The sequence below is a fragment of the Bos taurus genome, chromosome 15, assembly GCF_002263795.3.
Source record: "Bos taurus isolate L1 Dominette 01449 registration number 42190680 breed Hereford chromosome 15, ARS-UCD2.0, whole genome shotgun sequence".
NCBI lineage: Eukaryota > Metazoa > Chordata > Mammalia > Artiodactyla > Bovidae > Bos > Bos taurus.
Window position 1 is genome coordinate 78,559,735 of NC_037342.1, and position 72,089 is coordinate 78,631,823.

Here is a 72,089-nt window from a genome sequence, read left to right on the forward strand (position 1 = left end):
GCAAGAATACTGGAGAGGATGGCCATTTCCTTCTCCAGGGGAGCTTCCCCACCCAAGGATTGAACCTTTATATCCTGCTTGGCAGGTGGATTCTTTACCACTGAGCCTCCAAGGAAGCCTGTCAGTGAATATAAATATATACAGATACATATGCATTGCATATGTACTTTATGTATTTACATATAAATATATTTATAACTCAGTAATAAATCGACAGCACAAGTACAATGTTAGAAAACAATTTGAGCAGATAATTCATCAAAGAAGATATAGAGATGACAAGTTACACCATGAAAAACTCAGTGTGAAATTACTGAGTTTGATTAGGGAAATCAAAATTAAAAAATGAAATATCACTAAACATGTTAAAATTGAAAGAAAAATCTAATGAAAACAAAACAACAACAACAACAAAAAAACAATGCACAGATAATACTTAATGCTGGTGAGGATTTATAACATGTAAACATCTGTGCATTTCTCGTAGGAATTGAGACAGCTTCTCTGAAGGTTTGTGGTTCATTATAAAATTAATTACACACTTACAATTATTATAAAATTATAATAATACAAAATAATATAAAATATAAAATACATTATAAAATTAATTACACACTTACATTTATCCAGAAGTCTCACTTTATATAGAAATGAAAACTTGTATTTACACTGAAATCAGTTACCAAACATTCAGGGCAACTATAACAGTGACATTCTGGAAACAGCCCATGTGTTCTTCATCCAACAAATGGGCAAACTCTGGTACATTACATAGTGTGAGACGCTACTAAGAAATATAAATAAATGAACCATATTGATGCAGTCAGCAATATGCTAAATGCTTTATGCAAAGTGAAAATTCAGACTTAAAAGGCTTTTTGATTCCATTTGTATGACATTCTGAAAAAGGCAGATGTACAGAGGACTGGTCAGCTGGTGATAAATTAGTAGAGTATTAACTAGAGAGACAGAAAATGAGAACTTTGGAGAGTTATCAAGCTGTTCTGTATTTTGATCATGTTTTTGGTTACATAACTGTGGATTTGTCAGACTTCTCAAAATTTTACAACAAAAAAATACATTTTCATTTGCATGCAAATTTAAAATGTTATAGAATATATTTTAAAATGCTATCAATTAATGAAAACATCACTATGGTATTATACATGTCCGTTCCCCTGATCCAGTCTAAAGAGGACCTTTTATCCTCATTTACAAATCAATCAACTTTGACAACTACACTGCCATGGTCAGCCTGTGGGTTGAGAAATAATCTCAGTTAGATGCTGGCAGGAGGTCTTTGTAATTCCTGAGTCACTTGTTTGTCACAGACAATCTCATACATCTAGTCGACACAGTTTGCAAACAGAAACACACAGATAATGACAGTAAATAATGTGAGAACAAAACATGTTTGTTATGTCACAGTTGTTACAATGATACATGCACAATACTGTTAAAATTGTGCTATATTTAAAATACAAAAAAGTGATCCTTTCTAGACTAGAGGACAACCCATCTTCCTTATAGGCTATTTATAAATATTAAATTAATTTAATTTTAATTATAAAATTTTATTCATAGGAACTTATTATCATGATTGTGTGAACATTCAAAGGAAAGGTAGATTGAAACATAACTATAGGTCAGTACCAATATAGGTATTATTAATCAGAAGCAGAATATATTAAGAAAAGGTGGCAAGAATACACAGAAGAACTAAATACAAAAGATCTTCATGACCTAGATAACTACGATAGTGTGATCACTCACTTAGAGCCAGACATCCTGGAATGCGAAGTCAAATGGGCTTTAGAAAACATCACTACAAACAAAGCTAGTGGAGGTGATGGAATTCTGGTTGAGCTATTTCAAATTCTAAAAGATGATGTTGTGAAAGCACAGCACTCAATATGCCAGCAAGTTTGAAAAGCTCAGCAGTGGCCACAGGACTGGAAAAGGTCAGTTTTCATTCCAATCCCAAAGAAAGACAATGGCAAAGAATGTTCAAGCTGTCACATAATTGCATTCATCTGACATGCTAGCAAAGTAATGCTCAAAATTCTCCAAGCCAGGATGCAGCAGTATATGAGCTGTAAGCTTCCAGATGTTCAAGCTGGATTTAGAAAAGGCAAAGGAACCAGAGATCAAATTGCCAATATCCATTGGATCATGGAAAAAACCAAGAGGGTTCCAGAAAAAATCTACTTCTGCTTTATTGACTATGCCAAAGCCGTTGACTGTGGGGATCACAACAAACTGGAAAATTCTTAAAGAGATGGGAACACCAGACAACCTTATCTGCCTCCTGAGAAATCTGTATGCAGGACAAGAAGCCACAGTTAGAACTGGACATGGAACAATAGACTGGTTCCAAATCAGGAAAGAAGTGTGTCAAGGCTGTATATTATTCTCCTCCTTGTTTAACTTATATGCAGAGTGAAATGAAATGAAGTGAGAATCGCTCAGTCCTGTTTGACTCTGTGTGAAACCATGGAAAGTATAGTCCATGGAATTCTCCAGGCCAGGATACTGGAGTAGGTAGCTTTTCCCTTCTCCAGGGGATCTTCTCAACCCAGGGATGGAAGCCAGGTCTCCTTCATGGCAGGTGGATTGTTTACCAGCTGAGCCACAAGGGAAGCCTGAGTACATCAGGTGGAATGCCAGGCTGGATGAAGCACAAGCTGGAATCAAGACTGCTGGGAGAAATATCAATAACCTCAGATATGCAGATGACACCACTCTTATGGCAGAAAGTGAAGAAGAACTAAAGAGCCTCTTGATGAAAGTGAAAGAGGAGAGTGGAAAAGTTGGCTTAAAACTCAACATTTAGAAAACTAAGATCATGGCATCTGGTCCCAACACTTCATGGCAAATAGATGGGGAAACAATGGAAACAGTTATAGACTTTATTTTTGGGGGTTCCAAAATTGCCGCAGATGGTGACTGTAGCCATGAAATTAAAAGACACTTGCTCCTTGGAAAAAAAGTTATGACCAACCTAGACAGCATATTAAAAAGCAGAGACATTACTTTGCTGACAAAGCTCTGTCTAGTCAAAGCTACGGTTTTTCCAGTAATCATGTATGGATGTCAGAATTGGACCATAAAGAAAGCTGAGCACCAAAGAATTTATGCTATTGACTGTGGTGTTGGAGAAGACTCTTGAGAGTCCCTTGAACTCAAGGAGATCCAAGCAGTCCATCCTAAAGGAGATCAGTCCTGAGTGAACATTGGAAGGACTGATGATGAAGCTGAAACTCCAAACACCTCATGAGAAGAGTTGACTTATTGGAAAAGACCCTGATGCTGGGAAAGACTGAAAACAGGAGAAGGGAATGACAGAGGATGAGATGGTTGGATGGCATCACAGACTCGATGGACATGAGTTTGGGTAAATTCCGGTAGTTGGTGATGGACAGGGAGGCCTGGCGTGCTGCGATTCATGGGGTCTCAAAGAGTCAGACACGACTGAGCAACTGAAATGAACTGAAGTGAATCATAAGCTCTGGAAATAGTTTTCCACACTCTGATTTTACCATTATTTCAAATAATGATGACAGAGTCATATTCTTTGTAAGCCAAATTCCAAATAAAATCTGCAAAGTCTGCATGTTCAACAATGCTTTTTAATGTTAAAATCATATAAAAGTAGCAACAAACTGGATGACAAAATAAAACTTTTTAACATAGTAGATATTTGTGCAAAAAATGCTCTGAAATATCTAGCTATAGGGTATTTTGATTATGAAATCCACACCTACAGAAGCATGCAATTCTTTTCTTTAAAATAAGACCTCTTTTACTACTCTCCCTTTGATACCATGAGTATATTAAATTCTTGCAAAGTACTAATGAGGTGTGTCTGTAGTCACAGCTGATTATATTCACAGAAGTTCATACATCAGATGAAGGTGTGTTGAATACATACATAGCAGAGGAAAGCATTCTTTAAACATTGAAGTGTTCAATCATAACACACACATTAAAATATCAAAACTTGCACTTCAGAGAAACATTTCCTACCACAAAAGAGCTTCTGCACCAGCTAAAAAGTCACTAAAGATGTACGATCTATCACCACCAAACACTGTGAAACACGAATGTGTATTTTCTCCTTTAAATCATATTCAAGCCTGTGCAATAAAACACTTTTTTTTTAAAATTTCACATAGCAATACTTCTGGTGGGATGGTATAGCTAGCCATGTGCTTTTAAATAAGCTTCATATTCATTTTAATTTTTTTTTCTTTAAAAGAATTAAAGGAAAAAAATAATAGCTAAACGACTTGCTCTATGTCTGGTAGAGAAGATTGAAAACCAGTGATCAAACTTCTGGGACAGCAGTGTTCCATGATTTTGTAAAACATTCTTTACTAAGTAACACATGTATATGTAATTAAAAAAAATGATACTGATGAAACTTTGCAGGAAAGGAATGGAGACACAGATGTAGGGAATGGACTTACACAGTGTGGGCGGGAGAGAGTGAGATGAATGGAAAAGAAGAATCACCATATTTACACAGTCAGATGGATAGCTGGAGGGAAGCTGCTGTGTAGCACGGGGAGCCCAGCCTCAGGTGATGACCTGGAGGAATGGGGTGGGGGAGGGGAGGGAGGCTGGGGTGGGAGAGGATATAGGGATAATCATGGCTGCTCTGTGTGGTGTTGGAGAAGACTCCTGAGAGTCCCTTGGACTGCAAGAAGATCCAACCAGCCATCCTAAAGGAAATCAGTCCTGAATATTCATTGGAAGGATAGATGCTGAAGCTGAAACTCCAATACTTTGGCCACCTGATGTGAAGAACTGACTCATTTGAAAAGACCCTGTTGCTGGGAAAGATTGAAGGCAGGAGGAGAAGGGGACAACAGAGGATGAGACTGTTGGATAGCATCACCGACTCAATGGACATGAGTTTGAGTAAACTCTGGGAGTTGGTGATGGACAGGAAGGCCTGTCGTGCTGCAGTCCATGGGTTCGCAAAGAGTTGGACACAACTGCAAGACTGAACTGAATTGAAAAATACAGTATAAAAAGAAGAGGTTAACTTCTAAACTGGAAAATGTAGAGATCTTTAAAAATTTCTCTGATCATCCTGTGGCCAGTATTTAAAGCATTTTTAAATAAACTCATCACACTACTTTTTTCAGTAATAATTTTCTCGGTGCTACAATCACATCCTTGTTCTGAAGGCTGTATATCATGGGATTGAACATAAGGGTCACTATGATATAGAAGAGAGAGAGCAGTCTGCCAGTTCCTGCAGAATGTCTGGATTTGGGCCTTAGGTATGCAATGGCAGCAGATCCAAAGAATAAAAGCACAACCAACAGGTGAGACAAACACGTGGAGAAGGCTTTGGCTCGCCCTCTGGCTGTTGGCAACCTCGGAATAGTGGAAATGACTTTGCTGTAAGAGGCAAGGATCAACATAAAAGGTACAGCAACAAACAACAGAGCTACTGCATAGACTGACAGTTCCTGCACAGAAGTGTCTTCGCAGGACAGTTTCAGAATGGGGGGTACGTCACAGAAGTGGTTAATCTGGTTTGAACAACAGAAATGCAGAGTGAAGATCCAACACGTTTGCCCTATCTGCATTGGGATTCCACTGACCCAGGAGCCCCCAGTCAGCTGGAGGCACGTCTTTGGGATCATGACAAGGGGATAGTGCAGAGGGTCACAGATGGCCACACAGCGGTCATAGGCCATCACTACCAGGAGGAAGCACTCAGTGGCCGCCAGCATAAGGAAGAAGCACATTTGGGTGGCACAGTCCAGCACAGAAATGCTTCTGTCCTGAGTCCAAAGGTTGACCAGAATCCTAGGGAGAATGACGGGCACATAACAGATTTCCAAGAAGGAAAAATTTGCCAGGAAAAAATACATGGGTTTTTGCAGTCAAGCCAAGTTATTATTATTAAGAGACTATTTCCAACTAAAATAATGATGTAAGTGATGGTGAACACCCCAAATAATATCCCTTGGAGGTTTGGAAGATCAGAAAATCCCAGTAGTGCAAATTGTATCACTGTGGACACATTGTCTTCTGCTTCCACCTCTTCATAGTTTATCTGTGGGAGTGATTCAATCAGAGGTACTGTCATTTCATTTTTAGACTCTTTTTTTGTGTGTGTATAAACTAGATTATATGTCTTCTTACTTTTCATTTCCCTATAAAAACCAAACTTATAATTCCAGGTGCTCTAAAAGTACAGAGAAGTATACTTTTATTTATCATTAAACCTATATGAAAGAAAAAAACTTCAGCCTATGTTTTCTCTACCATATATTATTTTATTGCTTTGATTCTGAAGACATGTGATTGCAATTTTTCTATTCATTGGAACACTTAAAAATTCAAATTGAAAATTATGTTCAATTGTAACAATGATTTCATGTTTTCAACGGACATGCTATTTTCACCTCTGTATTCTGTTTTCCTATTATCAATTCAAAATTAATTTAATTGTTCCTGTACATATTTTGTAAACCACTTAAAATTATTTTGGGGATAAAGATAGTTAATTTTTAAAATGATGATCTTCCAGTGGTATTTCAAAATTTTGTTTGTCTTTGACATTATGCATATTTAGCTCTTTTACTATAAAACCAAATTAATGAGCTGACCATTGAGTATTATTGGATACTATTTATTTTTTTAAATGGTGTATTTCAATGTAATGTCTATGAAAGCAACAGTCATAGTTTTTTTTAAATATATAATTTCTGTTTTTATTCATGTTTTTATTTTAGTTTGGCCACATGGCATGTAGGATCCTAGTTCCCAGACTAGGGATCAAATTTGGACCCTTGCAGTGGATTCAGGGAGACTCAACCACTGGACTAAAAGGGAAGTTCCAGTAGTCATAATTTTTAATTCAGATTTTCCAACTTGGAGAAAAGAATCATTAAGCTTATCTTTCTGTCCAGGAACACCCAAGAGATAAGAAGTAGCTATCTCTGGCACTTATGTTCCAGCTAGGAGTTCTAACTAGAATGCTCACCCCTCACACACTTACTGCATGAAAGAAACATCAGCCACAATTCATCTCTGATCTTCCTAAATTACTCACATCCTTGATAATTGCTGTTGTTCTGCTGGCCCCATTTAATCCATTCATTCTTGTGTTTTTTTGGTTTTGTTTTGTTTTGTTTTTTGCATTTTTGTGGGTGTTTGTTTATGTGACTGAGAATATGTTGAATTGAGGTTGCCCGTCTTTGTTAAGAACTTGTCCTTTACTATAGCTAGATTTTAAGGTTCTTATGATATTCCAGATGTTCAAGCTGGTTTTAGAAAAGGCAGAGGAACCAGAGATCAATTGCCAACATCCTCTGGATCATCGAAAAAGCAAGAGAGTTCCAGAAAAACATCTATTTCTGCTTTATTGACTATGCCAAAGCCTTTGACTGTGAGGATCACAATAAACTGTGGAAAATTCTGAAGGAGATGGGAATATCAGACCACCGGACCTGCCTCTTGAGAAACCTATATGCAGGTCAGGAAGCAACAGTTACAACTGGACATGGAACAACAGACTGGTTCCAAATAGGAAAAAGAGTATGTCAAGGTTGTATATTGTCACCCCGCTTATTTAACTTTTATGCAGAGTACATCATAAGAACTCTGGGCTGGAAGAAGCACAAGCTGGAATCAAGATTGCCGGGAGAAATATCAATAACCTCAGATATACAGATGACACCACCCTTATGGCAGAAAGTGAAGAGGAACTAAAAAGCCTCTTGATAAAAGTGAAAAAGGAGAGTGAAAAAGCTGGCTTAAAGCTCAACATTCAGAAAACGAAGATCATGGTATCTGGTCCCAGCACTTCATGGGAAATAGATGGGGAAACAGTGGAAACAGTGTCAGACTTTATATTTGGGGGCTCCAAAATCACTGCAGATGGTGACTGCAGCCATAAAATTAAAAGACGCTTACTACTTGGAAGGAAAGTTATGACCAACCTAGATAGCATATTCAAAATCAGAGACATTGCTTTGCCAACAAAGGTTTGTTTAGTCAAGGCTATGGTTTTTCCAGTAGTCATGTATGAATGTCAGAGTTGGACTGTGAAGAAAGCTGAGCGCTGAAGAATTGATGCTTTTGAACTGTGGTGTTGGAGAAGACTCTTGAGAGTCCCTTGGACTGCAAGGAGATCCAACCAGTCCATTCTAAAGGAGATCAGCCCTGGGTGTTCTTTGGAAGGAATGATGCTAAAGCTGAAACTCCAGCACTTTGGCCACCTCATGCGAAGAGTTGACTCATTGGAAAAGACTCTGATGCTGGGAGGGATTGGGGGCAGGAGGAGAAGGGGACAACAGAGGATGAGATGTCTGGATGGCATCACCAACTCGATGGACGTGAGTCTGAGTGAACTCTGGGAGTTGGTGATGGACAGGGAGGCCTGGCGTGCTGCAATTCATGGGGTTGCAAAGAGTCGGACACGACTGAGCGACTGAACTGAACTAAACTGATGATATTCTGTACGTCTTTCTATGGAATATATAGGTATATTTTCTCACAAAAGCAATTTCTTAATTTATTGAATAAATTAAAATGAATCAACTTGATTCTTTCTTTATAATAGTCCCCAAGATGTAAGTGAGGATTTCTACCCAAAATTCAGAACAAGCTCCCGTACCCTCCTGTTTTATTTACTTATTTAATTCAGTGTAGACTGTAGTACTTGTATACTGATTAAAATTGCTTGTTGAAAGAGTCATCATTCTTTTTAGACCAGTACAGTTCAAGTGTACCTTCTGTAGAGTGTGTGTGTGTCTAGAAATTATATCATTTTCACCCACTCTTGTATAAGTTACAAATTACATCATTGTTTTCAGTATAACATACATAACTTCCATGGTATGTGTTAACTAATTTGAAAGTGCACAGAGATGAAGCCACTGCAAAGAAGAGACACACCTATATCCGTATTCTAACAGTTTTAAGTGAGGACGAAGGTCAACATTTCAGCTACAGAAGTGTAGACACTCACGTGGGGCAGCAGGAACAGTCCATCCAACACTTGAGCACCCTGGGGAATTCCTTTCCCCAGGAAAAGGAAAGCTGAATAGAATCTATTTTATCAGCTACAGTATTTCAGACTACTTATATATATATTTTTTTTTTATTTTACATATAATATATATTAAGAATCAGAAGATATTTAAACTTAACTCATTATTATAGAATTTTCCCAATGAAAATGTGATTTTAAGAAATATAAAAATGCTTTAACTGTGTCTTTAGAATGATCAGAAATGGGGGTCTGATAGGTGACATTATTAAGATATGATTTTATGTGTATAAGACTATGAAACAGTGCCTATTTTTTTCACTACCTTATCCTGACACCTTTATCCATGTTTATTCCCCTATTTAATTCAATGTAGAGTGTAATACTTGGATACTGATTAAAATTGCTTGTTGAATGAGCTATCAACCTTTTCAGTCCTGTATGTATCATGCCATACATTTGATGAGTTAACCTCTGCCTTCAGAAACTACTGTCAGTTTTTTTTTTAATTTTATTGAATCTTCTTTTGATATAAGGTCTTCTCTCATTTTTTGGACTTCTATCTAAAGTATTCCTTTCTGTTCAAGTAGGATAGTATATTTGAATATCCCTAGGTCACGAAGATTTCCTGGAGAAGGGAATGGCTACCCGCTCCAGTATTCTTGCCTGGAGAATTCCATAAACAGAGTAGCCTGGTGGGTTGTGGTCCATGGGGTTGCAAAGAGTCAGATATAACTGAGCGACTAACACTTTCAGTTTTTCACACAGGATAGTACATTTGAAAATCATACTGAAACTCAGGTTCAAAAAATAGCCAGAAGAAGTAAAAAAACAGAACTTGCAATAAAAAATACAGTGTTCTTAATTTACTGAAACCTTTTTTTATTCTTAACTTTGCTTTTGTTTGTCAAATGGAGCAAGATTTTATGAATCTTAAGTGGAATTATCAATGTAAAATCATATTTAAAGTAAGAAATATTAAAGTTATTCAAATCCTACCAAAGTTACTCTTAGTTTTATAAACTCAATCTCATCAAAATTTTTCTTCTCAAATCTTGCAATGTTGCTGCTGGTTTCCAACTTCTGGAAACCTTTAGATAGTACTACTACTACACTCAGAAAGAAAAGCCATAAAATTGTTCAGGTTATGTAGCCACTTTTGTTTTTATCCAAATAACTCATGTTTGCTTTTCTGGTCTTTCCACTGTGTGATGATTATAATAAGCATGTTCATCATCTATCATTAAAATGTACATGGTGCTATTGAAGACAAGTTTGTAAAATCAAATCGAAGATAGAAAAGTCTATAATTGGTGACTCCAGAAGTCTATAATTCCTTACGCACTGCAGTCCATGGGTTCACAAAGAGATGGTCAAAACTCAATGACTGAACTGAACTGAATTCCTTATTTGAAGTTTCTAAAGATTAAAATAAAAACATACCTAAATCTCTTTTGTATTGCCAGATTCAGTTACCATAAAAGTTATTTTTAACAAACAGTATTTGATGTTAATAGGGTGCAAAATCCTTTTAATAAAGTTCATTTGCTATCTTATTCCTTAGTTATATACATTAACTTTAATGAGATATCCCCAGGTTTAATACATGCAAACTTCTTAAATACATACTTAACACATACCAATCACTTAATAAATGTTAGCATTTTAATGATTATGATAGTGATGCTGCTGCTGCTGCTTCTGCTAAGTCACTTCAGTCATGTCCGATTCTGCGCGACCCCAGAGACTGGTAAACTTTGATATAGTGGCCCACTATATTATAAAGTACTTTTGTAATTTTTTATTTGATAATATAACGATGTGGGTCAGAGAAGTAAAAAGGCTATCTGAATCAGGGTTTTGAAATTAAACAACAATAATAACAAAAGTTTCCTTGCTAAATTTTCTGAAATTAGTGTTTTTTGCCTGATGTTACATATAAATAGGCACATTTAAAACTAAATTCGACATTGGACAAAAATGAGTCATGCTTACCTGTTTAGATTGAAGTTAAACACAATGCTTACCTTCATTAATTGATCTATTGAGTTAAAAGCTGATAGAACTGTGAAAGGGTTTTTTTTTTTTTTTTGGTAGTTAGGTAATTCTTGACACCAAGGATTTGATACCAGGCCTAACTGCCCTCTAAAATATCTTCTATCTTCATAACAAATAGTGCTTTTTAAATAGGAATTATTCTTACACTTGGGATCAGCTTCTTCCCCAGGTCACTCTCTAATTGAACTAAACCTTTCTGCATACCACTCAAGAAGTTTGGTAAAACAAGCAAAACCATACCTGTCTATACCATGCGTTCTCTAAATTCTCTCTCTTCCTGTATTTTGTATTTACTAAGAAGTATAAGCATTGTAAAACAATAATTTATGATGATATATTATCTTTATAAAATAAAGATGGTCTAAAAGATATAAATATACACTGTCTTACAGGGAATTTTGTTTCTCTCCCCTTAAGTGTTTTGCAGTAAGAAATCCAGGACTGTCGGGGCAGCTGTGTCATCTTCAGTATAGATCTTCTACCTCTCCATCCACATGAGCCGGGTAGTCCTCACTGCCTCCCAGACTACAAGGGATACAGAGGAATGCTCATTCACTCCTTTTCAGATGTACAAACCGGAAACAGAATACTGAATTTCCAGGCATGACCCCTCATATCAACATTAGTTACAACATCACACTAAACTGGAAGAGAGGATGCAAATATTTCTAGCTGTGCTAACGTGTGTCCAGCCAAGACTCCCATTTATATCAACTGCCCCCAGTTGTCACAAACTATAACTCCAAGAAGTTACTATATTGTCTCCCCAGCCAAGGATGCCCTAAAGTTAATTGTGGCAACTCTCAGTACAGAGACTATAAGGTAATAGTATTTTCTGTACCACACCCTACAAACAAACACACACAGACACTAAATCAAAAGTTACAATGGAGAAAAATATGAGATTTAACTATAGGAAATAGGAATAGATTTATACTTTTATGAAGATTAATAGTTAAAGGCTAGTTTATAAATTTTATGCCTATGCATTGAAAACTATTCAAGTGTTATATATGTACACACCAATTTTGAATTATACCATTTTGTGATTTGTTTTATTTTAATTCTAACAATTTAAATACATGCATAGCGTAATCTCAGTTTTGTTTTCATTTGAATTTTGATAATGACTAATGGCAGTGACTATCCTTTATGTGATTATCTGACTTCTGCTATCTGCTTTAGTAAAATATTTATTTAAGAGTTTTGTACATTTAGTGGACATTTAGATTACTTCCATTTCCTGGCTATTGTAAATAACAGTCCAATGAACATTGAGGTGCATATGTATTTTTCAATTATGGTTTTCTCGGGGTATATGCCCAGTAGTGGAATTCTTGGGTCAATGGCAGTTCTGTATTAGTTTCTTAAGGAACCACCATACTGGTCTGCACAGTGGCTGCATCAATTTAAGTTCCCACCAACAGTACAAGAGGGTTCCCTTTTCTCTATACCCTCTCTAGCATTTCTTGTTTGTATATTTTTTGATGATGGCCAGAGAGCTAGTGGGAACCTGTTTTAAAGCACAGGGAGCTCAACTCAATGCTCTGTGGTGACCTAGATGACAGAATGTTCAGGAGTCGGAGGGAGGGGACCTATGTATACATATAGCTAATTCACTTCATTATACAATGGAAACTAGCACAATATTAAATAGCAATGATACACCAATGAACAAAAAAAAATCTCCTACATTTGATGTTAGATTGCTTCTTTTCTTCCTGTTGGCTTTGAGAATTATTCACATAATCTTTCTATATATTTATTATTTGATATATGCAACTTTCAAATGTTTTCCCTTTTACCTTGTATTTTCTATTTGGGCTTCCCTAATAGTTCAGTTGGTAAAGAATCCACCTGCAATGCAGGAGACCTCAGTTCTATTCCTGGGTCAGGAAGACTGCTGGAGAAGGGATAGGCTACCCACTTCAATATTCTTTGGTTACTCTTGTGGCTCAGCTGGTAAAGAATCCCCCTGAAGTGTGGGAGACCTGGGTTCAATCCCTGGGTTGGGAAGGTCCCCTGGAGAAGGGAAAGGCTACCCACTCCAGTATTCTGGCCTGGAGAATCCCATGGACTGTATAGTCCATGGGGTCACAAAGAGCAGGAAACAATGGAGTGACTTTGACTTTAACTTTATATTTATGAAGGTAATTGGGACAACTTACTCTTGCTTTAGAGACCTTTTATAAACATTTTTCTGACTTTATCTTGATAAAATTTTAGATGTAAGAGCTTATTAAGACTATTAAAATTCACAACAAAAATAGACTGAAAATAAGTACAGATCAGTACAGATACAGGCATTATTAATAATATCTCTTGATATCATTTTTATCTTTGGGCTACTATTTCAAGTAATGATGAAGGAGTCATAGTTGTGAATCAAGTTATAAGAAAATGTGCACTATACAGAGTGAAGTAAGCCAGAAGGAAAAACACCAATACAGTATACTAACGCATATATATGGAATTTAGAAAGATGGTAACGATAACCCTGTATACGAGACAGCAAAAGAGACACTGATGTATAGAACAGGCTTATGGACTCTGTGGGAGAGGGAGAGGGTGGGAAGATTTGGGAGAATGGCATTGAAACATGTGAAATGTCATGTATGAAACGAGATGCCAGTCCAGGTTCAATGCACGATGCTGGATGCTTGGGGCTGGTGCACTGGGACGACCCAGAGGGATGGTATGGGGAGGGAGGAGGGAGGAGGGTTCAGGATGGGGAACACATGAGAAATAAAGGAATAAAAAATTAAAAAAAGAAAAAAAAATGTGCAAAGCCTGCAGGTTTAACAATGTTTTTACATGTTAGAATTATACAACAACAAAATAGATTACAAAATGAAATCTTATTTAAAATGTAAGATATTTGTCAAAAAACTGCTTTCAAATCATCAAATATCTAGCTGTGGGATATAATTATGAAAGCCACACTCACAGAAACATACAATACTTTTCTTTGAAATATCAATAGGTCATTCCAGGGCCTTTCTTACTACTCTTCCCATTGACTTGTGAATATATTAAATTCTTGTAAGATACTTATGAAATGTGTCTATATTCACAGGTGTCTATGTCCACAGAAGTTCAGACATCATATAAAGTTGGGTTAAATGCATGCACAGAAAAGGAAAACACACTTCCCTTGGAACATCCAAAATTAATGGTGCCAAAACCTGATATTAACACACACATTAATGGTGCCAAAACCTGATATTCAGTTCATTTCAGTCACTCACTTGTGTCTGCTCTTTGTGACCCTATGAACCTCAGCACTCCAGGCCTCCCTGTCCATCACCAACTCCTGTAGTTTACCTAAACTCATGTCCATTGAGTCAGTGATGCCTTCCAACCACCTCATCCTCTGTCGTCCCCTTCTCCTCCTGCCCTCAATCTTTCCCACCATCAGCGTCTTTTCCAATGATTCAGCTCTTCACATCAGATGGCCAAAGTATTGAAGTTTCAGCTTCAACATCTGTCCTTCTGATGAACACCCAGGACTGATCTCCTTTAGGATGGACTGCTTGGACCTCCTTGCAGTCCAAGGGACTCTCAAGAGTCTTCTCCAACACCACAGTTCAAAAGCATCAATTCTGTGCTCAGCTTTCTTTATAGTCCAACTCTCACATCCATACATGACCACTGGAAAAACCATAGCCTTGACTAGATGGACCTATGTTGACAAAGTAATGTCTCTGCATTTTAACATGCTGTCTAGGTTGGTCATAACTTTCCTTCCAAGGAGTAAGCAAGCGTCTTTTAATTTCATGGCTGCAATCACCATCCACAGTGATTTTGGAGCCCCCAAAAATAAAGTCTGACACTGTTTCCACTGTTTCCCCATCTATTTCCCATGAAGTGATGGGACCAGATGCCATTATCTTCGTTTTCTGAATGTTGAGCTTTAAGCCAACTTTTTCACTGTCCTCTTTCACTTTCATCTAGAGGGTTTTTAGTTCCTCTTCACTTTCTCCCATAAGGGTGGTGTCATCTGCATATCTGAGGTTATTGATATTTCTCCCGGCAATCTTGATTCCAGCTTGTGCTTTATCCTGCCCAGCATTTCTCATGATGTATTCTGCATAAAAGTTAAATAAGCAGGGTGACAATATACAGCCTTGACACACTCCTTTTCTTATTTGGAACCAGTCTGTTGTTCCATGTCCAGTTCTAACTGTTGCTTCCTGACCTGCATACAGATTTCTCAAGAAGCAGGTCAGGTGGTCTGGTATTCCCATCTCTTTCAGAATTTTCCCATTTTTATTCAGCTGTTAAAAAGAGTGAAATGATTCCATTTGCAAGAACATGGATGGACCTACAGATTGTCATACTGAGTGTAGTCAGACATAGAAAGAGAAATATCATATTATATCATTAACTTGCAGAATCTAAAAAAAAAAATGTGACATGTACACACTGCTGTATTTAACATTGATGTCCATCTAAAATAAAATAAAATAAAATAAAATAAAATAAAATTGATGTCCAAGAAGGACCTGCCTATTGCACAGGGAGTGCTGTTCAATGTTATATAATAATGTAAATGCGGAATTGTTTGAAACAGAAAAGCTACCTGTATATGTATAATTGAATCACTTATTTTACACATGAAATGTGATCTTAGGGGACAGCACTATTTCCAATGTGCTGTGATTCCTGCTTTCCTAAATTTTAGAAACAAAACTACTATTGTTTTCTCCATCTAGATCATCGTCTTTGTCATCTCTATTATAATCATCATCCTAGAGTACATTAGGGACTATATATAAAAGTATATAAACATACTAAACATTTAACTAGAAGGTATATATACATATAGACACTATGATAAACTGCATAAGTAACTAAACCTAGTACATCATCTTTACAACCTAGATGGTAAAGGAAGCAAATGGACTGAGAAGTGAAACATAACCAGCTTCAACACAGGAGCTAACATTGCCTTATACACATGTGTACAATTATAACTAAAACAACAAAAGAGCATAATTGTCAAAAGAACTTCCAGAGGACGTATTCTCTAAATGAATTGCTGATTGTGCTTATGTGTGTGTATGCTCAGTCGTATCTGACTCTGTATGACCGACTAGACTGCAGACGGTCTGTGCCTAGACTGACTAACAAGCTCCTCTGTTCATGGAATTTTATAAGCAAGAAGACTGGAGTGAGTTGCTCTTTCCTATTCCAGGGGAACTTCCTAACTCAGGGATCAAACTCGTGTCTCTTGCATCTCCTGCATTGGCAGGCAGATTCTTTACTACCGTGCCATCTGAATGGAATTGGGAGGATACCTGTTAATGATTCTATTAACAGATGCTCATTTTTCTGGTGAATATCAGTTCAAAGGTTTAAAAATTATATCACTTAGAGTATGTTAAAAATATAGAGGATTAGGAAAGGCAAACTAATGCAAATGCAATTGTGGAAGCTTTGTGTAATTCTGAAAATAATTTCTAACATTTTCTTCACATTAAAAGCACATGTATTTCCCCATCCCCATGGCAGATTCATGTTGATGTATGGCAAAACCAATACAATATTTGTAAAGTAATTAGTCTCCAATTAAATTAATAAATTTATAATAAAAAATGAACAAATACAAAAACAGAAGAAAATAAAGTACTTATTATCAAAAAAGGATATGTATTTTATTTTTAAAATATGAATTAGCATAGGGGTAGTTTGGAAGGCAGTTATGAAAAAGATGAAATAATTCAAAGCAGATTATTTTTGGGCCAAAATTGTACATCAGATCAGATCAGATCAGTTGCTCAGTCACGTCCGACTCTTTGCTACCCCATGAATCGCAGCACGCCAAGGCCTCCCTGTCCATCACCAACTCCCGGAGATCACTCAGACTCACGTCCATTGAATCAGTGATGCCATCCAGCTATCTCACCCTCTGTCATCCCCTTCTCCTCTTGCCCCCAATCCCTCCCAGCATCAGAGTCTTTTCCAATGAGTCAATTCTTCGCATGAAGTGGCCAAAGTACTGGAGTTTCAGCTTTAGCATCATTCCTTCCAAAGAAATCCCAGGGCTGATCTCCTTCAGAATGGACTGGTTGGATCTCCTTGCAGTCCAAGAAACTCTCAAGAGTCTTCTCCAACACCGCAGTTCAAAAGCATCAATTCTTCAACACTCAGCCTTCTTCACAGTCCAACTCTCACATCCATACATGACCACAGGAAAAACCATAGCCTTGAGTAGCCGGAGCTTTGTTGGCAAAGGAATGTCTCTGCTTTTGAATATGCTATCTAGGTTGGTCATAACTTTCCTTCCAAGGATTAAGCGTCTTTTAATTTTATGGCTGCAGTCACCATCTGCAGTGATTTTGGAGCCCGAAAAAATAAAGTCTGACACTGTTTCCACTGTTTCCCCATCTATTTCCCATGAAGTGGTGGGACCGGATGCCATGATCTTCTTTTTCTGAATGTTGAGGTTTAAGCCAAATTTTTCACTCTCTACTTTCACTTTCATGAAGAGGCTTTTGAGTTCCTCTTCACTTTCTGCCATAAGGGTGGTGTCATCTGCATATCTGAGGTTATTGATATTTCTCCCGGCAATCTTGATCCCAGCTTGTGTTTCTTCCAGTCCAGCATTTCTCATGATGTACTCTGCATATAAATTAAATAAACAGGGTGACAATATACAGCCTTGATGTACTCCTTTTCAGAATATAGAAATATGTACAAAGTAAAAATGTTGGGACAAACAGGGAGATTCTTCTATAATGTACAGTTAGGAAAAGTACTCAGTACATGAAAATTTTTCTTTTAGTATGATGATTGAAGTAATTCCTCATGAGGGTATAGTGGGATAAATAGACATACTCCTAGTGTCTGTTGATTCTTTGAAGTCTCTAGATTTTTTTTTTTCTTATCTAAATATCTTTATTTTTTTTCTTTTTAAAAAAATATAAATTTATTTATTTTAATTTGAGGTTAATTACTTTACCATATTGTATTGGTTTTGCCATATATCAATATGAAATGAAGTCTCTAGATTTTTCCAGGGCTCTGACATAGGGCACGGTAATATGCATTCGCTCATTCACTTGTTCAATTCCTCCTTCAAATAGCCATTATTTAACTGCTACTGGTCAGTTTCCATGCAATTGAAGCAAAAAGTGCCAACAATAAGAATGGAAAAATATAAGGAATCTTGCATGTTTTAAGGTATATTTAAGCCAAAAGTCTTAACAACTTGAATTGTTTTGTTTTTTTTTCATAAAGTATGTAACGAACATTACTCTTTATTCACAATAGAGGATTATTTAGGTATGAAATATTTAAGATCCTTTCATTAGTTAGCCCACCAGGCTTCTCGGTCTGTGGGGATTCTCCAGGCAAGAACACTGGAGTGGTTAGCCTTTCCCTACTCCAGGGGATCTTCCCAATCCAGGGATCGAACCCAGGTCTCCTGCATTGCAGGCAGATTCTTAACCATCTAAGCCACCAGGGAAGCCCAATAAATATTTAAGTATAGTCAACAGTGGATTATTTTAAACTATCTAAAATATCTTATAAGCTAGAAATGGTTAAGTTTTTAAGGGGAAATTATAGATATTTAAAACCTTTCTCTGATAACTGTGTGGCAAACAGTTAAAACATTTATAATTATACTCATCACACTATACTTTTATTGTTTTCAGTCACTCAGTGCAGTCCAACTCTGTGTAACCCCATGCACTGCAGCACTCCAGGCTTCCCTGTCCTTCACCATCTCGTGGAGTTTGCTCAAGCTGTTGTCCATTGAGTCAGCGATGCCATTCAACCATCTTGTCCTCTGTGGTCCCCATCTCCTCCTGCCTTCAATCTATATTTTAAGTAACAATTGTCTCAGTGCTGCAATCACATGCTTGTTCCCAAGGCTGTATATCATGGGATTTAACACCAGAGTCACTATGGGGTAGAACAAGGAGAGCAGTCTGTCAGTTCCTGCAGAGTGACTGGATTTGGGCCTGAAGTAGGCAATGGCAGCAGATCAAAAATAAAAGCACAACCAACAGCTGAGAAGAGCACGTGGAGAAGGCTTTGGCTCTTCTGGCTATTGGCAACCTCAGAATAGTGGAAATGATTTTACTGTAAGAGGCAAGTATTAACATAAAAGGCACTGCAGCAACCAGCAGAACTACTGCATAGACTGACAGTTCCTGCACAGAAGTGTCTCCGCAGGCCAGCTTCAGAATGGGGAGTACGTCACAGAAGTGGTTAATCTGGTTCGAATGACTGAAATGCAGAGTAAAGATCCAACACGTTTGCCCTATCTGCAATGGGATTCCACTGATCCCAGAGTCCACAGCCAGCTGGAGGCATGTCTTTGGGGTTATGACCTGGGGATAGTGCAGAGGGTCACAGACGGCCACACAGCGGTCATAGGCCATTACTGCCAGGAGGAAATACTTAGTGGTTCGAGGCTAAGGAAGAAGCACACTTGGGCAGCACAGGCCAACATAGAAATGCTTCTGTTCTGAGTCCAAAGGTTCACCAGAATCCTAGGGAAAGTGACGGACACGTAACAAATTTCCAAGGAGGAAAAATTTGCCAAGAAAAAATACATGGGTTTCTGCAGAGCTGGGTCAAGCCAAGTTATTATTATTAAGAGACTATTTCCAGTTAAGATAATGATGCAAATTATGGAGAGCACTCCAAAGAGTAACCCTTGGAGGTTTGGAAGGTCAGAAAACCCCAGGAGAACAAATTGTATAACTGTGGATATGTTGTCTTCTGCTTTCATCTCTTCATATTTCATCTGTGGGAATGATTCAATCCGAAGTACCATTATTTCACTTTTTGACTTTTGTTTCCTTATGTATAAACAGGATTCTATGTCCTCTTATTTTTCCAATTCCCTAAAGAAACAAAACCTATTACTAATAAGACCTGTGAAACTGTAGTGAAATATATTCTTCATTAATATTAAATATATGTTTTAAAAATATATCTCTAATTTTCCTGAAGAGATCTCTAGTCTTTCCCATTCTATTGTTTTCCTCTATTTCTTTGCATTGATCACTGAGGAAGGCTTTCTTATCTCTCCTTGCTATTCTTTGGAACTCTGCATTCAGAGAGGTATATCTTTCCTTTTCTCCTTTGCTTTTCACTTCTCTTCTTTTTACAGCTATTTGTAAGGTCTCCTCAGACAGCCATTTTGTTTTTTGAATTTCTTTTTCTTGGGGATGGTCTTGATTCCTGTCTCCTGTACAGTGTCACGAACCTCCATCCATAGATCATCAGGAACTCTATCAGACCTAGTCCCTTAAATCTATTTCTCACTTCCACTGTATAGTCATAAGGGATTTGATTTAGGTCATACCAGAATGGTCTAGTGGTTTTCCCCACTTTCCTGATTTTAAGTCTGAATTTGGTAATAAGGAGCTCATGATCTCAGCCACAGTCAGCTCCTGGTCTTATTTTTGCTGACTGTATAGAGTTTCTCCATCTTTGGCTGCAAAGAACATAATCAATCTGATTTTGGTGTTGACCATCTGGTGATGTCCATGTGTAGAGTCTTCTCTTGTGTTGTTGGAAGAGGGTGTTTGCTATGACCAGTGTGTTCTCTTGGCAAAACTCTATTAGCCTTTGCCCTGCTTCATTCTGTACGCCAAGGCCAAATTTGTCTGTTACTCTAGGTGTTTCTTGACCTCCTACTTTTGTATTCCAGTCCCCCATAATGAAAAGGACATCTTTTTTTGGGTGTTAGTTCTAGACAGTCTTGTAGTTCTTCATAGAACCATTCAACTTCAGCTTCTTCAGCATTATTGGTGGGGGAATAGACTTGGATTACTGTGATATTGAATGGTTTGCCTTCAAAATGAACAGAGATCATTCTGTCATTTTTGAGATAGCATCCAAGTACTGGATTTCAGACTCTTGTTGACTATGATGGCTACTCCGTTTCTTCTAGATATTCAGTGGTTTGTTGATGTTTACATATACTTTCAGTATGGAAATCCAAAATGTGAGGCAGTTATTAATTGATTCTTTGTTTTGTCAAGTATGGCTGTCACAGAATAATGACCCTCAAAGACACATTTTATAAGGAAGACTGAGTGCCAAAGAATTGATGCTTTTAAACTGGGGTGTTGGAGAAGACTCTTGAGAGTCCCTTGGACTGCAAGAAGATCAAACCAGTAAATCCTAAAGGAAATCAATCCTCAATATTCATTGGAGGGACTGATGCTGAAGCTAAAGCTCCAATACTTTGGCCACCTGATGCGAAGAGCCAACTCTTTAGAAAAGACCCTGATGCTGGGAACGATTGAAGGCAGGAGGACAAGGGGATGACAGAGTTCAAGATGGTTGGATGGCATCACCAATTCTATGGACATGAGTTTGAACAAGCTCCAGGAGATAGTGAAGGACAGGGAAGCCTGGCATGCTGCAGTCTGTGGACTCACAAAGAGTCAGACCCAACTGAGCGACTGAATAGCAACAACTATATACATATATGTGTGTGTGTGTGTGTGTGTGTGACAACCTTGTGTGTGCATGCTAAGTCACTTCAGTTGTGTCTGGTTGTGCCACCCTATGGACTGTAGATAGCCAGGCTCCTCTATCCGTGGGATTTTCCTGGCAAGAATACTGGAATGGGTTGCCATGTCCTTCTCCAAGATATCTTCCCAATTCATGGATCAAACTCACGTCTCCTGCAGCTCCTGCACCTCAGTCAGATTCTTTACCACTGAGCCTCTGGGGAAGGCCATATATGACAAACTTAATCATTCTAAATATAATTAGTTCAACGAATCCACCTAGAAAAGTTCTCATCTGTGTTGTTGCATGCACATACACAAACTCTTTTTATCTATGTATCTATCATCTATCTAAATGCTTTAAACACAAAATATAAATGTACATATATAAATATGTATATGTTTTCTGTGTAAAGCTTATTATAGCAAAGCACAATCATCTTTCTTTTTGAAATTTCAACATCATCTCTCTAAAAGTTTGTTTCATAATTTATATTTTTTCCAACTCTTCCCTTAGACCATATGTTCACTTTCTCTTTATCTTCTAATTCTATTATTCTATTTCCATATATGTTCTCTGTACTAATTATATGGTAGTGAAATAAGCTTACATGCTTTCATGTCACAGCTAAAAAATAGTTTATCAATAAGGTTACATATACCAATACACTATTCCAAGAAACAATTATTCATATGATACCTATATAAATATAAATATACAGATACCTTTCAAAGAAGGAAAGAAAGAGAAGATGTCTACCATTACTCCCCGAATATTCTTTTCCAGCAAAGAATCCATAGCTATTAATACAATCCAGATGCACAATGAAGACATATTCACTTTTCACTTTCCCCTAATCAGTCTATTAATCTTGGAAAGACTTTGCACATGTTACTGACCTTCCCATCCTTCGTTGTCAGTTGACTTCAGTCCACAAAAGCAATATTATCCTAAAGTACACACATAGACACACACAGACAAGCATGTGTACCTACATAAATGAATATCTGTTTTTGTGTTTCTAAATAATAAAATTGTGTGTGCTTAGTTTATCAGAATTATAAGTGACTTATTCTGGGAATAGTACAATGCAAAGTAGTAACAAAAGATTATCTTGCTAATAAAGATATTTAATTTTTGTTTATTTTTTTAATTTAAATTTATTTATTTTAATAGGAGGCTAATTACTTTACAATATTGTATTGGTATTTATAATTTACAAAGCATTGGTAGTATTTGCACACATTCACTGTGTTTGAAAAACAAGTGATACAGATACAGATTTTTGGCAAGCTATTACCACTGAATGTGGTAACTAGTTTAGATATGGTTTGTTAGTTGCCAAACCAAAGTGAAAATAATTTCTGAAGCTGTCCACTGACATTTTTAGCTTGTAAAACTTCAGTATCTACCCAAAAATGTCATAATGCTCCAAGATGTCACTCTTATTTACCCTTCTCTATAAAAGGAGAGAGATCCAGTCACATTCGCTCGATATATCAATATTTTTAAATGTTGTCCCCCACCCCCATTAGTTATCTCTTCTCTCTAAAAATTTTTTTTTTTTTAATTAGGCAGGAGGGAGAGAAAAAAGAGAGGATTTCTTAATTTCTGTCTCAATCTTTTCAACATATGGATAGTTTCAGGATTTATCCAATTTCTGCCTAGAAATTTTCCTGGAATTTTGATGTTGCTGTTATTATAGTTCTCTTTCTTTTAACCTCCTGTATTCAATCGCTTCCATTAGATTTTAGTAGGTTATGATGGCTGTATTATCTGAGAATCTTAGTGATTCATTGTTTGTTTGGTTCTCAATAAGAGTTGGTTTTTCCTTCTTCACTGCATTATCAGAATTGGTCACATGTCATCTGGTTGCTTTCTTCCAAGGAGAAAGTGGTACTGCACCTCCCTATCCATCTGGAAATAGCCAGCTCCATGTAAATGTGAACAAAACTGACAAATATTTTTATGGGAATAAACTTTAAAAGCAACGGTTCAAGCTTCATCATATTTTTTAACTTTGAGTAATGGAGACAGGTCATATTTCTGCAATGACCTGTTGCTTGTCTATATGAAGGATTATTATATACACATGGAATTTTGAAAAATATGTAACTACAGAAATAGCAAATAGCACACACAACTAATAATTGAGATTTTCCTTGTTCAGAATGAATACAAATTTATTGTTTGTTATTTTGATTACCTGAATAGCACAAGTTTATTGTAATTAACTGCACAATTTCAATAAAACAAAGGGAAAAACAGAATGATTTACTCTGTGATTTCCATAATTAACAACGATGATTATTTTTGTATTGACCATTTCTAATATGTGTATACATGTAAGGTTTAAGGTGTACAATACTTGTGCTTTTATCAGATCAGATCAGATTAGATCAGTCACTCAGTCGTGTCTGACTCTTTGCGACCCCATGAACCGCAGCATGCCAGGCCTCCCTGTCCATCACCAACTCCCGGAGTTCACTCAGACTCATGTCCATCAAGTCAGTGATGCCATCCAGCCATCTCATCCTCTGTCGTTCCTTTCTCCTCTTGCCCCCAATCCCTCCTTGCATCAGAGTCTTTTCCAATGAGTCAACTCTTCACATGAGGTGGCCAAAGTACTGGAGTTTCAGCTTTAGCATCATTCCTTCCAAAGAAATCCCAGGGCTGATCTCCTTTAGAATGGACTGGTTGGATCTCCTTGCAGTCCAAGGGACTCTCAAGAGTCTTCTCCAACACCACAGTTCAAAAGCATCAGTTCTTCAGCTCTCAGCCTTCTTCACAGTCCAACTCTCACATCCATATATGACCACAGGAAAAACCATAGCTTGACTAGATGAACCTTTGTTGGCAAAATAATGTCTCTGCTTTTGAATATGCTATCTAAGTTGGTCATAACTTTCCTTCCTAGGAGTAAGTGTCTTTTAATTTCATGGCTACAGTCACCATCTGCAGTGGTTTTGGAGCCCAGAAAAATAAAGTCTGACACTGTTTCCCCATCTTGGAAGATACTTTTACAAAAATTTAAATCCTTTCCCTTTTCCCCTAACTTTCCTAACCCCACTATCATCTCTAGGAAAATATATTAAAAAACCATGACTTATGAATATTCCCATCACTTTTTCCAAGCTCATCTTATTATATGTAAAGATTTCAGTAATATCTTTTGTTTTATCAACTCAACAAATCATATTATGAATTTAATCTGATATATGCCTAATAATTACTAATATCATTGTACAACATCATTTATTAAACTACATTCCTAATGAGAGGTACTTTTCACTCTAAGAAATTCTTTCTCTGTAGAATAATTGCTAGGTCAAACTATACATAATATTTTAATTATAGTCCATTACTAAATTAGTTTAAAAAATTTCTGTGACAACTCTTGGAACTGGATAATATGCTTTCCAATAAGTGACATAACTGAGTCTGTATTACAGCTGGGCATATTATAGCAATTGTTGTCTGAAGTTCTTAATACAAGAAAACATTTCACAACAAGGTTATAGAATTCCTAAGCAAATATTGCTATTTGTTGACCCATACACAACTGTATAACTCTAGACAAAAAGGTTTCTCAGTGTTACAAGTAATTTTTATTTTGGTAATAACTACCAATTTATAGGCAGATAAATTGAGTTTAAGATAAATATCTATTGAAAATTTATAACACATATATAAGAAATCAAGTTCTGAAATACAAGTCACTTTTTCAATGAACTAAGGTGTTTGCTTGGCCATTGTCTCAGTGCCATCATGACATCCTTGTTCCTTAGACTGTATATCATGGGATTAAACACAGGTGTCACAATCGTGTAGAAGAGGGAAAGCACTTTGTCAGTTCCTGCTGAGCCTTGGGTCTTGGGTCTTAAATATGTGACAAGGCCTGATCCGAAGAACAATGCCACAACCATAAGATGAGAGGAGCAGGTGGAAAAGGCTTTGCCCCGACTTGTGGCTGATGGCAATTTAAGGACTGTGGAGATGATTTTGCCGTAGGAGACAAGTATCAGCAGAAATGGAACCAAAACAAACAGCGCAGCAACTGTGAAGACCAACATTTCATTCAGAAAAGTGTCCCCACAGGCCAGCTTGAGTATGGGAGGGATGTCACAGAAGAAGTGGTTCAGGAGGTTGGAACCACAAAAGGGCAGAGAGAAAATCTGGCATGTCTGGCCTATTTGGATTGGGATTCCACTGATCCAGGAGCTGGCCACTAGCTGGATACACACCCTGTAGTTCATGACTAGGGGATATTGCAGAGGGCTACAAATGGCCACGTAGCGGTCATAGGCCATCACAGCCAGAAGGAAGCACTCGGTGGCCCCAAGTGTAAGAATGAAACACATTTGTGTGGCACAAGCAACTAGAGAAATCGTTCTTCTTTGTGTCCAAAGACTCGTGAGCATTCTGGGGAGTGTAACAGACACGTAGCAGATTTCCAAAAGGGAAAAATTGCCAAGGAAAAAATACATGGGGGTCTGGAGACCAGGGTCTAGTTTTGTTATCAGAAATATGATGCCATTGCCCATCAAGATAATTATATAGATGAGTAAGAACAGTCCAAATAAAAACCTCTGGAGATGAGGAACGTCAGCAAAGTCCAGAAGAACAAATTCCATCAGTTTACTGAGATTACCTTCTGGTGTTTTTTCTTGGTGTTCCATCTGTGAGAAAGGGTAAATGTATTATCTGCTTTTTATTTTTACCATCAGGGATCAGTGCCTGTTTTATAAATTGTATCAGGATATCCAGGTTGATTTTCATGATCAGTGCAATTGTTTCTAATTTAAGAATTTTTATTATTTCTGCTTTCCCTTTTCTCAGTTTATAATCCATGTGTTATCACCATACACTCTCCCTTGAAGTATCTTTTAGGGCATTCTTTCCGAATATAGTCCAAAGTCAAAAAAGTTAGAGTGTTAGTCATTCAGTCGTGTCTGACTCTCTGACCTCATGGATTGTAGCCCACCAGGCTCCTCTGTCCATGGGATTTCCTAGGCAAGAATACTAGAGTGGGTTGTCATTCCCTTCTCCAGGGGATATTCCCAACCGAGGGATCAAACCCAGATCTCCTGCATTGCAGGCGGATTCTTTATCATCTGAGCCACCAGGGAAGCCCCAAATGCCCTGATCAGCACAGACCTTAGACAAACGGAGTTATTGAAGATAGACCCACAGTGTTGCTATGTGATCTCAGTTTTAAATACTTACATTATTTTGTGGCCATGTTTCACAGTTTGTGGGATCTTAGTACACCAACCAGAGATTGAACCTCAGGCTCACAGCAGTGAAAGTACAGAGTCCTAATCACTGGACTGCTAGGGAATTCCCTCAGATATTTACATTTTTTGACAATTTTATTGCATTTCTCTATGACTTTACATACTTCAGTAGAACTATTAATATAACAGAAATTATCTTCCTTATATATTTTCAGCTACATATTTCAAGTCTTCATTTCCCTCCCATCACTTGACGATCTTGATCATATGTGTTCTTATATACAATTCACATTTTTAGGCAGTTTACAAAAAATATGAGAGACTTTTATTTTATTGTACATAGGGGAATAGAATACACATATTTCAGTAAGATGCTATGTGGGGGCTATCAGAGGGTTTTATTTTGGAAAAGTTGTGTGGGAATAGATACAGAGAGAGACAATTAAGAGGGTCACTGTGGGAAAAGAGGGGTCACCTGGAATACGTTCACTAGCTGTGTGAGATACTTTCTGTCATGCTTTACCCTGTGTTCTGTGTGCATCTCTGATGTCTTTGTTGTTCCTCAAAAAATAATAATAATAATTCAGATAACAGTTTCTAAACTCACTTTTCTTGAGCTAGGATATTGAGATTTAGCAATGATGGATACATTGCTCATTTGCACATTGGTTTTGTGATTGCAAATCAGTGCCTATTGTTTAAATCATACTTAAGTTTGAATTCTAACTCTGTTATTTATCATCTATTATATTAAGTAATTGTTTAAATTTTCTGTTTGCTTCTTTATTTGAGATAATTAAATATGATTTTATTGATAAAATTACCTATCACTTTTAATATGTTTATGTATAAGTCACGGTCCTATAATTATAATTATTAATACGGTATAATGTTCTTAAATCTTTAGTTGCCAGGGTTGTACCACACTCCCTAGAAAAATCGTTTTTGGTAGAGTTATTGAGTTACTCATTGATGATTACTTTTTTCCATTTTTTCCTTTCATCAGAGCCAGGAGTGGGATATGGTCTTACCTAAATAAGGAATGAGACTCCTCTAGTACAGAATCTAAGAGCACACACTCAGTTTCAGGGCTGATTCTGCATCGCCCCATTGTTAAAGTGACTGCCTCCTTAAATATTACACTCCAGGCATCACTTGACTCAACATGAGTCCCAGCCCTGCTTCTCATTTCCCCACCCTTTACGTTTCAAGTTTTTCCATGCAAGCATAGTCTAAATATAGTGTCATGGACAAAAAATACAATCCTGACAAGATAGCCTGCAATTGAATCATGGCTTCACTTGCCAGCTGTGTGACAATGCGAATTGCTTAATCTCTCTGTGCCACAGTTCACTTGGCTGGAAAACTGACTTAACAGTTGTACCAACAGTTAGGATTGCAACATGAATTAGTTCATTTGATACAATAAAGCAACTTAAAGTTGTTTTGGCATTCATAGAAAGTCTATTTGAAAGCTAGCTATTATTGTTTTTATTAAAAGCTAAATTTTATTCTTCTAAATTTCACTCTCTGCTTTAACAGTAAGAAAAGCTGCTCTCTAGTTCACCTTGGCTTGGTATCACATGGTTAATGTGGGGATGAAATAAGATACTAAAGCAATCATCACAGTATTATAAAAACCCCAGACTCTTAGATGTGACTTCTCCATGAATTCTCTGCCAATAATTTGATAACATTATCACCTCCACTCTGTAGAGCTAACAGGGAGAGCATCCGTGACTTGGCAGCACACAATGTTGCAATTTGGCTCATCCCTTTCATATGCCGCTTTTCTTTCCCACTGACATTCCATGATCTAGGATCTAAGCACTGAGACCTAGGAAAATATTTATTGCATGATCTAGGAACATAGTCCTAGTTTTCCTGCTGGAAGCAATATAGATCTTAGAAAATGTGTGTTTACTTAATATAGTGTTCATTATTTGATTATGAAATTGAGTAAAGAAACACTTTTAATTTAAAATTGTCAATCTTAAAAGAGAGGAAAAATATACAAAAGAATAGAATTGCAATCTTTATCATTTTTATGAACAGAAGCATTTAGTATTTCACTCATTACCTGAATAAAATTATTTCCAGTGCTATATAAAATATAATTTTTAATTGTACAGGTGTGGCATTTTGATGATGAAATCTTGTATAACATGAAATAGGTAAGATTTGAGTTTGAATTTCATAAGAGTAAAACAAGGTATATTTCAAGTATGTTTGTATATTTGATAAAAATTGGTAACTCAATCCTTGAAAATAATTTAAACACATTGTTGAAACTAAAGCTATCTTTATTATTTTATAAATCCTGAATTCTATAATTTTTTTTCAAAATAATTGTTCTTTGAATTCCAATGGTTAAAACTTTATTTTATGTATTACTTTATTTTAAATCTCTTATTATAATACCAAATTGAATAGACATATGTAACCATTTTTGTTACAATATAAGGGCTCAAATGAGGTTTTCTTTAATATTATCTATACCTAGACTTAAGCTATTACATTATTTGACATTTCAAAGTGACTTAATACCATCATTTATTATAATTATTTGATGTTAAATTATATTTAATAGAATAAGAAATATATAGAAGTTGATTTAATGAACAAAAATATTTGCTACCATGTGTAAAATTAATAATTTACACATTAAAAACCTTTGTACATGATTAATTTTAAATTTAAAATAAGAATTAAGCCTTACTATCATTTTCATATTTACCTTTCTTACTTGAAATGTTGCTGATTTTTCTCACTAGAGAGGCTTTGAATTTTTACTGTAAGTGGAATTACTTGTTTCCTCAAAGTAATTCAACTGGCCTTTAAATATTCTACTCTTTCTAAACATAAAGTGCTCTTAAATAAAAGTAGTTATCTCTACGCAAGATATCTCTGCCACCTGGCACATTTAAATTTCTAATTAAAATCATCACGTGTTGAATTCTCTGATTTGTTGTATTTTTTTTTTTTAATTTTCCCCAGAAAGCTATCACTCTACTCAGAATATTTTTTCCTTCAGCCTCTCTAGGGAATAGAGGACATCGTGCATTTTATTTCTCAGATATGAACAGGGTGCTAAGTAATATTATCTGTGGGCTCCCCAGGTGCTACAGTTAGTAAACAATTGGTCTGTCAATCCCTGGCTCATGAAATTCACGTGGAGTAGGAAATGACAACCCACTCCAGAATCCTTGCCTGGAGAATTCCATGGACAGAGGAGTCTGGTAGGCTACAGAGTCGGATATGACTGAACACACACACGCACACACACACACACACACACAATATTATTTGGGTCGATCAAATAGACACGGATCCAATTCTTACCTTAACTGTTATGAATGCATTATGCCGAGCCTCTGTATGATATGTTCCTTGAGTCTTAGTTAGAGGACAGATCTGTGTAGTAGTTATAATACATATTCTGATGGCAAATATTTTTATGTGCAAAATTAGTGTGTTATTGATTTCTTAAGCAACCTGAGATTTAGCTGATGAATGTATTAAACATACATCAAAATTTAAAAATTTAACCCAAGGTTAATCGTAGTAGGAGAAAATTTTTCCTCTTTTGCAGCCTACCACCAATGTTCCCCAAATTTATTTTACATCTTCAAGATGTGAATACTTTCAGCCTCTGCTGCTAAGTCACTTCAGTCATGTCCGACTCTGTGCGACCCCATAGACGGCAGCCCACCAGGCTCCCCTGTCCCTGGGATTCTCCAGGCAAGAACACTGGAGTGGGTTGCCATTTCCTTCTCCAATGCATGAAAGTGAAAAGTGAAAGTGAAGTCGCTCAGTCGTGTCCGACCCTCAGCGACCCCATGGACTGCAGCCTTCCAGGCTCCTCCATCCATGGGATTTTGCAGGCAAGAGTACTGGAGTGGGGTGCCATTGCCTTCTCCACTTTCAGCCTCTAGTTACAATAAAATGAGAATCTGGAATAAGTCCAGCTGAGATTATGGGAAAGATGCTAAGCAAAATTTTCTGAGTTATACGTTTCAAATGTGGAGAAATTTCTCCAACATAAAAATTGTTTAAAAATCTTGGCTCAGAGACAGTTTCTTATGACCCCCCAAATTGGATGTTGTTTCCTATTACTTAGTAAACAGTGATTTCTTAAGGTTTATGATTAGGAAGAGAAAATATTTACAAGAGAGGGAACACGTAGAGTAATGTGACAGTGGGAATGATTTGGAAGGTTAATTCAAAAGTATCAGGAGCCTTGTGGCAAAGATCATGAGTAGTGGGCGGTAGTAGTGGGCGGTGGGACAGGCTTCTCATGGGGACCAGATGTGACAAAGGACAGAAAGGGAGTGAGAGGCCAGCCAGGCCTGAGCTCCTGCAGGGGCTCATCCAAGAAATAGCTAGTGCTGGAAAGGAATTATAAGACCTGTTGATCAGCAGAGTGCAATATTATGCATGGGCTTCCCAGGTGGCTCAGTGGTAAAAAATCTGCCTATCAAGGTAGGGGAGGCCAGGGGAGCCTGATGGGCTATTGTCCATGGACTCACAAAGAGTCTGATGCAGCTGAGCAACTGAGCACAGCACAGCACAGCACAGTATTATGCATAAATAAAGAAGCCTTCTAAAAAAAAAAAAAAAAAAAGAAGCCTTCTGCTGGAATAGAAAAGAAATTCCAGAAAAGGCTCAAATATACGTCAAAATTTGTCATTGACTAAAAATAGCCTACCAAATTGGTAAAGCCTGGACATTTAAAATAACTGTCTTCGGACAACTGGGCACCCTTAGAAGGAAAAAAAAAATACAGTATATGTATTTTTGATAACTATCCCACAGCAGAATAGACTCCAAATGATACATTTTAGAGTGAAATGATTAAAGTATTCTAAGAAATGGGTTTTATAATTTTGGAGTAAGGAAAGTTTAACTCATTAAAATTTAGAATGCAGGACACACACACACACACACACAAAACTCTGTAAAAATAAATGTTTCTAGATGCTAAAAAGTAGCAAGCTCCATTAAGTATCAAATATAATTAATATAACAGAAAAAATTGTTACAACTGATTTCAAATAAAGTGCTCTTGGCTCCTTCTTTAATACAGAAGATAAGTCCAAAGTATAAATTTTAAAAATGGGTAAAACAGATGAATTAACAATTCACAGAAGAAAATTATTCTTTCAACATACAGACAACAGCTCCATTTGTAAAAAAAAAAAAATAATAAGTAAATTGTAATCTGAACAATGATACAGTATTAAAAAATTTGAGACATTTTCCTATGCGTTGTGTATGTGTGGAGAGGAATATCCAACTGACCAACAGCACAACTGTGCTCGCCCTCTGAATTAATCAGTAAGCATGCGCACATACTAAGATATGCAGTAACATTACAACAAATTTGTGGCTTGAAAATGTGTGAATATTTTATGATTTAATGAGCCTTGATTTTGATATTGTCATCTAGTCTTTTTTCTCCCATAGTTATATGTACCTTTAAAATATGTTCTATACTTTATCAAACATTTCTAGTGCCTGAAACTAGACTGGCTTGTTGTGACCCAGTGCCTCTTAACCACAAATGAAAGTTATTTTTTGTTGTTGTTGTTTTAGAGATTGGAAAATTAAACTTGGCTTTAAGTATGTCCTTTTATAAAGATGTTGATTTATTTTTCAAAGCAATTCAGTGGCCTCACCAGTCTTGAATCGTATTTTTGTTGTTTGATTACTACTTTTTTTTTATAATAAAAGGTGATTCGTTTTTCTGAATTAGTTTCAGAAAAAAATAGAAGCATAGCCAAAAATAAGAAAGAGTATTATGCTTTTTTCCATGATAGAATGTGCTCATTAAATAAAATTTAAGAAATAGAGGGAATCATGTATATACATATGACAAATGATGTTCTAGATATGGCTTTTTAGCTTAACAAAAAGGATATGTACAGTATGATTATGATTTGGTTTGCTTAAAAATATGCTTAATCCATGCTGTATAGAATTACATTTTTTTCATTTCTAGAACTCCTTGGTTTTCCTCTGTGTGAAATTATCATAATTACATGCAATTCTAGTTTGATAAAGATTTGACATAATGAATGATGAGAAATGAGCATTCTCAGATGCGTCCCTTGGCACACATGTGCACACATTTCTTTTGGTATGTGGCTAAGGGTAAGCTTTTCTTGATGAAGGCAGGCTATGTGGTAATATGGTGCACCATTCACACATCAGCATCGGGGAGAGCTTTCATTACTCCACACCCCTTACATATGTGATAGGGCGAGTCTTTTTGTTTGTTTGATTTTGTCCTCGTAATGAATGTGTCATAGATTTCATTTGGTTTTAACCTGGTTTTAATTTGCATTTACTGGTTGCTAATGAGTTATTTTCTTCTTTTTTCTGGGCATTTAGATTATTCTCTTTTGAAATGCATCTTTAAGTCTGCTGTCAATTCTTCTCCTGAATTTTTGATGCTTTTGATTTAGAGCACTTCTTTAACAATAGTGTATTAAACCTTTTATATTGAAAAATTTCACTTGGGATAGCAGCATTTCTTAGTCCAGGAAGTTCAACTGATTAATGTTTACATTATGACTAATAATTTTATCAAAAACACTTTTCTCTCACCAACGTCATGAAGTTAATAAACATTATCTTGGAAAAGACTCATTGTTATGCATTTTTACTTAAGTTTACAAATTATCTGAGATTACATTTTAAAATAAATTTTGTGAAGTGAGGTTCAAGCTCTCTTTTTTGTACCATTATATATATTTAAATTAATATAATTTATTAAAAGACCATCTTTCCTACATTTTCTGCTGTATGAACTTTTGCTTATTCAAGTGTTCCCATGTTCTATAGTCAGTCAACAAGTATTCTCTAAAGCTTTCCATATGCAGTATCTTTGCTAGCTGAAATCTTTTGGTTTTAAGTAAATTATAACAATATAGAGGGAGGCAAACTAGAATATACATTATGAATTTTGGATAAAAATATTGGGAGGCCAATTGCTAGATAAAATATACTATATTGTTTTAGTATTTTGGCCACCTGATGCACAGAGCCAACTCAATGTAAAAGACCCTGATGTTAGTAAAGATGAAGTCAAAAAGGAGAAGGAGACAGCAGAGGAGGAGATGGTTGGATATTAATAGTGTCGCTGACTCAATGGACACGAATCTGAGCCAATTCTGAGACATAGTGGAGGACTGAGGAGCCTGGCATGCTATGGTCCATGAAGACACAAAGAGTTGGACATGAATTGCCAACTGAACAACAACAACAAATCAAATAAGAAGTGAATTTTTCCTGACAGAGACTAGTCCATTAAATATGAGATCAGCAAAAAATTAATTTCCTATAAATACAAACACTAGGGAGATAATCCTGATATCAGAAAGTCAAGCATAAAATGGCAGGATCATGAGGACAATCAATTTATACTAATGCAGGAAGCAAAATTCCAAATAATGTCTGATTAAGACAACACCAGAACTAAGTAGGGAAAAAGATCACTAGCTCAAAGCAGTGGATAAGACATTAAACATTAAGGCAGTAATTTTCTCAGGCTACTGTGACAGCTTTATTCCTCAGAGTATATATAATGGGATTAAACATCGGGGTAACATGGTTTAGAAAGAAGAGAGAAAAAATCTTTCCTGTAAAAGTATTTGGAATCATGTCATAAATATGTAATGGTTCTGGGTCCACAAAATAAAGGCACAGCCATGGGGCTTCCCAGGTGGCTCTCATGGTAAAGAACCTACCTGCCAATGCAGGAGATGTAAGAGACGCAGGTTTGATCCCTGGGTAGGGAAGATCCCCTGGAGAAGGCACAGCAACCCATTCCAGGGTTCTTGCCTGGAGAATCCCGTGGACAGAGGAGCCTGGTGGGCTACGGTCTACAAAGTTGCAGAGTCGGACAATACCGAAGCAACTTAGCGCACACGCGTGATGTGAGGTGTACAGGTGGAGAAAACTTTGGCTCATTCCACTGCTGATAGCAAACATAGGAAGGAGAAGTGATTTTACTGTGGGAGCCAAGTGTCAGCTGAAAAGGGATCATGACAAATGGTGCACTAATGGTGCAACCATAGCGACTGACACTTCATTCAGAAAAACATCACCGCAGCCCAGCTTGTAGTGAGATCCACAGCAGGACAGAGGGAACATCTGGCAGGTTTGCCTTATCCTGACTGTAACACCACTGATTCAAGAGCCAAGAGTCACTAGTGGAATACAGGGCTCCCGGTTTATAACTAGAGGACGTTGTGAAAGTTACAGGTGGCCACATAGCAGTCATGGGCCATAACTGTCAAGACCAAGTATTCTATGTTGCCAAGAATAGAAATAAAAGATATCTTTGTAGTGCATGCAAAAAAAAAAAAAAAATATATATATATATTCTAATTTGAGTGGATATTCTATAAAAAGGGACAGATACATAACAGATTTCCAGGAAGGAAAAGTTAACTGAGGAAAAGACACATGGGAATTTGAGAGCCTGGTCAGCTCTGATTATGGGAATATAGATGTTGCTTCTCACCAGTGTAATCACATAAAAAAGAAAATATTACAAAAAGAAACACTCAGACATTGGGAATACAGAAGAATCCCCAAAGAACTAATGTTATCGCTGAAGTAAGATATGCTTCTGGGTTGTGTGTGTGTTTCATGTTTTCTCTGCAAAAAGAGTGAAATCAGTCATTTTTCTATTTTTGTATAGCTATATATAAATATATATCTGTCACTGTTCAGTCTTCCAGGCGTGTCCAGCTCTTCACATCCCTATGGACTGCAGCACTCCAGGCCACCCTGTCTCTCACCGTCTCCTGGAGTTTGACTAAGTTCATTCCATTGCATCCGTGATGCCATCCAGCCGTCTCATCTTCTGATGCCCTCTCCTTCTACCTTCAATCTTTCCCAGCATCACAGTCTTTTCTAATGAGTTGGCTGTTTGAATCAGGTGGCCAAAGTATTGGAACTTCAGCTTCAGCATCAGTCCTTCTAATGAATATTGAAATCTATATGTTTATATTATATAAAATATATATATACATATGCAAAAGTGTCTATGTACATATACATCTATTTCATAATCTTAAATTTATCTCTATTTGTAACTATTATTAAAGCTATCTTAGTCCTTTTTTAAAAAGAAATTATCAAAATTATATATTCTGATTCTGTTTAGTTCACAAAAAATGTGTTATTTATTTCAAATATCAAAGATTATTTGGCTGATATTAAAGTTACCCTGTTAGCTACTAAATAGTCTGTAAAATATTGGGAGGCAGTAAGAAAAAAAGATATGCAGTAATTTTCTTCCATATGTATTTTTTATTTTCTGAATAAAATTTATGATTTTTGTGATGTGCACATTATTCTCTTCATAATAAATCCATACCCCAAAAAGTATAAATAAATAAGTCACACATTATCTGAACTCCCTTCACTTTGAAGAAGCCCACTCTCTCTTCTAATACACATCCAGATACTGCGGACATATATACACACCAACTAGAAAGATGCACATGTGAAATGTTATATGAATATATGGATGCTATCTCCCTTTGTTTTACAAAAATAGGGTTATATTTTACACACATATTTATGTACTTATTGCATGTCTGAAAAGCTTTGGATTTCTTCACTGGCGTGGCTCTAAAACATTGTCTTGAGAGGCTATGCAGCATCACATGGTAAACGGACGCCTGTGTCTACTATGTTCCAACTGAAAACAGTTTCCCTTTGCTTTGCTAGTGTTGTCTTTTGCAGTATTAAAAAAGCTTTTAACAAACATCTTGGACAAGCACAGGTAGCCATCATTCTTGGACAAATATTGTTATAGGGTTTCACTGATATAGGTTTTTAAAGTTATAAAGAAATCCTACTCCCTCCTCCCTCCCCGTACCATCCCTCTGGGTCGTCCCAGTGCACCAGCCCCAAGCATCCAGTATCGTGCATTGAACCTGGACTGGCGACTCGTTTCGTATATGATATTATACCAGGATGGGAAACACGTGTATGCCTGTGGCGGATTCATGTTGATATATGGCAAAACCAATACAATATTGTAAAGTTAAAAAATAAAATAAAATGACAAAAATGACAAAAAAAAGAAATCCTACATTTTTAAAAAATTACTGTTCCTAAAAGATACAGAATTTATTCCAGATGATTAGAATAAAAATACCATAATAAAAAGACTGCTTACATAGTGTCTTTGTACACTAGATCTTTTGTAGATCTATTGTAACAAATTATCACACGTTGGGTGGTTTAAGTAACAGAAGTTGACTTTCTCACATCTTTACAAGCCAGTGTCCCAAATCACAGTGCTGGCAAGGTTTCCCTCCACAGCTCTGGAGGGACAGTCACGCCTCACCTCTTTCGGCTTCCGGTGGTCCCTGGCCTCCTTCGCTTCGGGGCTGTGGCATGTGTCACTCCTGTTGCTTCCTGCATCTTCACGTGATATTCTTCTATGTGTCGCTGCATCTCTAGTCTTCACTTAATCTCTCTTCCCCCCCTTACAAGAACTAAGAATACTGATATAGGATATAGTGCCCTTCCCTTGAATTAAGATTATCTTATTTGAAACTCCTTAACTGAATTACATCTCCAAAGGCTTTTATTTTCCTCATAAGTTCAGGTTTGCAGGTTATAACCTGAAATATATTTAGAGGGATCAACATTCAACCCAATGCTGTTTATAGTTTAAATTCCCAATATTCCTAATACTAAGGAGATGCCACAAAAGCAAAACATGAAGCTACAAGCAGGAGGAAATGGTGTCACTAGAGAAGAGTCAGCATTGAGATAACAAAGGATCCTTTCAGGGTTTGTACTTTGAAAGGGATATGGACAGTTGCAAAACAGAGAAAGAAGGAAAAAATGCCAGAAAATACTAAGACTCTGCTACTCCCACCAACTTGGATGTGGTTCCTGCTTTCTTATCGTTTAAATCCAATCCTAAGTACAGAAAAGGACAGTGAATATGTCTGAAGAAATGGGAAGTTTCAAGCAAATTTCTTACAGGGCATGACCCTGATCATTAATTATATAGTAGTTAACTATCATTTTATTGCTCAGGAAATCTCTTAACTCACCCTTTCCTAATAAGAGGGAAAATGGGTCTTCAGAATAGATCATTGCCATGGAGATAATGTGTGCTTTAATAACCCAGAAACCCTTAACTCTTTGACACTAAAGTCCTTTCACATAATGTGAGATGGCAGAGGTGATATTAAATATCATTTCATCAGATCAGATCAGGTCAGATCAGTTGCTGAGTCATGTCCGACTCTTTGCGACCCCATGAATCACAGAACACCAGGCCTCCCTGTCCATCACCAACTCCCGGACTTCACTGAGACTCACGTCCATTGAGTCAGTGATGCCATCCAGCCATCTCATCCTCTGTCATCCCCTTCTCCTCCTGCCCCCAATCCCTCAAAGGAACATAGAAATAATACAAATGACATTTTCTGATGTATTTACATGAGAAACACAGAAACAAATTGCTTCTGTAATTTCAAGCCTTCGAGTCAAGTTGATAATTTACTTAGTAGTTTTCTCAGTGCTACAGTGATATCTTTGTTCCTCAGCGTATATATAATGGGATTCAACGTTGGGATCAAAACTGTGTAGAAAAGAGAGATCAGCTTCCCAGTTTCTTCAGACTGATTTGGTTTGGGCTGTAAATAGGTGGTGGAGGCTGTGCCATAGAATAAGACCACCACTGTGAGGTGAGACGAGCAAGTGGAGAAAGCTTTAGCCCTCCCCCTGGCAGATCGCAGTTTCAGAATGTTGGAGATAATTTTGCCATAGGAGACAACAATCAACAGAAATGGAACCATGATGAACACAACTGCAACTACATAGACTGCTATCTCGTTCACAAATGTGTCCCCACAAGCAAGCTTGAACACTGGGGGGAGGTCACAGAAAAAATGATTAATTGTGGTAGAGCCGCAAAAGGGCAGAGAGAAAACCTGCCATGTTTGCCCAATTACGACAGGAACCCCACTGACCCAGGAGGCAGTGACCAGCTGGACACAGACCTGGGGGCTCATGATCAGACCATAATGAAGAGGGTTACAAATGGCCACGTAGCGGTGATAGGCCATCACGGCCAGGAGGAGACACTCTAAACCTCCAAACAGAAGGACCAAACACATTTGTGCGGCACAGGTAAAGAAAGAAATGTGCCCTTTCTGGCTCAGGAGGTCCATGAGCATTCTTGGGATCGTGACAGTTACGTAACAGATTTCTAAAATGGAAAAGTGGTTGAGGAAAAAGTACATGGGGGTCTGCAGAGTAGGGTCAATTCTTGTTATCAGTACAATGACACTATTGCACATCAGGATGGTCAGATAGAGGACTAAAAATATCCCAAAAAGAATCCATTGCAAATTGGGACTATAGGAAAACCCCAAGAGGATAAATTCCATCATTGTAGTGATGTTTGATTTTTCTGTTCTTAATTTGTACTCCATCTGTAGATATGGTAAATTCAAAATGGTTAATTCATTAATGCTTTTGAGCAACATTTCCCTTCTGTTAACTGAATTAGATACATGAACTTATTTACATAATCCCTTCAGTTATTGCTGCCTTTGCCTTCCTCAGTTTCTAAGAAATGAGATTTGAAACCTCAGCAATGAACTGATGTGCAGTTAAAATCAATTAGAGAAATAAAATCTTCATTTTTTATACTTGGATGTAGTGATACCAGAGGGCTTCCCTGGTATCTCAGCAGTAAAAGAATTTGCCTGAAATGCAGGGGATACAGATGTGGGTTTGATCCATGGCTAAGGAAGATCCTTGGAAGAGGGGATGGCAACCCACTCCAGTATTCTTGCCTAGAGAATTCCATGGACAGAGAAGCCTGGCCGACTATGGCCCATGGGAGCACAAAGAGTCAGACATGACAGAAGTGACTGAGCAGCAGAGGTAATGATACCAGAAACAATAAAATATATGCATTTTGATTTAGAGCTTATTGTGCAGCAATAGTATTAAACTATTTCACCCCTTTTAAGGGTGAAATTATATATGACACAGGCTTGCAATTGTTTTTCTTTGGGTTCATCAATTTCTTTTTCTATACTTATTGACTTATTCCATCTCCTTTCAATTCAAAGATTTTCACTATAAACTTTTGCCTAATTCTTATTCAAAACATTTTAAGCCCTCCCATTTCTACTTCAATGAGAGCTGACTTTCTGAAACTTATTCCTTGTTACCGGGGGAACAAATACGTGTAATTGTATTGTTCTCGTCTGTGTACCTCACCCATCAGTTATGCCACACATGGACAGCATTAGTTACATCATGGGTCCAATAACGTTCCCTACTAATACCCATTGTACACTGCATTGCAAATACCAACTAATCTTTAACTCAGTCCATATATATGACCCATTCTTCATGGTATTTGGGGTTTCCTGATAGCTCAGTTGGTAAATAATCTACCTGCAATGCAGGAGACCCCCTTTTGATTCATAGGTCAGGAAGATCCACTGGAGAAGGGATAGACTGCCCACTCCAGTATTCCCGGGCTTCTCTTGTGACTCAGCTGGTAAAGAATCTGCCTGCAAGGTGGGAGACCTAGGTTTGATGTTTGGGTTGGGAAGGTCACCTGGAGAAGGGAAAGGCTACCCACTCCAGTGTTCTGGCCTGGAGAATTCTATGGACTCAATAGTCCATGGGTCACAAAGAGTTGGACACGACTGAGTGACTTTCATTTTCATGATATTTTAATATAGTTTATTCTTAACATATGTGATTCTCTGATCCATTGTCATCTACTTCTCTTAAAAGTGAATAAAATATGCCCTATATAATTCTGCTGTAATTTTATCAAATAAACGTAACTTTATTTAAACCCTATGATTATTTATTTTAGGAATGCAAATGGCAGAAGCATATGAGTGGGACTAACACACACACACACAGAGGCCCGTCATCTGGCTTCATTTCAGGTTCATGTCATCACATATCAGGCAGTCAACACCGACAATTCTCGTAACACTTCATTAATGTTTGTTCTAACTGTGTTTTCATATTTCATTAATCTACTATATCTGTTCCCATCTTCCAGCCCCACAAACTATTGTTTTTGCATTAATACTTTGATAAATAAAATTGAGTCAACAAATATTCTCTCATATTTCTCCATTTCTACTAGAATTAGGTTTCAAAATTACCTTAAGTGAAAGTTTTATTATAAATACTATTATTATTATTTCACTTATATCTACTTTTATTTTATCATTAAAAAAGTTAAGAAATGCATTGTTTAAGTTATTAACTAATTTTCAGATAAAGATCTCAGAATTTCATATTTTTCTGTTTTATCCTTTGTGTCTTAAACCTCAAATTCAGGACTATTTTTAAATAAAACCATCTATCATCTTACCTTCATGGATTTACATGAAGTTATCGATGAGAATATAGATGTTTTGACCCTGTAAACTTTTATAATTCTTTTGAGTCAGGAAGTCACTGTCATTCTGGAGGATTCTTCAAAGATCAGCAGCTCTGAAATAGGAAGTAGTCATGCTAACCCTGGGGGACATTTTCTCTTGAGTATCAGTTTAATTTCTAGAAGACTGCTTCTGTTTGTTGGTCATCTGGGTTTATGTTTTAAAACTACTTTTTCTGTAGATGACTTGTCTTCTGCAGCTCCTTCTTGGCATAAAGGTTCCCCTCTGTGGCGGTAGAAACTTAGCAGAGAAATGACACTTAATTTTCTCATATCAATAGTATTTTCTGGAAAAAAAAATTAAAACTTTCAATTTATTGCATTTCAGGCCGTTAGGAATTGCTGTAAATTTGCCTTCCTTAATTTAATTCCCATAATTCATCCAGATCTCATCTTTCACATCTTTAGAAAAATGTGTCACTTACTAATACACAAACGTAGTATGTTTGTTCTTTCCAATCCATTGCAGGGAAAGTTAGATTCCTTTTCAGAAGTGGAACACTCTGTTCCTAGATTAACTTTGGTGGAAATTAAAGTATGTTTTTCTGCTGACAAAAATCTGGATAGGTTTATTCATGTTAGGATAGCTAGTCGGTCATCAGCATAGGTATCTAGCAGAATCAAAGTGAAAGGCACCTTAAAAACAGCCTAGAGCCCGCTATGCAGAGTGAAGTAAGTCAGAAAGAGAAAGACAAGTATCATATATTAACACACACGGACACACACACACACACACACACACATATATATATATGTGCTCGAGAAAAATGATACAGAAAAACCTATTTGCAAGGCAGGAATATAGACGCAGACATAGAGAACAGACCTGTGGAGACACTGAGGGAAGGAGCAGGTGGGAAGAACTGAGAGATTAACGCTGAGACACAAACTGCCACATGTAAAACAGATAGCTGGTGGGAAGTTGCTCCATATATAAAGCACAGGGAGCTCAATCTGATGCTCTGTGATGACCTGCAGCGGGCGGGGAGGGGGAGGGAGGTTAAAGACAGACGGGATATATGTACACTTATGACTGATTTACTTTGTTGTACAGCAGCACCAACACAACACTGTAAAGCAATTACCCTCAAATTAATAAATTAAAAAAAAATAAACATTTAAACACAATTATTTAAGACAGGGAAAAAAAAAAAAGCACACAACTCTCCTGTCAAAATGCTTTTTCTATTTCAGCTGCTTCCAGGCAGGTATGTAGGTAAAATTGTCAGGAATGAGGTTACAAGGCCAATATCACTTCTGCTCATAAGTACATTTTTTTCCTTTCTGTTTAGAGATTCTTTGACAATTTGAAAACACTATCAGTGTTTCTGAAATTGCATTTCATTTTTGTATTTTAAATTTGCTTATCTTTATTACAGCATGTTCCTCATAAATTGGAGCTATGTACTCTTTTTTTAGAATTGATATGGTATCCATGTCATTTAGTGTCATGTTTATTTACAAACGAGAATTGCACTCATGATTTGTTTCAACTAAGTTTTACTTACAGGATGAAACAAATCGAATGTCCATCACCCATGTGAGTAAACTGATCTAATCCCTAATTCTGTCATTAGGATAGTGAATTGAATGTTTATCTGTTCAATTTAATATCACCATCACATGAAAACAAATCTACAGTTTGAGACAATACCTCAAATGTATCAGTGTAACAAAATAAATTAACATCTTGCAATCATATTAGAGCACACGTTTGCAGTCAGTGATGCAGAAAACCTGCTTGTTTCCATCTAGGGGTCCCACTGTTCCTACTTCTTCTTTGTAGTTTCCTACTTGGATCTTCAGCTTGCAGAAACCTGAGATGCCAGACAGACAGAATATAAGGAAACAAATACACTATTCAGAGCCTCTATACATAAATACATCATTTCTACCCTTATGCCATTGCAGAAGCTAATCGCCTGGTCCAATGTAGTTCTGAGAAGGTTAGGGAATGATGTTCACTGTATGTCAATAAAACAGATGTAATTGAAGAGCATAAGGCCAGACTCTGCCATAGTTCTCACTTTTGGTCATTAAAAAAAGGGTGTTATAGCATGCTGCAACAAGTATACCTTTAGACTGAAGACTTAACATGACACATAATGGAATAAGTATTTATGGTACATATTTATGCATATTAATTTATTTTATAGATATATTTGAGCCTAACAACACAATGTCAGTATTATTTCCATTAGGCTTTGATGCTTAAATTAGCAATAGTATTGAGGCATAATCTTCATAACACAAAGCAAGACCTTAAAAATTCAATCAAAGTGATTATTTGAGATATACTTGACTTATAGCATTATATTAACTTCTGCTGTTCAACATAAATATATATTTTTTCTTTTTTTTTTTTTTTTCGATTTTTAGTGTTTTGCCAAATATCAAAATGAATCCACCACAGGTATGTTTTAAATGATCATCACAATGTCTAGTTAATATCCATCACCACCCAAAGTTATGTGTTTTTTTTTTCTTGTGAATTTTTTTTTTTAAATTTCTGTTAGCAAGTTTCAAATATACATAATTATTTAACTATAGTCACCATGCTCTATTATATTTTCTTGGGCACCAAAGTCGATGTGGATGGTGAGCAGCCATGAAATTAAAAGGCGTTTGTGCCTTGGAAGAAAAGCTATGACAAACCTAGACAGTGTATTAAAAAGCAGAGACATCATTTTGCTGACAAAGCTATGGTTTTTCCAGTAGTCACGTATGAATATGAGAGTTAGAAAATAAAGAAGGCTGAGCACCAAAGAATTGATGCTTTCAAACTGTGGTGTTGGAGAAGACTTTTGAGGGTCCCTTGTACTGCAAGGAGATCAAACTGGTTAATCCTAAAGGAAATCAACCCTGAATATTACTGGAAAGATTGGTGCTAAAGCTGAATTCCAATAAACTGGTCACTTCATGCAAAGAGCTCATTGGAAAGACCTGATGCTGGGAAAGATTGAGGGCAAAAAGAGAAGGGGGCGATGGAGGATGAGATGGCATCACTGACTCAATGAACATGAGTTTGAACAAACTCCAGGAGATAGTGAAGGACAGGGAAGCCTGGTGTGCTGCAGTTCATAGGGTTGCAGAGTCAGATGCTACTTAGCCACTGAACACCAACACCACCATGCTGTACACTGATTAGATTGCTAAACATTTTAATAGTGGTTTTATAAATATGACTAAATTTAAATTCACTGCCTTGATGTTTGTGTTTTATTTCTCTTATACATATATTTTGTTCATTGTTTTAATAGACTTTTAGTATTTATGTATCACCTAGACAGCATATTCAAAAGCAGAAACTTTGCCAACAAAGGTCCATCTATTCAAGGCTCAGAGAAGGCGATGGCATCCCACTACAGTACTCTTGCCTGGAAAATCCCATGGATGGAGGAGCCTGGTAGGCTGCAGTCCATGGGGTCGGAAAGAGTCAGACATGACTGAGCAACTGAACTAAACTGAACCATTTTTTTATCCAATGCTCCTTATTAACTTGTAGTTGTAACTGTAAAGTTTGCAAAATAAATATCTGCCTAATATAATCTATCATTAAATAAATTATATACTTTAATATGCAAAATGTTAAGATCATGAAAAGAAAATATTCCTATTTGTACACTTTTATTCCAAATCCTGAAAGATGATGCTGTGAAAGTGCTGCACTCAATATGCCAGCAAATTTGGAAAACTCAGCAGTGGCCACAGGACTGGAAAAGGTCAGTTTTTATTCCAATCCCAAAGAAAAGCAATGCCAAAGAATGCTGAAACTACCACACAATTGCACTCATCTCACACGATAGTAAATTAATGCTCAAAATTCTCCTAGCCAGGCTTCAGCAATATGTGAACCGTGAACTTCCTGATGTTCAAGGTGGTTTTAGAAAAGACAGAGGAACCAGAGATCAAATTGCCAACATCCGCTGGATCATGGAAAAAGCAAGAGAGTTCCAGAAAAACATCTATTTCTGCTTTATTGACTATGCCAAAGCCCTTGACTGTGTGGATCACAATAAACTGTGGAAAATTCTGAAAGAGATGGGAATACCAGACCACCTGATCTGCCTCCTGAGAAATTTGTATGCAGGTCAGGAAGCAACAGTTAGAACTGGACATGGAACAACAGACTGGTTCCAAATAGGAAAAGGAGTTCGTCAAGGCTGTATATTGTCACCCTGCTTAATTAACTTCTATGCAGAGTACTTCATGAGAAACGCTGGACTGGAAGAAACACAAGCTGGAATCAAGATTGTCGGGAGAAATATCAATAACCTCAGATATGCAGATGACACTACCCTTATGGCAGAAAGTGAAGAGGAACTAAAAAGCCTGTTGATGAAAGTGAAAGTGGAGAGTGAAAAAGTTGGTTTAAAGCTCAACATTCAAAAAACGAAGATCATGGGATCCGGTCCCATCACTTCATGGGAAATAGATGGGGAAACAGTGGAAACAGTGTCAGACTTTATTTTTCTGGGCTCCAAAATCACTGCATATGGTGACTGCAGCCATGAAATTAAAAGACGCTTACTCCTTGGAAGGAAAATTATGACCAACCTAGATAGAATATTCAAAAGCAGAGACATTCCTTTGCCAACAAAGGTTCGTCTAGTCAGGGCTATGGTTTGTCCTGTGGTCATGTATGGATGTGAGAGTTGGACTGTGAAGAAGGCTGAGCAGTGAAGAATTGATGCTTTTGAACTGTGATGTTGGAGAAGACTCTTGAGAGTCTCTTGGACTGCAAGGAGATCCAACCAGTCCATTCTGAAGGAGATCAGCCCTGAGATGTCTTTGGAAGGAATGATGCTAAAGCTGAAACTCCAGTACTTTGGCCACCTCATGCGAAGAGTTGACTCATTGGAAAAGACTCTGATTCTGGGAGGGATTGGGGTCAGGAGGAGAAGGGGACGACAGAGGATGAGATGGCTGGATGGCATCACTGACTCGATGGACATGAGTCTGAGTGAACTCTGGGAGTTGGTGATGGACAGGGAGGCCTGATGTGCTGCGATTCATGGGGTCGCAAAGAGTCGGACACAACTGAGTGACTGATCTGATCTGATTTGATCTTTTGCTTTGTATTATTGCCTTACACTTACTCTTTTTAAATTAATGTTTATTGAAATACAGTTGATTTACAATGTTATTTAGCTTCCACCATACAGCGAAGTGAATCAGTGATACATATACATTCTTTTACTCTTTTTAAGATTCTATTCCCATATAGATTATTACAGAGTACTGAGTAGAGTTCCTGTGCTATACAGTAGGTTCTTACTAGCTATCTATTTAGACAGGTTAGTATATATATTTCAATCCCAATCTGTCAGTTTACCACTCCCCTTCCACCTTTCCCTCTTGGTAACCTTAAGTTTGTTTGCAATATGTGTGATTCTATTTCTGCTTTGTAAAGAGATTTGTTTGTACCAGTTTAATAGATCCCATATATACATGATATGATATGATACTTTTCTTTCTCTGTCCCTTCACTCAGTTTAACAATCTCTAGGTCCATCCGTGTCACTGCAAATGGCATTATTTCTTTCTTATGACTGAGTATTATTCATATATATATATATATATATATATATAGGTAGCACATTTATTCTTTACTTTATAAACACCATGATACTTCTTTTTTTTTGTTGTTTTCAATTGTTATTTATTATTTGATGGTCATTTTAAAATATGAAAAATGTTAATATTGGTCATCTTATTGTCTGTTTTATGATCTGTTCATTCTTTGTGTTGATCCAAATTATTTTAATCTGTATTATTTTCTTCTACTTGAAGAGCTTCCTTTTACATTCTCATATGCAAATATGCTTGTGATATATTTTTTCCCTTTAGTTTGTATATTGATGTTTTTATTCTTAAAGTTCACTTTCTGTTTTGTGGGATAATTTTGTTAGAAAAATCATTCTAGTTTGATACTTGTTTTTTTTTTTTCATTTTTCTGTTACCATTTATTTATTTTTTTAAAATTTTATTTTATTTTTAAACTTTACATAATTGTATTAGTTTTGCCAAATATCAAAATGAATCCGCCACAGGTATACATGTGTTCCCCATCCTGAACCCTCCTCCCTCCTCCTTCCCCATACCATCCCTCTGGGTCGTCCCAGTGCACTAGCCCCAAGCATCCAGTATCGTGTATCGAACCTGGACTGGCAACTCGTTTCTTACATGATATTTTACATGTTTCAATGTCATTCTCCCAAATCTTCCCACCCTCTCCTCTCCCACAGAGTCCATAAGACTGTTCTATACATCAGTGTCTCTTTTGCTGTCTCATACACCGGGTTATTGTTACCATCTTTCTAAATTCCATATATATGCGTTAGTATACTGTATTTATGTTTTTCCTTCTGGCTTACTTCACTCTGTATAATAGGCTCCAGTTTCATCCACCTCATTAGAACTGATTCAAATGTATTCTTTTTAATGGCTGAGTAATACTCCATTGTGTATATGTACCATAGCTTTCTTATCCATTCATCTGCTGATGGACATCTAGGTTGCTTCCATGTCCTGGCTATTATAAACAGTGCTGCGATGAACATTGGGGTACACATGTCTCTTTCCCTTCTGGTTTCCTCAGTGTGTATGCCCAGCAGTGGGATTGCTGGATCATAAGGCAGTTCTATTTCCAGTTTTTTAAGGAATCTCCACACTGTTCTCCATAGTGGCTGTACTAGTTTGCATTCCCACCAACAGTGTAAGAGGGTTCCCTTTTCTCCTTATCCAGTTCTTTAAAGATATAATCTGTTCTTCAATCCTAAATAGTTTCCAAATTGAAATCTGCATCAAACAAATCTGTCCCATTGTTATGCTATGTATTTAACCCTGGTTACTTCTAGGTTTATCTTTTTTTTTGCGGGGGGGGGTGTGTGTGTATGAAGGAGGTATTTGTTGGGCTCTCTATCACATATCACTGAGGTCTTTATCAATCACTTTCTGAATTCTGCACTGTTATGAAAAGGCATGCTGTCCAGTAAAGTAAATCCTCTCACTTTACTGTTCTTCAGGAGTGCCTTGGCAGTAATTGCTTGTCTTTATATATGCAATTTAGAATCAGCCAAGTCACACACACACTCCCCATACACCACCTCACCCACCCATACACCAAAGGAATTTTATCCTAATCTATGGAATTTCTGTATCATTGAATTGAATTATATCAGGAAAAATTGACATCTTTTAAATATTGAGTTTTCCAGTATATAAAAATGTTATAGCAATCCATTTAGTTCCTTATCTGAAATTTCTCTCAAATTATTTTCTAGTTTACTAAATAAACTTCCTACAGGTTTTTCGTTTCCATTACTTTAAAAATTTTCTTATCTTTGTTCCTATTTAAATACTATTTTAAATGTCTACTTATTTTTTGCTTTTCAGTGTGGAAATAAGGGCTTCCTAGGTGGTGCTAGTGGTAAAGAACCTGCCTGCCAATGCAGGAGACAGAGGAGATGTGGGTTTGATCCCTAGATCAGGAGGATTCCTTGGAGGAAGGCATGACAACCAACCCCAGTATTCTTGCCTATAGAATTCCATGGACTGAGGAGCCAGGCAGGCTGCAGTCCATAGGGTCACAGAGAGTCAAACACGACTGAAGTGACTTAGCATGCACACACATATGAAAATAAATTGATTTGTGTTTGTCGATTCTGTATTCAGTACACATGTTGAATTCATTTATTATGTGTAATAACTTCATTGTAGATTATTAAATATTTTCACATATTCATATATAATGTCTTCCAACAATTGGGTTAATAAAACCCTGCTGGCTCAGATGGTAAAGAATCTGCCTGCAGTGTGGGAGAACCAGGCTTGATCCCTGGGCTGGGAAGATCCCCTGGAGAAGTAAATGGCTACCCACTCCAGTATTCTTGCCTGGAGAATTCCATAGACAGAGGAGCCTGGCAAGATACAGTCCACTGGGTCGCAAAGAGTCAGACGTGACTGAGTGACTAACACTTTACAATGTTCACATATATATTTTATTCTTTCTCTCTCTCTCTCTCTCTCTTTTCACTGTATAGGCTAGTATCTCTAGTAAAATGTTAGGGAAAAAAAAAAAAAACTGTAAGAGAGAAAAATCCCTTTCCTTGGTTCAAATTGCAGAAAGACGTGTTTCAATATTTTTTAATTTAATTGTGTTTGTTAGCCCTATTGTTGAGATTTAAAAAAATTACTTTAGTATCATCCTTTACTGAAAGCATTCTTTAACTTCTTATTTCCCAAACTTAAGTTAAACACCATTATAATATTACAAGTTCAATGTGGATCATTTTACTGTATGATTTATTTTATGCTTTTATGCTAAATTACTTTATTATTTATCTAGTAACAGTTTATTCCCCTAGAGTATGAAATTTAAGTGAAAACTGGATTTTTCTTCTCTGTAATGCATCATTGTAACTACATGATATAGTTATGTGAAGCTTTTTTAGACATGAAAACCAAATCAGTCACCATATGAATTCTCTTTATTGCTGACAGTCAATGCTATATGGCAGAGAACAACCATGCAGCTGATCCCTGCCTCAATACTGGACAATGTACGGGATACAATCAAATGATATTATTTTAAATTGTAAATTTTGGACATAATTTGCTGTGCAGTAACAGAATATTGAAACAAAGGACTTTAAAATGGTTACAAAACCAACTTTTAAATTTTACTTCCTTCATTCCTTTCAGTGGGTAATATGTAATACCCACAGTAGTCATCTGTGACTGTCATCTGCACATTATGTCCTCTGAAATGATTGCTGTAATTTTGGTGTGCTTTTTAGATGTCTTTTTGGATGACATGATACCTACTCAAAGAAGAGAACTAGCTGGTGGATGAATTATGGTCTTATGAAAAATAATTTAAACACATAGTATAATAAGAGAAAGATTTAAAAGAAAATATAAAAGAAAAAACCTTCCTCAGATTGCATCATTTCGACTGAAAATGATCCAGTGTACCATCTGTAGTTCAACTCTTTCCATTTGAAGAAATACAAGATCTTTTTTAATAGGTTTTTTTTTTTTTTTGGTTTAATATAATGATTCTGTCTTATCAAGTATCATCCTTTACAACCAGGAAAACTTGGGAAAATAATATACTTGCCAGGGTCCAGCCCCAGTGGATCCAGGGATTTCAAAGGGGAGACGGCTTTGGTGATCAGGATACAATAGAATCAAAGATATAAAGAATGGTTAAATAAGGATAGCTCAGTGAAAAAATTCAGTGGAGAAAAGAGGCTGAATAACTTGGTTTACGTGGAAAGCTAATAAAATTCCAAAATAAGGAATTTGCGTCACCTACGTAGGCTGCAGGGGCCTTCCCGTTCTCCCGAAAGAGAGGAGACACTAAGGCCTCCCCGGTCAGATCTTAGAAGCCCAGGCATAGTTGGTAGGCTTGACAAGCCTCCACATTCCAGATTGGAATTCAGCCAGAAGTTGAGAGAAAGAACAACATGGGGAGACCAAGTTTCGGTGAACAAGGCCCGCACTTTATTTTCCAAAGTAGTTTTTATACCTTAAGTTGTGCATAGAGGATAATGGGGGAAGGGGTAGAGTCATTCAAGGACAGCAGTCCTTGATCCTAATCGAAGCCAGGCTTTCTTCCTGAAAACTTATCATATGCAAAAGTTTAGGTGATTTACATCATCTTCTGGCCAGGGGGCCTGTCAACATTTTAAGATTCTTTCTTCAGAAAATTTATTTTTCTCTAAAAGTGATTATTCTTAAGTAAGGCATCACCCTCCAAAAGCATTAGATAAAGGTTGCATTCCTATAGGGCAAAGGTGTGGTGGGCTATAACAAGAAAAGAATTAACTCAAGGGTCCAAGGTTACAAACATTAAAGCTACTACTTACATTCCTATACACCAATTATATTAATCAATACACTGCCAGGGACACAGTAGGTAAAGGATATGGAAACTTAGCAGCAAACATTGGCCCAAGAAGTGAAAAACCCTTCACCAAGAAAATTTCTAACCTCCTGGCATATACTACATGTTAACATATTTTTATTTTAATTTCAATTATATACTTCACCAAAAGAATTTAAAAAAAGAGTTCTTAGAGAATGGATAACACTATATGGACACAAAATGACTGAATCCTGTACATCTTATATCTCCAAACAGCAAACATGAATTAATATTTTTTACATTAGTAAAAATTAAGATAACAAATTATCAAGATGCTAGTAGCATGATTTGGCTACATAAACAAAGCATATCTACAAAGAAGAATTCAGAGAGAAGCAGAGGGTAAAAATTTAGTGCCACACTACAAAATTCAAGGGTCATTATGCAGAGTTCTGTTTTTAATCTTACAGAAGGATCAAATTGAAGTTGTTGAAAGGTAATATGTCTAAAGTTAAAAACACATAGCTATTTAACAGCTGTTCTCCAAAATTTTGCCATCTGTACTATCTAAAAACATCATGAAAAGAAAAAAAAAAGTGCATGATATTTATATGAACAGGAAAGTACAAAAATATCTATGGTTTTAGGGGAAAAGGTAGGTAAGTGATACTACCTTTTCTCATAATATTGCAAGTCACCAGTAAATTTGTGGACTGAATATAAGATTGCCTAAATACATAGTTTCTTATCAGCAAGACACCATAATATAATCCTGATATTAGAAAATCCAGCCTAAAACAATAAGACTAGGAATGAATAAACATAATAAATCTATTAATCATGTGGAAAAAGCAAACTATTTCTGATTGTACAATGACAAAATTAAATAGGAAAACAGAAAATGAATTTAAATCAAGCCTCTAATGCTTTACATTAAGGTATAAGTTTTCTTAACGCCTTCAAGACATCCTTATTTCTCAGAGTGTATATCAGGGGGTTAAACATCGGGGTGATAACAGTATAGAAAAGTGAGAGAAATTTGTCTGTTGTGGAAGAATTTTTGGATTTAGGTCGTAAATATGTAACGATTGCAGATCCAAAGAATAAAGTCACAATCATGACATGAGATGAGCAGGTGGAGAAAGCCTTTGCTCTTCCCGTTGCCGATGGCAACTTCAGGATGGTGGAGGTGATTCTACTGTAGGAGCCAAGTATCAGCAGAAAAGGGACCATGACAAACAGCACAGCAACTGTGAAGACCAGCATCTCGTTCAGAAACGTGTCCCCACAGGCCAGCTTCAGTACCGGGGGGATGTCACAGAAGTAGTGATTGATTTGGTGGGATCTACAAAAGGACAGAGAGAAAATCTGGCTTGTCTGCCCTATCTCAATCGGAATGCCAGTGACCCAGCAGGCAGCCACCAGCTGGACACAGACCTTGTGGTTCATGACCAGAGGATAGTGCAGGGGGCTACAAATGGCCACATAGCGGTCATAGGCCATCACTGTGAGAAGCAGGCACTCTATGTTTCCAAATATAAGGACAAAACTCATCTGTGTTGCACAAGCAAACAAAGAAATATGTCTTTTCTGAGTCCAGAGGTTTATGAGCATTCTAGGAAGAGTAGCAGACACATAACAGATTTCCAAAAAGGAAAAATTACCAAGGAAAAAGTACATGGGGGTCTGGAGAGCCTGGTCTGTCCCAGTTATGAGAATAATGATGCCATTTCCCATCAGAGTTATCACATAGGTAAACAGAAACATCACAAAAAGAAACATTTGGAGATTGGGAATGTCAGAAAATCCCAAAAGAACAAATTCCATTGTTGAATTGAGAGTCACATTCACTAGATATTTTTGAGGTTCCATCTGTGAAAATAGCACAGTTAGACATTTATCATTTTTGTTTTGTAATTTCTATAAATTAAAGGGATTTAGGGTAATCATTAATAGTTCATAATATTTCTATTCTCTATTAATGTCTAGTATTTTATATCCTGGACTCAACATAACTGAAGTTTAATGGGGAATATGTATGCTAAATTCTAAATATAAAAGCATAAGTTACAATTCAAGGTTTAACTTTAAATAAAAGTGATATGTTTAAGAATTATGCACTTTCATTTTGAATCTGTTTGTGTGCAGAGCAAGATCTGTCCATTTTACTTTTATTAAAAAAGCAAAATTCTGAAGCAGAAATATTTGCATCCCACTTTCTCAGTGGTAGGGCATCACCAAATTCTGTAATGCATTTGTCAGGAATTTCCCAACTCTTCCATTAGAACTTTTTCAAGAATAAAGCATGCCTTTCTTTCCATATTCTGCAATGATAGCTCTTACTTCCTGTGTGTGCACTTTATTTGAGACCATTCTGACTGGCTGTATCTACTAAATTAAGCACATAGCCATCAGGCATTATAAAGGAGGAACATTTATTTATCTTTTACAAGGATGCAGCTTATGTCTGACAGTGTTCTTGACTTATCAGCTATTTAATTAATAATGACAAACTTGAAGGAATTACATTGATGATATGATTTTTGAAACTCTGCCTGGTAAATCTATTCTAAAATCTCTTTGATGTGCCAGAGGTCGCTTTCATTTAAAAATTATCATGCTAATAATATATATATATATATAAGATGCAGCACATGAAAATTAAAACCAAAAACTATACATTATTTAAAATATGGCTAATACACAGTTGTCAAAAATATCAAAAGCAGAGAATAGCTATTTTAGCTAGTAGGTAGGTAAGCAAGTATGGTTTAGTGAGTAATTAGTGAGACCTACAGACACTCAAATTTCTTCTATATTGAGATGTACTTGGAAAATATAAGAAATTTTTTTCTTCTTTTTTTAAAATTTTTAGTTTATTTTTAACTCTACAATACTGTATTGGTTTTGCCATATATCAAAATGAATCCGCCACAGGTATACAATGGATTATTACTCAGCCATTAAAAAGAATACATTTGAATTAGTTCTAATATAAGAATTTTAAAAGAAAGGTGATTAGGAAACTGTAGCTTTAAACATAAGTAGGAAATTGGAAAACACAAATGACTTTAACTGTGCTACTCTTGTGTTAGTAAGCTACTTGCAATAGCATATTATTGAATTGTGTTCATGTTATGGTATATTGATATTATAGATGAAGAAACGAGGGCTCAAAAGTTTACATGATTAAACTAAGGAAAAAAAAAAAAGATGTTCTCTTTGACTTCCAGGATTCATGAGCATTGTGAGAAGGGTAACATTTCCACAGCTATTTCCAAAAGGAAAGAATTGTCAGGGAAAGAATACATAGAAATGTAGGGGTCAAGACCTACTTTTGTTATTAGAATTATGGTTCTATTGCCCATCAAAATAATGATATACCTAACTAAAAACAACCCAAATAGAAGCCACTGGAGATGGTGAACATCAGCAAAGACCCAGAGAAGAAATTCCTTCAATTTAGTTAGATTTTATCCTGGTATATTTATTTTGGCTTTTGTTTTCCATTGCTGTTCGTTTTTTGTTGTCTTCTCTTTTTTGTGTTTCCTCTGTAGAGAAAGATTTAGCATTTGCTTTCACTACTTCATCCCCAACATTTCTTGTTCTTCAGTGCTAAATAAATTATAGTTTCTAATTGTACAAGTCCAGCATTTTGACAGTTAAATTTTCAACATATACCATGAACAAGATTCATGGTAAGACAAAATTTTTTGCGTGTTATTCTCAACAGTGAGCCATTTAGAAAAAAACAACGACTGTGTGCTGTCTCTAAATTATCTATACTATACCTCTTTCTTGTAAATGTTTAAGTGTTTATTATTAAGGGAAATAGATATTAATGCTCAAATACTGCTATTTTTGAACTTAAGTCTCCATTACTTGGAAAAATTAAAATTATTAAGAAGATGTATGATGATATTCCATATCAGTTTGTTATTGGTCATATTACCATCTCTCCGCTATCTACTTCAGTTAGGTCTGTATATTTAATATTAATTAGCAGGTTAAATCATGTGAGTAATATAAAATCAGTATTGAACTCAAAATTATTTCATTATATTAATTTAAGAGCATTTATTTTTTCTTAAAATAGATGTTCCTTGAATTCCCCAGAACTTACAATTGTATGAACTAGATTGTTTTATATTCCTTTCAGTTCAGTCGCTCAGTTGTGTCTGACTCTTTGCGATTCAGTGAACTGCAGCACACCAGGCTTCCCTGTTCATCATCAATTTCTGGAGCTTGCTAAAATTCATGTCCATTGAGTCAGTGATGCCATCCAATCACCTCATCCTCCGTGCTCCCCTTCTCCTCCTGCCTTCAGTCTTTCCCAGCATCAGGGTCTTTTCTAATAAGTCAGTTCTTCACATCTGGTGGCCAAAGTATAGGAGCTTCAGCTTCAGCATCAGTCTTTGTTTTATATTAAATCTCTGCTTAAAGTACCATCTGTGGCAGATGGATGTTGATATATGGCAAAACCAATACAATATTGTAAAGTTAAAAAATAAAATTAAATTAAATTTAAAAAAAATCATCAGGATTCTAATTAATTTAAAAATGCCATTTAAAATATATTGGCTCAAAATGAAGTTATCTCCCTGCATTATATAAAATATATCAGTTATTCAAGTCTTTAGCATTTCAAATAATTTAATATTATTATTAAATATTTTAAACTATAAACTATATATGATCTAGTCAGAAATACATGGAAGTTCCTTTAACATATCACTCTTGCTGTTATATATTAAGTATTAAAATTTAAAATAAAAGTTATAGACTAAAGCTTACAAGAATATAAAATAGTTCATATTTACCATTCTTATATAATATGATGCTGATTTTATCTCGCTGTAGAGGATAAAAATAATTATATTGGTTTATGAGAAATCACAATTTAATCAGACATTCAACTTACCTTTAAAATATTCCGTTCTTTCCAAAATAAAGGGCTCTTTAATAAAGTTTCTCTACCCCATGAGATCTCTTTGACCAGTCATGCTACATTTCCAATTAAAAGCATCATTTGGCACCCTCTGATTTCTTTTATTTTTCCCAGGTAGTTCTCACTCCACCCAGAGTACTTTCTCTCCAGCCACTCCATGGACTAGAGTGCACAGCACACTTTTTATTTCTTAAAAATGAATAAGGTGCTGAGCAGTATAACTGGAGACTATCTAAAACTGACACACACCGAATTCAAATGCTGTCATGAACACTCTACTGTGAGCCTCTTTCTGTTAACACTGAGCTTGCAGCACAGTTTCCTGAACATGTTTTTCTTATATCCTCCTATATTATATTCTTAATTGCTATTTAGGGTCCTGCACATGTAATCGCCCAGATGATAAATACTATTTTAATTTTTTAATATAAATTTATTTATTTTAATTGGAGGTTAATTACTTGACAATATTGTATTGGTTTTGCCATACATCAACAGGAATCTGCCACGGGTATACACGTGTTCCCCATCCTGAACCCCTCTTCCTCCTCCATCCCCGTACCATCCCTCTGGGTCGTCTCAATGCCCTTATATGTTATTGATTCTTCCCTAGGCACCAGGGAGAACTAAGAGATAGATAGATGCTGTATTATTATTCTTAGAATAAAAAAAAAAATTAGAACCACGGATAACAGAGGTTTTATTTTCTGTTTCACATTTCTAGTGTGAATGCAGTTGTAAGGGAAAATAATACCAAAACTTTGTATAGGATAAAATAACTTAAATTCTCCAACTGAGATAGTGTAGAAAAGATGCAACCTGTGTCTTCTGGGCTTCAGTTCTGGGAAAAAACAATTATTCCCAACACCTAGATTGTTTCAAAAATGTTGATTTGTACCCAGTCATGTTACTTATTAGTAAACAGTGGCTTCTAAGGGTTTATGATTACAAACATAAAATATTTCCCTGAGACCGAGCTCTGATAGTAGTGGTATAGCAGAGTGACTATGAAGGTAATAACAGAGTATCAGGGATCATGTGGAAGACATCATGGAAGGTGCCTGAGGAGTGGGTGATGTGAGAAACCAGCCAGGTCTGAGCTACTGCAGGTGCATAACCAAAAAGCAACTGTGCTGGAAGGAGTTCTAAAGTCTCATAATTAGCACAGTATAGGATTATGCATGGATAGAGGAAATTTCTGATGCCATAGAAAATAAAATTCAGAAAAAAGACACAAATTTATCGTCCAATACCAAAATACCATAGCATATTTGCAAAATATATACTTTTAAATTAATTTTATTGGAACAGCACGGTAGCTTTAAAATAGGAAAGCTTTACATAATGCATAGGTTTAAATAGTGTAGAAAATGAGTGAAACAATTAAAGCATTCTAAATTAAAATTTGTATAATCTTGAAACAAGAAAACTTTGACTTTGGCTCAAAATTAAAATTCAGGACACAAAACATGAAAAAACAAAAAAACATCTACATAAAAGTAGGTAATTCTGCCTGATGGAAATGAGCAGGCACCAAAAGTAAAGTTAAACTAGGATGGGTAAAGTTTTGGAAAAAATACATCATATCTCAGATGGATTTTTATTTTCCATTACAAAAAGATATTTTTTAGTTATCAAGGAAAAGTCTAAAGTGAAATTAGAAAATGATACAAATAGTTTAAGGAACACTTCACAGAAAACAGAGGGAAACAATTGTTTAAAAATGGGAAGATACTCAACTTGTTAATGAACAAGGAATAAAATGTAACTGTACAGAGATTTAGTTGTTAAAAATAATCTGATATTTTTCTATGTAGTTTTCTGGGAAAACACATTAATAGGCTAATTATATTGAGAAAAACTGAGAAATTAAAATTTATCCTATAATAAAAATAGCATACCAAATTGGCAAAATAAGAGCATTAAAAAAAATCTGCTATTGGACTACTGAGATAATTTTGAGAAAGAAATATGGATTTTTTAATGGCTGAGTAATACTCCATTGTGTATATGTACCACAGCTTTCTTATTCATTCATCTGCTGATGGACATCTAGGTTGTTTCCATGTCCTGGCTATTATAAACAGTGTTGCGATGAACATTGGGGTACACGTGTCTCTTTCCCTTCTGGTCTCCTCAGTGTGTATGCCCAGCAGTGGGATTGCTGGATCATAAGGCAGTTCTACTTCCAGTTTTTTAAGGAATCTCCACACTGTTCAGTTCTAATGAGGTGGATGAAACTGGAGCCTATTATACAGAGTGAAGTAAGCCAGAAGGACAAACACCAATACAGTATACTAACGCATATATATGGAATTTAGAAAGATGGTAACGATAACCCTGTATATGAGACAGCAAAAGAGACACTGATGTATAGAACAGGCTTATGGACTCTGTGGGAGAGGGAGAGGGTGGGAAGATTTGGGAGAATGGCATTGAAACATGTGAAATGTCATGTATGAAACGAGATGCCAGTCCAGGTTCAATGCACGATGCTGGATGCTTGGGGCTGGTGCACTGGGACGACCCAGAGGGATGGTATGGGGAGGGAGGAGGGAGGAGGGTTCAGGATGGGGAACACATGTATAATTTTTTTTTAAGTTAAAATTGAATTAAAAAAAAAGAAATATGGATTTTTATTAATACATTATAATAGAATGGGAAAATCTTCTAAGGGTTTACACATTTACATATTTTGAAAGTAAATAACAAAAGAGTTATAGTACATGTTTCTATATTGTTAAAACAAAGAAAGTTTTTTCTCGATTGACTCAGAATTAGAATTTAGAACCCCAAAACTGAAAAATCTACACAAAAATAAATAATTCTACTTGGTACAACCTTACACTAAAAGTAAAATTAAAATGTTTTGATAAAGATGACAAAACATAATACCCCACCTAAAGTGCTATTTGCTTTTATTAGTAACCTCCACTTAAATATCAGGAAGTCAAAATAAAACAAAAGTAGAAAAATGAACCAAATAGTTAAGTAACAGTTCACAGAAAAAGGAGGAAAATCATCATTTAGAAATAGGGATGAAATCTCAATTGCATTCAAGATAAGGGAATGAAAAATGTATATTGTGTAGATTTAGTACATGAAACAGTCTAAGACATTTCCCCAATCAATCTCTTGGGAAAATATACTTTTTACACTCCTGAGAATGCCAATGCCCAAACCTGTGGAGAAGAACTGGGCACCTTCAATTACTCTTTGAATCAATAAACATGCATAAGTATGATTTTATGTCCTTCTGCATTTTTCAGCATTGTTTGTAAAAGATGATCATTCACCCAATTGTGAATGATCAAGTGGACTGTCTCTCTTTGACTTAATGAGCCTTCATTTTGATGCTGTCATTGACTTTTTACTTTTTCCATAGCTATCTGTTTCCTTCAAAATAGGAGTTTTGTAATTTTTTATCCAACTTTGTCTAGTGTTTTCAGCAGGAAGAATGTCTTGCTGTGACCCTATATGTCACAACCAGAAATGAAAGTTACTTCTTCATCGTTTTAAATGTTCCTAATTATATTCAACTTGATTTTACTACATAAAATACTGTTTTTGTGTACTTTATAATCCCTCCTTCAATAATCTTATTCATTTATTAATATATCTCCTCTATAAACTGCCGGTGAACTTTATCTCTTTACCCCTTTATCCCTTCATAGTGTAGCAGTTTAAAATTTAAATATCTACAGTAATCTTTATTTAATGATAATGAAGTCTATTGTAGATACTTTCATATTATTTCATTATGTAAACATTTACAAAATTTTGAGAGTAGTAGCAAATTATATTCTCAAGTAGAGGAAATTGGATTTCACAGTAATTAAATCATCAACCCAATGGCATAGCCATTAAACATCAGAGCTTGTTCCATGTCCTATATCATTAGATGTCATTCCAATTCTGTGCATATTTTTCTTCCACTGAGAGATCATTTTACACCTGAGGCCAGAGTGCATTCACATAATCATTTAACTTTGTTTTTCATTGCTCCAGAATCAAGCTTTTTTCTTTTTTTTTCATAACTAAGAAGAGGGAAAAAAAAAATCTTGTTACTTTTCTATCCCAGAAGAGAATTAGTGTTTTTTGTCCCTGAGATATCCCTAAAGATTTCAAGAGCCAGAGAATCTGATATAAGAGTTCAAATGCTCAATACTCATAGCATCTTTTAACTGAGCACACAGTTCATTTTCACAGGTAATATGAAAGGATTTTCATTGACTACAAAATATTTTAGAAGCGATAACCTTAAATCTCACACTAGATTCTATGCCTTAATATTTAACTCTTAGATAAATTTTTATATTTAATTCAGAACTTAACTAAGGATTGAGTGAGGAAATTTATGAGACCATAGTAGGGGAAATAAGAAAGACTCCCTGAATTTTTAGCCCAATATAGCTATAAATTAGAAAATTGTTTTAATTTCCTAGATGGAAGACAGCAGTCAGAGTAAGGGTATAAATAAATGGCTATATTTAAACTTTAGGAAAATTAGTAAATGGAAAGAAAATTATTTATTAACCAGCCATTGGGTATATGTCTTTTGAAGATCATTATTTTTTCTCATGGAGGGATATAAATTAATTTTAAATTTATTTCACTAGTTAGCTGATTGATCTAGAAGCTATAGCAAGATTTTTGTTTCATTTTGTTTTCATAGTCTACTTAAGCTTGATTTTAAAAAAGATTCAGGCACATAAGAATGTTAATTTGTATTTCTAGGGGCATAGCAATTCCAGAATTGTGGCATGTTACAATTAGCTTGTGATATGTTGATGGTAATAGCATGGGGTCTGGCAACAGAGAAATTTGTACTTCAGCCTTGGTGCCTCTAGTAAGTCACTGTGTGAGCTTACTCAGTTCATAGGCCTAGCTGGTCCTTCAGTTGTCTGTTGGATAAAAGAATTCTCATTTATTTGGTTGTAGGTTGCTATGTAGATTGCATATATACCATCTCCAACCTCTTGTAGCCACTTTATGGTTTGTGGTAGCTGTTAACACAGCTTTGTTTTTCTCAAACTCAGTGTATTCATTGCATGAGTGTCTATTATTGTGTGTGTTTCCCACCTGTTTGAGAATTGAGGAGCTCATTTGATTTAGTTTTTCAGAATGATGATACTTTGTCAAAAATCTGGGACCCATCTTCCTAGACTCTTACTCTCAAAGTGAAATCAGCTAGATGCGAAAACAATCAGTTCTAATTTCCTTAATTAGTGGACAGAATCACCTGTTTGAAGAGCATCCTGGATAAAGTAAATGACCAAGTACTTTTTGTCTGTGTGTGTTAAGTCATGACTGACTTTTTGCCACCCCATGGACTGGCCCACTAGGCTTCTCTGTCCATGGAATTTTCCAGGCAAGAGTACTGGATTAGATTGCCATTTCCCTCTCCCGGGTATCTTCGTGATCCAGGGATCAAACCCACATCTCCTGCATTGGCAGATGGATTCTTTACCACTGGCACCACCCGGGAAACACATTTTGTCTATCATTCCTAATTTCTCTGCAATGAAATAGGTAATTGCTCTAATGAAGTATGATTAAGTATAACATATGCCTTCATCCATAATCCACCTTTTGTACCTATGGCTGACTCATGTTGAAGTTTGATAGAAAAAAACAAAATTTGCAAAGCAATTATCCTTCAATTAAAGAATAAATAAATTTAAAAAAGAAAAGAAAGAAATGGAGAATAGAAAAAAAATAGATCAGAGATATAAAGGTTTATGAGAAAGTTGTAAAGGACAAAATTATTGGGATATTTAAGTAAACATATTATTATTTTATTGATATGCCCCACATCAGAATGCAATGAAAGAGAATTTTTAAGATGACTGATAGGATTAAATACTGGACTCAGTTAGTTTAATTTCATGAGAATGATATTTTTAATTTATATTAAGTGTCATGTAACACATAAGCTTAACTAAAAGAAGACCTACTTAAGATTTTGGTTTGGAGTCCATTTATTATCCAATGCTTTGACAAAAATTTGATTTCCTAGTTTCCTATTTATTTATAACTTCCCCATCAAGTTAAGAAAAATTTGAAACAAATTATAGTCATATTTAACATGTATGCATCCTTCACATATCATTGATACTTTAATAAAACATTTTAATGCATCTCATAAATAAGAAATCTGTTGTCATACCATGTTCATATAGTTAAACAAAATATGCACCAAAATTTTGATCAGTTTTATTCTTTTATTTGAAGGCTCAGTTACTTTGGCTAAATCACATTAGGGGCTAAATATGAGATTAATTTTAAGGTTCTAGAGTTAAATACAATATTTTTTTATCTTCCACAACTGTGCTGCCTCAAACACATCAGTTAAATAAAAATTAGAATCAAAATAAAGCTAAAGTTTCCCTTGTGAGGGTTAGTGAACATGTATTATTAAGAATTTCTTTATTAGACAATCTTGATGTATTTTTCAAAATTTGCCTGCATATTTGAATTATCTTTACTGTATTTCTTATCTGTCTAATTCCTATTTTGAAACTGATTCTTGTCAATCAACATTTTTGTGTGTAATATATAGATTTTGAAGCAGAAAGACTGATAATAAAGAATTTTAAAAATGACTATATTGTCGATACTCAAATAATACATTTAGTACACTTAATACCTTTAATGTTAATAAACTTGATGGTTTTATAAGATATTTTATTAATATAACCATTCAAACTAAACTGGAATTTTTATAATACATTTGTGTGTATATATGTGCTTTCAAGAGTAATATGTGAGTTCTTTGAATTAACAAAGAGATAAACAGTTGATTTAGTTATATATTATATTTGTACCATATATATTTCTCTAAGGATTAAGTAAGATTTTCCTTTTTGATTTGACAACTCCATAGTTGAAAAATTATTTATTATATGAATTAAGAAAAATTTTCACATGAATGGTGGAACTATCTGGGAAAATGAAGACATAGGACTTTGTTTTCCTTCTAAAAGTGATTTTAAGCTGATTTGCTCATTCTCTATTTGATGTATGCATGTCTCATTATAACAAAGACATAGTGCATTTCATGTTAGTAATATAAGCTATTGGTAGGTCACTGAATTCAGCTCATTCCCACCCACAGCAGATTTTTCATTCATCTGTATAGCACACTGAAGAAAAACAAGAGTCATGATACTGAAATCTTGGTCCTAAATACAGTAAATGAAATATCGAATTGCTTCAATACTGGAGACTTTAGGAACAGATACTGATGACCTTTTAACATTTTGCTTGTTTGTTATGGACTTTGCTTTCTTCTTACTCCACTGAATAAGCAACAGTCTGACATAGGGAAATATGAGCCATAATAAAACACTACATTGTGGTTTATATAGTCATGTGCTTCTTTTAGCAATACCTTTTCTAAAGAATTATTATCTGTCATCAGGAGATATTTACAATTAGTACTACTTATATCCAAGGGTTCTACTTCCCTGGATACAATCAAATGTAGATCCAAAGTATTGTGAAAATAATGATTTGCAGAGTTCAAAAAGTAAAACAAATTTGCAGCACATCGACAACTAGTTTAAAAGCATTTAAATTGTATTTACAACCTTTTAGACAACATGCACATTATATTAGGTTTTATAAGTAATCTGTAGATGGGTTCAAGTACGTGAGAAGAGGTGTGTTGCTTATATTGTGAATTGCCGGGGTCCAGCCCCGGTGGATCCAGGGAATTCGAAGTGGGGACAGCGTCGGTGAGGATCAGGAAACAACTGCTTAATTAAATGTTAATTAAGGATATAAAGAGTGGTTAAATAAGGATAGCTCAGTGAGGAAATTCAGTGGACAAAAGAGGCTGAATAATTCAGCCAGAAGGTGAGAGACAGAACGACATGGGGAGACCAAGTTTCGGTGAACAAGGCCTGCACTTTATTTTCCAAAGTAGTTTTTATACCTTAAGTTATGCATAGAGGATAATGGGGGAAGGGGTAGAGTCATGCAATAAGCCAGGCTTTCTTCCTGCAAACTTAATCATATGCAAAAGTTTAGGTGATTTGCATCATCTTCTGGCCCGGAGGCCTGTTAACATTTTAAGATCCTTTCTTCAGAAAACTTATTTTTCTCTAAAGGTGATTAGTCAGGCGCCACCCTCCAAAAGCATTAGATAAAGTTGCATTCTTATAGGGCAAAGATGTGGTGGGCTATAACAAGAAAAAGAATTAACTCAAGGGTCCAAGGTTACAAACATTAAAGCTACTACTTACATTCCTATGCACCAATTATATTAATCAATACACTGCCAGGGACACAGCAGGTAAGGGATATGGAAACTTAGCAGCAAACATTGGCCCAACAAGTGAAAAACCCTTCACCAATACAATTTCTAATCAATCTTTTAACTGCTTAAAGGAATCTGTATTCAGACAGTTTAGAACATCTCATGCCTCTCACGGTTGTGAACTAAAACACTCTTGTCACGCCCAGGAACTTTAATAACTGGAGCAGTAATTTAACTCTTTTTCAGAGAGAGGTGGTGGGGGACAGCCCCCCTGTAAAGTCAGAGGCGTAGGTGAGAGCACAAAGCAGTACAGTAGGCAGACTCTGGTTTTGGGGTAGATGCTCGAGAATTTCCAGAAGGACTCCTGAGGCTTGATTGCGCCTTTGCGTATGCCGAGCCTCCTTCTTCATGACCTTTGCCACAGGCAGAGTTCCTCATGCTGGCTCCCGGCAGTAAATATCTTCTCATTTTATATAAAGAACTTGTGCATCTTTCATTTTGGTATGGGGGAGGGGAATTCTGGAACTATGTGCTCCACACCTAGGGATGACTGTATCTTATACTAATTATAGAAAATTCAGGTACCAGAATGCCTAAGTGGTTAAGGCATTGGACTTAAGAGCCAATGGATTTATATCCTTGTGGGTTCGAACCTCACTTCTGGTACAAGTGGATCTGCTTGGGCTTCCCTGGTGATTCAGACTATAAAGAACCTGCCTGCAATGCAGGAAATCCAGGTTCGACCACTGGGTCAGGAAGATTCCCTGAAGGGAATGGCTACTACACACTCCAGTTTTCTTGCCTAGACAGAGGAGCCTGGTGGGCTGCAGTCCATGGGGTTGCAAAGAGTTGTACATGACTAAGTGATATTACAATGATAATAATAATAATCCTATTTCCTAGTAATCTGGGGACATGATAAAGTTACATAATTTTCACGTTGGTTTTTAATTTTTAATTTTTATTTATTTTAATTGGAGGTTAATTACTTTACAATATTGTATTGGTTTTGCCATACTTGTTTTTTTTTTTAATTTATTTTAATTAGAGGCTAATTACTTTACAATATTGTATTGGTTTTGCCATACATCAACATGAATCCGCCATGGGTGTACACGTGTTCCCAATCCTGAATGCCCCTTCCAGCTCCCTCCCCATATCATCCCTCTGGGTCATCCCAGTGCACCAGCCCCAAGCATCCTGTATTCTGCATCAAACCTGGACCGGCGATTCGTTTCTTATATGATATTATACATGTTTCAATGCCATTCTCCCAAATCATTCCCCCAATCCCTCTCCCACAGAGTCCAAAAGACTGTTCAATACATCTGTGTCTCTTTTACTGTCTCGCATACAGGGTTATCATTACCATCTTTCTAAATTCCATACATATGTGTTAGTATACTGTATTGGTGTTTTTCTTTCTGGCTTACTTCACTCTGTATAATCGGCTCCTTGGTTGGTTTTTAACATTTAAATTTAACACTATCTTTTGATGTAAAGCGTAAAGCATCTGTCTACAAAGCGGGAGACCTGGGTTCGATCCCTGGGTTGGGAAGATTCCCTGGAGAAAGAAACGGCAATCCACTCCAGTACTCTTGCCTAGAAAATCCCATGGATGGAGGAGCTTGGTGCAGGCTACCGTCCATGGGGTCGCAAAGAGTCCGGCACGACTGAGTGACTACTTCACTTCACTTCACTTCTGATGTAAATGTATTTGCTCACATTTTACAAATTGTAAACTTCATGCATACTGTAGAAAATCTGGGATTAGCACTCAGATGTGTATTTTCTACTATAATAATTTTGGGATTAAAAACTCTTATATTCATTTGTCTTTGTGGATTTTAAGATGACATAATATGAAAGTGAGCAGTCATGAATTTAACAGAAAATAAATTAGAAGTTAAAACATGTAAACTGACACTATTTTTAACATGAAAATTTAATCAACAGCAGTTAATTTATTTTTATAGAGTAATGCATCCACTTGGACACAACTTTTAATCACTGGACTGTTCCCTCACTGAAAAGGATTTCTCAGAAACAGATGTGAAGATATAATTGGTGGACTCGATTTTTGCCATATATTGCTTTTGGAATGTAAAAATGAAGACTGAGATGTCAGGGTCACCATCAGACTTAGATTTATACAGGATTCAGATGAAAAATAGCACTGAGGTCACCATGTTTATACTGATGGGCTTTACAGATGATTCTGAGGTGCAAATCTTTCTATTTTTACTATTTCTAGCAATCTATCTTTTTACAATGATAGGAAATTTGGGGTTGGTTTTCTTGGTCATTATGGATTCCCGGCTCCACAACCCCATGTACTATTTTCTGGCAGCATTATCATTCTTGGATGCCTGCTATTCTTCTGTTATCACCCCCAAAATGCTGATCAATTTCCTATCAGAGAATAAAACCATTTCCTTTCTTGGATGTGCCACACAGATGTTTCTCTTTCTTACTTGTGGGACCACAGAATGCTTCATCCTGGCTGCAATGGCCTATGATCGCTATGTAGCCATCTACAACCCTCTCCTGTATTTAGTTACAATGTCACCCAGAGTCTATGTGCCACTTATAATTTCCTGCTATGTTGTTGGTGTCTTGCATGCTACTTTACACACAGGGGCTACTTTTACCCTCTCCTTCTGTGGATCCAATGAAATCAGACATGTGTTCTGTGACATCCCTCCCCTCCTCGCTATTTCTTGCTCTGACACTCGCATGAACCAGCTTCTAGTTTTCTATTTTGCAGGCTCTATTGAGATATCCACCATATTAATTGTTCTGATCTCCTATGGTTTCATCCTGTTGGCCATTCTGAGGATGGGTTCTGCTGAAGGGAGAAGGAAAGTCTTTTCTACGTGTGGCTCTCACCTAACTGGAGTGTCCATTTTTCATGGTACGGTTCTCTTTATGTACGTGAGACCCAGTTCCAGCTATGCCTTGGATCATGACATGATCGTGTCTGTATTTTACACCATCATAATTCCCATGCTGAATCCCATCATCTATAGTTTGAGGAACAAAGATGTCAAGGATGCGATGAAGAAAGTGTTAGGGAAAAATTGGTTTATCAACAAAGTATATTTTTCACACTAAACATTAAATTGAAATAAATTATGACTGGTGTTTATTGTTTTCAAATAAAAAAGTTGTAATTAAAATATTTTCTGTTTCTTTATTTGTGTCTACCTGTTATTCTTAGATGTTTAAAATAAAGATTATAGTCAACCCACCACATATGCAGTTTTTGCACATGCAGGAAACTGTGACATCTATATACATCTATCTGCACATAACATGGGTATGTAATATGTATTTTATTATCATATTCAGATGAAGACTTTACATATATATATATATATGTATGTATCTACAGATAAACACATACACATGTATACACAAACACACACATATATGCATGTATACACACTGGGTGTTTTTCAGGAACTCTCTTGCTTTTTTAATGATCCATCGGATGTTGGCAATTTGATTTCTGGTTCCTCTGCCTTTTCTAAAACCAGCTTGAACATCTGGAAGTTAACGGTTCACGTATTGCCAAAGCCTGGCTTAGAGAAGTTTCAGCATTACTTTACTAGCGTGTGAGATGAGTGCAATTGTGTGGTAGTTTGAGCATTCTTTGGCATTGCCTTTCTTTAGGATTGGAATGAAAGCTGACCTTTTCCAGTCCTGTGGCCACTGCTGAGTTTTCCAAATTTCTTGGCATATTGAGTGAAGCACTTTCACAGCATCATCTTTCAGGATTTGAAATAGCTCAACTGGAATTCCATCACCTTCACTAACTTTGTTCGTAGTGATGCTTCCTAAGGTCCACTTGACTTCATGTTCCAGGATGTCTGGCTCTAGGTATGTGATCACACTATCGTGATTATCTGGGTCGTGAAGATCTTTTTCATACAGTTCTTCTTTGTATTCTTGCCACCTCTTCTTAATATTTTCTGCTTCTGTTAGGTCCCTACCATTTCTGTCCTTTATCGAGCCCATCTTTGCATGAAATGTTCCCTTGGTATCTCTAATTTTCTTGAAGAGATTGCTGCTGCTGCTGCTGCTGCTAAGTTGCTTCAGTCGTGTCTGACTCTGTGCAACCCCATAGATGGCAGCCCACCAGGCTTCCCCGTCCCTGGGATTCTCCAGGCAAGAACACTGGAGTGGGTTGCCATTTCCTTCTCCAATGCATGAAAGTGAAAAGTAAAAGTGAAGTCGCTCAGTTGTGTCCAACTCTTTGCGACCCCATGGACTGCAGCCCACCAGGCTCCTCCATCCATGGGATTCTCCAGGCAAGAATACTGGAGTGGGGTGCCATTGCCTTCTCCGAAGAGATCACTAGTCTTTCCCATTCTATTGTTTTCCTCTATTTCTTTGCATTGATTTCTGAGGAAGGCTTTCTTATCTCTCCTTGCTATTCTTTGGAACTCTGCATTCAAATGGGTATAACTTTCCTTTTCTCCTTTGCTTTTCACTTCTCTTCTTTTCACAATAAAACATCTATTTCTGCTTTATTGACTATGCCAAAGCCTTTGACTGTGAGGATCACAATAAACTGTGGAAAATTCTGAAAGAGATGGGAATACCAGACCACCTGACCTGCCTCTTGAAAAACCTGTATGCAGGTCAGGAAGCAACAGTTAGAACTGGACATGGAACAAGAGACTGGTTCCAAATAGGAAAAGGAGTGTGTCAAGGCTGTATATTGTCACCCTGCTTATTTAACTTATATGCAGAGTACATCATGAGAAACGTTGGGCTGGAGGAAGCACAAGCTGGAATCAAGATTGCCTGGAGAAATATCAATAACCTCAGATATGCAGATGACACCACCCTTATGGCAGAAAGTGAAGAAGAACTAAAGAGCCTCTTGATGAAAGTGAAAGAGGAGAGTGAAAAAGTTGGCTTAATCAACATTCAGAAAACTGAGATCATGGCATCTAGTCCCATCACATGGGAAATAGATGGGGAAACAGTGGATACAGTGGCTGACTTTATTTTTCTGGGCTCCAAATTCACTGTGGATGGCGATTGCAGACATGAAATTAAAATATGCTTACTCCTTGGAAGGAAAGTTATGACCAACCTAGACAGCATATTGAAAAACAGGGACATTACTTTGTCAATAAAGGACTGTCTAGTCAAGGCTATGGTTTTTCAGTAGTCATGTATGGATGTGAGAGTTGGACTATAAAGAAAACTGAGTGCAGAAGAATTGATGCTTTTGAACTGTGGTGTTGGAGAAGACTCTTGAGAGTCCCTTGGACTGAAAGGAGATCCAACCAGTCCATCCTAAAGGAGACCAGTCCTGCGTGTTCATTGTAAGGACTGATGTTGAAGCTGAAATTCCAATACTTTGGCCACCTGATGCTAAGAGCTGACTCGTTGGAAAAGACCCTGATTCTGGGAAAGATTGAGGGCAGGAGGAGAAGGGAATGACAGAGGATGAGATGGCTTGATGGCATCACTGACTCAATGGACATGAGTTTGAGTAGGCTCCAGGAGTTGGTGATGGACAGGGAGGCCTGGAGTACTGTGATTCATGGGGTTGCAAAGAGTCAGACACGACTGAGCAACTGAACTGAACTGAACTGAATTGCAAATAGTGTTGAACATTTTTTTTTTAATGTGCTAAGTTGCCTTCTGTGTATTTTTTGTGATAAACTCTCTGCACTTTATGTCCATGTTTTATGGTTAATCTTTCATTTTCATGTTGTTAAGATTTAGTATTCTTTTAAGCTATTATCCATATTCAGCATCATTATTTTGAAAAAGGGATATCCTTCTTCTATGTATTTTTCTTAACACCTTTTTCAAAAATCTGTTGACTATATTGTGTAAATTACTTCTGAAAAGTCTATTTTGTTGCAGACTTAGGTGTCTATCCTCTCACCAGTGCCACAATATCTTGGTTATTTTAGGTTTGTGTTAAATCTTGAAATTATGTGAGGCCTCCAACATGTTCAAAAATGTTTTGAATACCTTAGCTCCTTTACATTTTCATAAAAATTATATTTTATTACTTTGTCTTTTCTGTAAAAATGCTTGTTTAATCTTAAGTAGGGCTCCACTGAATATAGAGATCTTTTGCCATTCCATTTTATACAGAGCCTTTGTTCACAGTTGGACTGTTTACAAAATTCCTTCCTTTCCTCTTTTCTTCCCTCCTTTTTTTTTCTTCCTGTTTCTTTTCATTCTTTGCTTTACTTTTCTCTTCTTTTTTCTCTCTTTGGTTTAGTACTCAGACTCTATCACCAGCACTTCCTAATTACTGATTTAGAATCTCTGGATGCAGACTGGAAGCATGTATGTATTGTTTTAGAATTGTTTGAAAACAGTTTAAATGCATTTCTAGGTACTAATTTATGGAGTGGTATATGGCACATTCCAAAATACAAGTCAGAGATATTACTTTGCCAACAAAGGTCCGTCTAGTCAAGGCTATGTTTTTTCCTGTGATCATGTATGGATGTGAGAGTTGGACTGTGAAGAAGGCTGAGTGCTGAAGAATTGATGCTTTTGAACTGTGGTGTTGGAGAAGACTCTTGAGAGTCCCTTGGACTGCAAGGAGATCCAACCAGTCCATTCTGAAGGAGATCAGCCCTGGGATTTCTTTGGAAGGAATGATGCTGAAGCTGAAACTCCAGTACTTTGGCCACCTCATGCGAAGAGTTGACTCATTGGAAAAGACCCTGATTCTGGGAGGGATTGGGGGCAGGAGGAGAAGGGGACAACAGAGGATGAGATGTCTGGATGGCATCACTGACTCGATGGATGTGAGTTTGAGTGAACTCCGGGAGTTGGTGATGGACAGGGAGGCCTGGCGTGCTGTGATTCATGGGGTGGCAAAGAGTCGGACACAACTGAGCAACTGAACTGAACTGAACTGATGCAACTGAAAAAGCTTGAAATTTATCTGCCAAATCTCTAATTTAAAAGGTTCTACCACATAGAATATTAAAATTACCTGTATACTGTACCATGTCTCCTGTCAAACTATCTATTCATATATTTATATCATACCTCTTCCATTAAGCTACTCACTAAAATTTAATACATTTAAACTATTTATTTAAACAATTTGTCTCATAATACTCAGAAATCTAGCACTTTTAAGTAACTATAATAATCATCATTAAATGATTATGAATTCTCTCATAGCCTATGCTTTCACATAATTTCATTATGTGTATGTATAAAGAATTTTGAGAGAAGTAATACTACATAGTTCTGGGAGATAACAGGTCATATTTCCTTGTACATAGGTATTTAGTGTCAGAATGAGGACTATGTCCTGTATCAGATTTAATTTCCAATTCTATGAATATCCTTTTTCCACTGAGATCATTTTATTCAGAGGCCTACTGCACTTATTCAATTTTATTTATAATAAGAGTTCATTGCTCCAGAGCCAGCTACTCATTTACTATGGGGGAAAAAATGAAATCAGGTTGTTACTTTCTTTCCCAGAAGAGAATTAGTGTATTTATTCCTTGGAGCTTCCCTGTAGATTTCAAGAAGAGCTCGGCAATCTGGTGTAAGACGCCTAATGCCTAATATTCGTATATACCTTAATTGAGCAATTAATTTCCACAGGTAAGAGGAAAGGTTTTTCATCACTTATAAAAACATTTTAGAAGCTTTAAGAACTGCAGGGAACACGGTAGAGAACTAGAACCCACTCTTACTATACTTAAGTATATAGAACTAT

At 36.3% G+C, this 72,089-nt stretch overlaps 4 protein-coding genes and 2 pseudogenes across 4 annotated transcripts; 1 reads left to right on the plus strand and 5 right to left on the minus strand.

The window, feature by feature from the left end:
* Nucleotides 5,136–6,055, minus strand: OR10AG76P (olfactory receptor family 10 subfamily AG member 76, pseudogene; annotated as a pseudogene).
* On the minus strand, nucleotides 18,903–19,823 carry OR10AG77P (olfactory receptor family 10 subfamily AG member 77, pseudogene; annotated as a pseudogene).
* OR10AG65 (olfactory receptor family 10 subfamily AG member 65) lies at nucleotides 25,279–26,196 on the minus strand. Its single transcript, NM_001390496.1, has one exon. The coding sequence runs from the start codon at nucleotides 26,194–26,196 to the stop codon at nucleotides 25,279–25,281; it is 918 nt and encodes a 305-aa protein (NP_001377425.1).
* A 12,134-nt stretch (nucleotides 26,197–38,330) lies between these two features.
* Nucleotides 38,331–39,299, minus strand: OR10AG1 (olfactory receptor family 10 subfamily AG member 1). The gene has a single exon (XM_002693623.6). It carries the CDS (start codon nucleotides 39,279–39,281, stop codon nucleotides 38,331–38,333), a length of 951 nt encoding a protein of 316 aa, XP_002693669.3. The 5' UTR covers nucleotides 39,282–39,299.
* A 12,780-nt stretch (nucleotides 39,300–52,079) lies between these two features.
* Nucleotides 52,080–53,018, minus strand: OR10AG64 (olfactory receptor family 10 subfamily AG member 64). Its single transcript, NM_001390264.1, has one exon. The coding sequence runs from the start codon at nucleotides 53,016–53,018 to the stop codon at nucleotides 52,080–52,082; it is 939 nt and encodes a 312-aa protein (NP_001377193.1).
* Nucleotides 53,019–66,430: 13,412 nt separating this feature from the next.
* Nucleotides 66,431–67,471, plus strand: OR5T1B (olfactory receptor family 5 subfamily T member 1B). Its single transcript, XM_010812921.3, has one exon. The coding sequence runs from the start codon at nucleotides 66,467–66,469 to the stop codon at nucleotides 67,469–67,471; it is 1,005 nt and encodes a 334-aa protein (XP_010811223.1). The 5' UTR covers nucleotides 66,431–66,466.
* The last annotated feature ends 4,618 nt before the right edge of the window (nucleotides 67,472–72,089 follow it).

What these genes read in the sequence shown, in the direction of transcription:
- OR10AG64 (NM_001390264.1), bottom strand. Translation starts at nt 53,018, where the DNA reads ATGGAACCTCAAAAATATCTAGTGAATGTGACTCTCAATTCAACAATG.
- OR10AG65 (NM_001390496.1), bottom strand. Translation starts at nt 26,196, where the DNA reads ATGGAATTTGTTCTTCTGGACTTTGCTGACGTTCCTCATCTCCAGAGG.
- OR5T1B (XM_010812921.3), top strand. Translation starts at nt 66,467, where the DNA reads ATGAAGACTGAGATGTCAGGGTCACCATCAGACTTAGATTTATACAGG.
- OR10AG1 (XM_002693623.6), bottom strand. Translation starts at nt 39,281, where the DNA reads ATGGAGTACAAATTAAGAACAGAAAAATCAAACATCACTACAATGATG.